Source organism: Psammomys obesus, unplaced genomic scaffold, assembly GCF_907164565.1.
Source record: "Psammomys obesus unplaced genomic scaffold, mPsaObe1.curated_primary_1811, whole genome shotgun sequence".
NCBI classification, from domain to species: domain Eukaryota; kingdom Metazoa; phylum Chordata; class Mammalia; order Rodentia; family Muridae; genus Psammomys; species Psammomys obesus.
Window position 1 is genome coordinate 26701557 of NW_026585644.1, and position 67014 is coordinate 26768570.

General features: G+C 39.1%; 2 protein-coding genes across 8 annotated transcripts; both read right to left on the bottom strand.

The window, feature by feature from the left end:
- Positions 1-29642: 29642 nt before the first annotated feature.
- Positions 29643-34518, bottom strand: Rdh14 (retinol dehydrogenase 14). Its single transcript, XM_055625756.1, has 2 exons — positions 34088-34518; positions 29643-30680 (listed from the first exon to the last, which is right to left on the bottom strand). Exons 1-2 carry the CDS (start codon positions 34472-34474, stop codon positions 30063-30065), a joined length of 1005 nt encoding a protein of 334 aa, XP_055481731.1. The 5' UTR covers positions 34475-34518; the 3' UTR covers positions 29643-30062.
- Positions 34519-35417: 899 nt separating this feature from the next.
- On the bottom strand, positions 35418-54332 carry Nt5c1b (5'-nucleotidase, cytosolic IB). 7 transcript variants are annotated; one of them, XM_055625715.1, is made up of 10 exons: positions 54246-54278; positions 52576-52665; positions 52076-52249; positions 51338-51475; positions 49743-50243; positions 49394-49561; positions 47793-47922; positions 44932-45054; positions 44374-44558; positions 35418-35747 (listed from the first exon to the last, which is right to left on the bottom strand). In XM_055625715.1, the coding sequence occupies exons 1-10, from the start codon at positions 54276-54278 to the stop codon at positions 35418-35420; spliced, it is 1872 nt and encodes a 623-aa protein (XP_055481690.1). The 7 variants fall into 7 exon arrangements, with proteins under 7 accessions (XP_055481690.1, XP_055481697.1, XP_055481682.1 ...); XM_055625722.1 differs by having other exon boundaries at positions 49791-50246; XM_055625707.1 differs by having other exon boundaries at positions 49743-50246.
- Between the last annotated feature and the right edge of the window lie 12682 nt (positions 54333-67014).

Consider the following 67014-nt stretch of genomic DNA (forward strand, 5'->3'; position numbering starts at 1 on the left):
ACACACACACACACACACACACACACACACACACACACACACACACAGGCATATGTATATCCTCACTCATATGCATGCATATATAACTTCCTGCACTTGTGAATACTAAAATATACAAAATGTGAAATAACTAAAAAGCTAAAACAGTACAGTACCAGTGATTTTGTTATTAATGTGTCCCACCCTTGTGCAACACCAGGAAATTAATGGAAATACCACATATGCTTAGCTGGTTTTGATCCTGGAAGTCCTCCCTGCTGTTTGCCTTCTCTCATGACCCTCATTTTCTGCTAAATAACGCTGGATCCTACCTGATGGTGAGAGTAGTTAAAGGGAATGTGTTCCAGGTAGTATATAGAGGCCTGGGTACCAGCAACATCCCACATAACTGGCACAAAAGAGCAAGAGGTCCTATGTGAGCCTTTCTATATGGAATCCTTTGTGTCTACAGACTCTGGTCTGTGAGTATCTCAGATGGCTGCTGCTCCAACTCTGCCAAATCTGTGAAGTACATATTTTTTTTTCTCTGTCAGTTTATTCAGAAACTGGATAGGGCCTCCCCAAGATTATTTGCTTTGTAACAGTGAGAATCTTGTATATCTGCACGGTGATTTACAGTACATGGATACTTGCACATCTGTGATGTCATACAGTCTCCAAACAATGCTGGAAAATAGTCAAGGGTCATTAAGTCCCCTTCGGAGATGTCTCAGAGATGCCCAGGCTCATAAAGCTGAGAAGACACAGAGCTGGGCTCAAGTTCAGGTCTTCTGCATATTAATGAATATTGACGTGGCTGATTGTCAGAGTTTTACAGTGTGCCAAGCTTGACTGAGTGATTTTACACATCACCCCATCTATGCTTACTTTGTACGCTGTTAAGATAAGCTTAGCGAGATTAAGTAACCGGACCTATGGCACATCACTAGGGAAAAACAAGCTGAGATTACAACCTGGACCACAGAGCTCCTACATCCCAGTGCTACACGCTAGCCATACGGCAGGAAAAGGAGGCAAAGGGCTCCTCTCCTGGCTGAGCACCTGGGCCACATCTTTGCCTAATATATTCCTGTCAATAAAACTCACCCACTGTGTTCCTCTCCATCTCTGCTCACACTGCACTGCCGTACCTGATTTCCCTGATCACAGCAGCTGCATTTGACTGGTGAATTTCACTCTTTATCCATGCCTTCTGTTTATTAGAATTCAAGTTCTATGAATGAAGGCAATTGCTTCACTCAGTAATAGATTCTGAAATGGTTGGCTAATACTGTCAGGTTGACAGGTTCTAACATTACCTAGGAGATAAGCTTCCGGGTGTTTCTGTGAGGCTTTATCTAGACTGGGTTATTTGGGGTGGCAAGACCTACCTTAATCATACACACATGGCATCATTCCGTTCCCTGAAGTCCTGGGTCAAGCACAAATGAGAAAGCAAGTCAATCCCCCTCTGCTTCCCGACTAGGGACACAATGTAACCGGTTGCCTCCTTCTACTGCTGTGATGGACTGATCTTGTAACTGTGAACCAGAATAAACCTTACCTTCCTTAAACTGCTTTAGCTAGTTATTTTGACCACAACCACAGGAAAATTAACTAATACAGATTCCAAAGACTTAGGATAGCACTTGACATATGAGGCAATCCTTGGTGGCTGCAGAACCTGGGCTCTGAATGGCTCAGCCTGCTGCTGCTCCAATAAGCCTGTGATGTGTCTTTTCCTCTGTCACTTTTTCTGAAAGTTGTAAAATTGTCATGGTAGATACACAAGGTAAAGTATGGCAGGTGTTCAGTAAATTGTGGTTACACGGATGAATTCATAAGTTCATGATGGTTGTAAGTAATTTTCTCATCAAGACTCACATTAAAAAAAATCACCTTTCCTAATCTAGATAGAAAAAAATATATGGAAAAGGTAGCTGCTGCCTTGGTGCACTTATTGCTTCTACTTGCCCCCAATAACAGACTTTTCCTTCCTCAACCCATCACACTTGATTGTGATGGCCATAGAGTTGCTTTATGACCTAAACTGGCCTGACCAATCAGGGAAAATGTCACTTGTATGGAGGTGATAGTATATAGATGAAGCTGATAGTGCCTAGATGGGCATGTGCTCCAGGCCCTATGGGGTCAGATAAGGTTGTTGTAGATGAGTGGCCACTTAAAGGGCCATATTGGCAAAACACATGCGGTTTGCAGCCATCATGCAAACAGAGGAAGACATTTTCTGACGAAAATAAAAAACAGTCAGGCAGAGCAAAAGCCTCAAGAAAGGACAGTCTATAGTGTCTCTGTTCATAGGGACTGTTCAAGAGAGAGAAGACAAGCCATGTCTTGGGAATGGACTTGGGGAACCAATAAGGAAAATGCTATTGAGGATCTTAAACAGGGATTTTTCCATCCAGCATGTGTTGCTTCATCTTTCTTCTGGAAGTTCATGTCTACTGTTCTGAGCCTTTCTTGAGGAACTCTTGCCTGCTCTGGATCTAATCATGATTCCTTTCCTTATGGTTTCTTTGATTTTTGACTGTATCAAATTATTATAACCATAAACTCTAGTTCTTTTTTATGTTCCTTTTTCATGTTTAGCATATGAAATACTCCAGACTGATGACTTAAATGAGAGAACCTCATATTTCCACAGTTGGGCATGGGGGACTGGAAGTCATGATCAAGGTGGTAGCAAACTTGTTTCTTCTGAGTCTTTTCCCTTAATTTGCATAGGTGCCTTTCTCTGGGTCCTCACTTGTTGACTTCCTCTATTGTGTGCATTCTTAATGTCAAGTAATACAACACACTAGTCCCAGAGACAGGAAACACAGCCATGAGTTCCAGCATTCTGTCAAGGATGGGGTATAGAGGCGATGGTGTCTTGTGGACAGGGAGGGTGATTCTGAGGAGATTCACTTAGCTGTAGTTTAGGGCATAAAAAAGACAAAGCAGGGAAGATAAATGAAGCCAAATCCAAAAGAATATATCCTGTTTGAAGATGACCTTCTGTGATTTGGGGCTTGTCACATGGTCACATGGACAGTAATTTCATAAAGAAAATTGTGGTGATTAATATCGTTTGTCAACTTGTAGTTGACTAAGATGCAGACCTATGGGCTTTTCTTGATGACATTAGCTGACATGGGAAGAGCCACCCTGAGTGCCACTTGTACCCTTTAGCCACAGACTGGATATAAGGAGGTCTGAGGCCTTTGCTTTTGGCATCCTTGCCTTAGTACCTTATGGTGAGTTCATTTCTCTTTTTCCCATGTTGCTAGAGTGTACTATTCTGTGCTGCTTCCTCTGCCTTGGTCATTCTTCACTGACATTAGAACCAAACTTCTTCCATCTCCTAATGTGCTCTGAAGATCAGTGACTCTCCAGAAACCCTCCAGTGCTGGATTGTGACTGCTGGAACATTCAGCCTTATAGATTAAGCAGACAATGGGCTCTGATACTCTTCAATATAAAGATACTTATGGCTGGACTACCCAGGATGTACTGTATAAATCAATCTAATAACCCTCCCTCCCCCCTTTAATACAGATTCATACAACAGCTTCTGTTCCTCTAGAGAACACTAATACAGAAGTGAATTTTCTTTTCTTTCTCACCCCGTGCATGCAAAGAGGAGAAAAAAACACTTCCCATGGAATTAAGTGCCCCTATTTGAGAACTGAGTAATGGAGGAAGGGGAAAGGATCCTGTAAGAACATGTAATAGCTAAAGTTAATCTAGGAAATAAGAATTAAGAACCAGAGTAAAAGACTTTGGCTTGCCACTAGGTCACCTGTTTTCATGAACTCCCAGATAGCAGAATAAAAAGCAAGAGCTCACATATGGGATGACTTAAATTGGTGCGAGGGAATGTGTGTGTCACTCTGATGGGGTGGTACGTGCTGTGTTATTAGGCCCAGCCTGAGGCCACAGTGCAGTCATAAATCAAGGAGCGGGTGTTTAAAAACAGTGGAAGTGTTAAGGAAACATGAAGTGGATGACCTGTGGGGCTGAGCTGTTCCTCCCTACAAGAATTTCAATGACTAATGATGTGGATAAATAAGTGCTCAGCTTTCTTATAACCACACATGCGATTTATTTAATTCTGAGGGTATTATTCAATTCTGGAAGTCTCCTAAGATGATGTGATCAGTTGAAAAAGATTTCCCATTTCTCAGAATGAACCACAACCTACTTCTCCTAAACAGGATCTATTTTTCCCTCCATGTACAAAGTGGTGGGTTCAGGAGTGGCCACCCACCATTAACTTCTTGTTCTTGATGATTTACCAGAAGATGATTTCTCTGCTGACTCTTGAAAGACTTAAAATTAAAACAGCTCTTCTGGCTGGTTTTGGATCTTACATTAGGGTGTACTGGGCCACAGTCACAGAGATTCATGTCCACAGGGTGTGTGATTGGAGAATCATGAGTGCTTGGCTACAGAGTTGAGGCTGAATTCCTGCATGAGCATTAATTAGCTGCCTCCTCATCTCTGAGCATCAAGTCCCACACTACTTCTCACTGTTAATAGAGGATGCTGTGTTTGGCAGGCAGGAGTATGTCCAATAGAAATCATCATATCATCAAGTGAGTTAAACTGATGAAGGATGAAGGATGAAGGTATGGGAGAGAGCCAGAGAAGACAAGCTACATCCCAGCCACATTATTGAATTATCAGCTAGGATCTTCCATCTCTGGATTTTGAATGCTCATCTGCCCAGAGCAATGAGAAGAGAAAGCCTGTATCTAGAAATGGTGGAAGATACTCAGAATCTTAGGTCATCTTTCCAAAAACCAAGAGATGCTTATAAATCTTTCTTAGGTATCTGAATGTTTTATCGGGCTGCTTTTAAGTTGATATTATAATATGATTAACATTTCTCATTTCTCTTTCCAAATTCTCCTATATACCCCCTTACTCTCTGTAAAGCCCATGGCCTCTTGCTTGCCCATTAACCGTTACTGTATGCATATATGTATATATACATATTCCTAAATATAACCTGCTCAGTTTATATAATCTTACTTGTATGAATGTTTTCAGGGATGACTATTTAGTATTGAATAACTCTTGGTGTGCTTTTTCCTAAGCAAGACTATTCTTTCTGCTGTCAGCATTCCTCAATTTCTTTTAGTTCTTTGTATAGGTTTGAGGTCTCATAGAATTTTCTGTACCTTCTTTTTTTGGCATATCTAGTTGTGTTATACTTGTTCACTCCTGTTTAAGCAGTCCTGTTGGTAAGGTTTTATGAATGTAGCTCCTGACATTACTAAGAAACACAATTTCATAGCAAACTCCCTTATCTTCTGGCTAACTTTTGATAATGTTCCAGGCCAGCTAGGACTCATTTTCTACAATATTCCAGGCCAGTTAAACCTATAAAAGAGACCTTGCCTAAAAACAAACAAACAACATACATAAAAATATAATGTAATGTCACACACCTTTAAAAAAGAAATATCATGACTCTCAGACTTTAAATAAATAATATATAAGGATGCTTGTAGAAGAATTTTAGACCAGCAATATGGCTGCTCTAGCAAGGGATCATATCCAAAGACCTTCTAGGTCTGTGAGATCTGGGCTGTAATGTCACACCTTTAATCCCTCTGGCTGAAATACAAACACACCTTTAATCACAAACAATGGAGGAAAAGTTAGTTTGTAGAAGGAAGCAGCCATATTTGAAAGTGATTTCTAGAGCCGGTGGTTCACGCCTGTAATCTCAGCACTCTGGGAGGAAGAGGCTGACAGGTATCTGTGATTTTGAAGACATCCTGGTTTACAAGGTGAATCGAGGATAGCCAAAGCCACACAGAGAAACCCTGTCTCAAAACATGAAAGAGAGAGAGAGAAAGGGAAAGAGAGAGGCCTAATTGAGAGACAAAGTGACAAACCAAAGAGAGATTTGACAGGAGAGTCTACGCCCAACTCATGAGAACAGCACAGAAAAGAGAAGTTACTTAAGAGCAGGACAGCAGAGCTGAGAGAGTAAAGTAAGGTACACTTACAGCGAGAGAGAGTTTGAGGGCAAGCAAAGCAACTCAGAGAGAAGCTGAGAGAAGCCAGTTTGAATCAGTTAGCTTGGAGAGGTGTTTGAGCCAGAATAGCTGAGTTGAAAGATGGAGAAAAGATGAATAGTCAGAGTTCAGAAAGATGGAGAAAAGATGAGCTTATGTAGCAGTAAGCCTCCAAGATGAGAATTAGCTCAGGTGGATGAAAGTTACTTTTTCAAGTGCCAGATACTCTTTACTAATTTTTCTTAATAATAATGTCTAACTAACCTATAACATAGTGAAAAAAATATGCACATTGATATAGTTGAGTTACACAGTATTTTTGTTACACAGATCCCTCATATTTCCCCTTCTTAGGGACACTTTAATCTTGAAAATCAGTATGGGGCAGGTGAGATGATGCACTAAGTAAGGATCACTGCAGCCAAGCCTGGCAATCTAAGTTCAATTCTCAGAAACCCACATATTTAAAGGAGGATACTGCCTCCTACAAGTTGTCTTGGAACATCCACATACAAACTCCACCAAAGATGAATAAATGAAAAAAATTGAAGTATAAATGATGTACTATAAATACATATTATTAGTAAATACTATATATAAATAATATATTATAGTTACATTCTGTAGCTAAACATAACATAATAAATTAACCTACTTTTAGAGGCCTTTGTTGCTATTTCTATGAAGTTCTACAGGGACAACTTTTATCAACTCCATGCCCATACTTTGAATTGGTTGTCATCACTAGAAACTCACTACGAAAATAAAGAAAATGAGAAATACAAAGTGGTAGATTCTGTGATAAGCTTCCTCTAGTCTCCTTCCTTGCTCCCAGCGTTTACCCCATGACCACCACATGCTCTGTACAATAGTATAGTTCGCTCATACTCCCAGATGAGAGTCTCACTACGGAATTGCCCCTAGTAGAAGGTGTCACCCAGCTCCAGGTTTCCCTTTTCCAAGGCCAATATGCACTCTATTACTGGAAGTAAGTGAAGCATAGCCAGCTTGTGTGTGCTGCAGCAACACATTTGTTAGCAGTTTCCCTTCTGGTGAGTGGGAATGAGAAGGTAGGAAGCACATGGAGTGACAAATGCAATATCTAAGGTGTTCAAGAAGTCTGTGGAAAGTCATTATAAATCCCTAAAATCAGACGGGCATTGCTGAGTGCTCTGGATATGGTCAAAGAGAGGAAGGGGGAGGGAGAGAGAGAACAGATAAGGAGAGAGAGGGAGGGAGGGAGAGGTAGTGAAAGAGAGAGAGGTAGAGAAACAGGGAGAGAAAGAGTCAAAGTCCAGGAGTTACTAATCTCTAATTTGAGAGGATACATGGAAATCAGGGATTCTTTAACAACATATAAATAAACTTTAATATATGGCAACTAAGTCTCAAGGGTAACATGGAGTGGGCAGGGCAAAGAGACTCAAGATCTAAGGGAAAATGTTTCAAGAAAGTTGGAGTGCTCAGGCAGAATCAGGATCAGGAGCTTTTATAGACAGGAGGAATGGTGTCTGAACATAAGGAACTGGGAAATTTGGGTCAAAACCTGGTGCTAGATTTTCTTGAAACCCCTGGCTCCACAGCAGTAAGTCTGATTGTTAGCTCTGTGTAGAAGGGAAGGTTCCAAGTTAAGAATGCATGTAACTTGTGAACAGTGACAAAGAGCTTAGCTCTGTGGTTGAGGATATGGAGAGAGAAGGTCATGCTATTGGAGTGAACATGGGGGGAAAAGGTCCATATTAAAATATATGAAGTACAAAGATTTCTAAACTGCTTGTTATTGCCCCTTCTTTTGAAATTAATATTTGTTTATCCTTTGAAATTTTCATACATATAGAAGATATCTTAATCAATCCCCTCTGACTCCCCAACTCTCCCAGACCTTTCATCCCATGTCCTTGAAGTGGAAGATTCTGGTTTCTTTGAGGACTTAGTTGTGACATGTGATGTTAGGCTAGAAGCTGTCTTAGAAGGCACATGCTGTTTTGCTATGAGCTCTCTCCTGAGAGGGTCACGACTTTGGCCAACTGAAAACATCCACAGGTGCACTTTGAGGAGAGGAGATACGTAGACTCCCTCGGACATTGAGGCAAGGCTTTTTGGATTGACATCACCTTACTGGTCTTTCTTTGTTCTTCAACACTTCACTTGGAAAACAGAACCTTTCCAGAGAACTTTTCAAGGCAGTCCAACTGAGTCTTGTGGCTTTGGCTGACTTGTTCAGATTCAGTGGAGTCTTACTATTTCTGTTGATTATGCTGATTTGTGTTGATGTTTGATGTTGGCATTTAGACTGGACTGCTGGTATCTGGACGTTGAAGAGTGGACTTGCCCCAAGAAACTACTTCTAAAAAGGTCTACAACCACCCTTTCCTAATAACCTTCTTTCTCCCTACCTCTGGTCAGTAGGTTGGAAGGGAGGTAGAAGTATTTAAGAGCCATAATTAAAGTAGGTTTGGTGAAAAATATAAGCCTACATCTCCATTCCTATTTCATGTCCTTAATTAAAAAAAATATACTGAGTCTAATTAGTGCTATCCATATATATGCATGGGTGTGGAACTATCCTTTAGGGAAATGAGCAGACTATCAGTGGCCACAATTTACCCAAGAAAAACATCAGGAACTAAACAATAACTAGTTGTTATGTGACAAGTCTTCCCGGGGAGACACAGTATGCACATCTACTCACTTCAGGCAGGGATCCTCCAACAGACCAAAATACCAATACCACAAGAGTCCAACTTGGTGAACCATGAGCTTCACTGGGGTTACTTTTGGAAATACGGGTGAGAGGTTTGTTAGCCTATAGATTGTAAAATATAGAACATGTGTTGTTTTTAATTAAAAAAAATCATAAAATATTTTTAAAAGGAAAGAAAACATGCTTGTCCTCAGGAAATCACACTCCTGCAACCCCATATTCTCTTTCCTGATCCACACTGTCTCCATTACATAGATAATCATCTCCTCTTCTGGATCACCATGCTGTTTTACCACTCATGTTCCTGTGGAAGATTGTGAATGATAACTCAATGCTTGACACTCCTCAGAGAGGGCAGGGTCTCTGGTCCATGCCCATGAATCTGATTGGACTCTGTGACTGATTTCAGCAGTAGCAGCTGTCAAAAGTGATGCTGTAGGATTCCAGGCTCAGGCCTGAGGAAATGGTCTGCTGCCACTTGTTCTGGAATTTCAGATGCCAGGCTCATGCTCATGCCACAGCTGACATGCAGAAGAACCACGAACCACGTTCTCCAGGCAACAACCCTGGGTGAGTAGTCAGCTGGAGCCAGCATCAAATATCTAGCCAGGTACACAAGTCATCCCGTAAGCTGGACCCTCAAACCAGTCATGCTGTCAGTTCAAGACTGGCTACTTCATTTGTAGGATCCAGTACAAAATGAAAATACAGACACCAGTGTTCCTAAGCTAGGAGAAAAACTTACTCTTTCTCTTCTTCCCTTCATTTCTTCCTTCCTCTTCCTTTTTCCCACAAAGGATTTTTTTTTAGGTAACTAAAGCTAGTCTTGAATTCACTATATAGGCTAGGCCAATGACCATGAACTCATTACAAATCTTAAGCTGACCTAAAACTCCCAAAAATCCTTGTGCCTCAGTGGCCTTTTCCTTTTCTCTATGGCCTCTTTCCAATTAGACTGTTGAGTTTTTTACTTTTATTGTTGTGTTGTACAAAGAGACATATGTGCCAGGTGACTATAGACTCAAAGAAACCAAGGTCCCTGAAGGAGTAGAGGACTGGTAAGGTAAGTGCAGGCACCAGGTACCTAGAAATCCATCCTAAGGGACAATAGGTATGATACAGCTGGATTACCAGTATAACCCTATTGGCTGTGCCACTGTCCTACTGGACTGCACTGCAAAGCACAGAGTCAAAGATAGAGGTGTTAGAAATTGAAAACAGAGCATATAGAGGTTTAACACCCAAGAACTGGCTCTTGAATGAGGGTGAGTGCCCAGACAGATGTACAGATTAGCCCTCATCTAATGTAAGGAGGAAAAAAAGTTGAGTTAATATGTAAAGTCCAGAGCTAAATAGCAGACTCATGGTTACCCATGAGTACACATTGCTATGGTATTAAGCAATTTTACTATGGAGCGCTTTGTCTCATTCTCAGAGGGAAGCAGAGAAAAATCTGATAGCTTGAAGTGAGATGATGAGTAAAACAAAGATGGGACCAGGTAGCACATGGGAGCTTGGAAGGGCCTCAAGAATTAGTCAAAGCAGGGTCAATTTTAGGGATAATATCTATGAGGGATAACACTTTGAGTGATGCTGTCTATTTGTGCCTTTTCAATAAAATGAGGACAATTTCATTGTCTTTTTCAAAGAGCTGCATTGATTATTTGAATTTCTGTTGACTCTTTTGTTTCTATTTTATGAATACCAACTCTTCTCTTTTTCTGTGTAATTTTGCTGCTAATATGAAGTAGACATCTGGTCTTCATTCATCACTCATAGCTCTGAGCTTTATATCTTTTGCAAGCTTCTTATAAGAATGAAAAAAATGGTTTTCGATATTTTAAAATGTCTCTTTCAGCATATTTGAGTTTATGCTAATGAAGATGAAGTCTGGTTGCCAGAGGAACTAGCCTGTGGTTTGAAGGCTGGGATATTGAGAGCCCCCTCCCAACCTATGGGGAAGAAAGATAAAATGGAAATTAAGGTCCATGGCCTGTAGCCAATAATTGAGTCAGTTATGCCTGCTACATCATGCCACTACATAAATCCTCCAAATAACTGGGTTCAGAACTTCTGGGTTGGTGGTATGTCCACACATTTGGATGACAATGCACCTCAGCTAGACAGGAATAACCACACACACAAATATGACCCTGTTCCTTACCTCCTAGTTCCTCATTTCTGCCTTTTACAACATCCTTGATAAGAAAATGGTAGCAATAGGTGAAGATTTCTGAATGTTGAAAGATTTCATAAGTAAGCTGAGAGGGAATGTATGAACGTCCAACTTGTGATCAATTTTGAAACAGTATGAATAATATGGTGACTCATGATTTGTGATTCAGACCTAATGTTTGGGGAAGTCTTAATTGAAAAGTTCTGACTGAAAAATTGATTCAGTATTGAATCACTGGATAGCATAGAGCACTGGAGGACTTCTTGGTGTGGAACAATAAACTCCATATATTTGGTATTGGCATTGTGAATGGTAGATGAAGCAGTCTATTTGCTTTAAAATGCTCTAATTCATATACATGAATTTTTTACTATCTTTTATTTAGCTTCTACAACATGATTGATTTCTCTTTAATCTCTGCTTCTAATTTATTTATACAAGGTTATTGTCTTAGTATTATTGTTTTAAAATATCTTTAAGCTTCCATTTTTTATTTTTCAGTTGACTCATTTATTTAGAAATATACTTCCTAATTTTCAAATATACTAGTTTACTAATATTGCAAAGTAGTTTTCTTTGATACTGAAACATTCCGTTTCCCAGGGAATCTCTTTAACACAAGTATACAACTCAAAATAGTTTCAGGAAGTTCCAAAAACTGATCAGATTTACTAGGCCCCTCCCTACCTGAGTAATCAAGAAAGGCTGTTGAGACTCCCTCTCAGATATGACCACTGCAAAGAAGACTCTGAGACCAGATCAGATGTCTGGAAGAAGCAGAAACCAACTTGCTGCCTGGAAGAGGTTTAGAACAAATGAGAAACTTGGAAAAGACATTCTCCAACCTGTTGGCAGTCCCCAGCTTTTGTGAGCTGTCGCCCATGCTGGGCTGGACTTTGTACATGCAGCTGTCTTTGAATCATTTATATTCCTGTTAAGTAACCTCTTACCCATATTTCCAAAAGCAACCCCAATAAAGCTCATGGTTCACCAAGCTGGACTTTTGTGGTCTTAGTACTTTGGTCTTTTGGAGGTTCCCTGCCTGAAGTGAGTAGATGTGCATGCTGTGTCTCCCAGTAAGACTTGTCACATAACAACTAGTTATTGTTGAGTTCCCAATGTTTTTCTTGGATAAATTGTGGTTTCTGAGACTTTCCATATACTCTCGAACCTATGGCGTAAGTTAAAACTTGCTCAATACACAATACAAAGTCAGGAGCTTGACAGGTAATGTATACCTCAGTCAACGAGGGCAATGTTCTTTATCTATCTACCCAATAAACTTTGTTAATCAGATTACTGTTAAAGTTTTCTTTATAATAACATGTTTTGAAAAAGTGATGCATGACCTCTGCATGCATCAATACCTCCAAGTTTCTGACTTGAGCTCCCTCAGTAATGGGCAGTTACCTGAAAGGGTAAGATGAAACAAACCCTATCCTCCCTTCCTTCATAAAACAACGTACATTTTGTCATAGTTTTCAAGAATTGATATGTACTTAAAATTTTAATTCCGATGGTGAATACAGCAATCCCTTGGGTAAGCACAGTTACTGGGTTTTCTCAGTCTTTTAATGGTTTGAGGCTATATTATTAAGTTTTTATATTATTAAGTTTATGAAACAGTTAAAAGAATTGGCAAAATAAATATTTTATTATCATGATATAATCACTGACAGCACTGCTTTTGAATTTGGTTTGAGTATGCCAATATTAATAAAGCTATACTAGTTTTTGTTTGACTACTAATTTCTTGAAACATCTCCTCCCCCTTTGTTGCTTTCAACCTGTTTTCATACTTATTTTTATTTTTAGTAATAATATAGTAGTGTAAAGAAAACCATCTAAAAATCTCCCTTTCTATTTTTTTTAACAAAGTAGTATTCTATCACTCACATTTATCTCAGCTATATATTTTAGTTTAAATCCACCAAGCTATTTTATACCCTGCATATTCTACTTTTTCTTTTCTCGTTTTTCTTTGGGGTGTTTTATCATTTGATTTTCTCCTATGTAATGTTGGAAAGGGTTCCTTCTTGTTGTTGTTTCCATGAGCACCTGTATCCCATCATTTGTCCTTAGCAAATTTTAATATCATTTGTTTCTTTGATCTGATTTCAGGATAATGAAAAAAAAAAAAAACCTTACAACACTTGAGCCTAATATTTCCATTATACAGAAAAATGTTTATATTTAAATATTGCTAAGCATTTAAAGTTTGACATTTTACACACACACACACACACACACACACACACACACACACCTCAATATATTATTTTGCATTCTTATTTTCTAATATACCTCTGAGTTTTAGCTTCAGCATTCTCTGCGTTGTTGTCTATTTTGGATACCTTGAATCTTCCATCTGAAATGATCTTATTTAGGCTAGAAGAGAATCACTGAGGACACCTCTGTTGGGGTTCAGTTGTGGTCAGTTCTGGTTTGGTACATCAGCTAACATTTATATCTTTATATAACTTTATATCTCCTGTGAACATATAGCTTGATTGGGGTAGATGGCAGGCTGGCAGTTTCATTTCTGTTCAGTGTCTTGTGTTCTCTGGCTCAAATGATTGCTAAGAAGGTTCATCTTATAAAAGTAATCTGTTTATTATTTTCAGTAGCTTCTTTGACTTTCTTTTCTCTCTTGTTTCTGGAAGTTTACTCATTATATATTGAGATATGAATGTTTTCTTTGTTGCTATTGATACAACTGACTCCGGTGAGCTCCCACGGCTTTTTGAAGGATGAATAGCAATAAATATGTACAGTTAAGATGCTCTGTGTGTGTGTGTGTGTGTGTGTGTGTGCATGTGCATGCATGTGTGAGTGCACCGAACATTTTAACATGGAACGTTTTACTGTTCCTATTTCAAACTAGGCTTCTTGAAACTATGAATTACTGTTTTCATCACTTCTGGAACATTTTTTTTCTAACAATTTACATATTGCTGCTGTTCTCATTCTCTATCATTTTATTTTTGTACATTCAGCAAATGCTTTTTTTATTCTACCTGCATATTTCTTTGTCTATGTTCCAATGTTTCTGATATCTGTGTCTCTCATAGCACATTGATAATTTCTGCCAATCATCCTTCCAGTACCCATATCTCCCTTCTACTTTGTTAAGCTAACTCCATCTTTGATCTTTTTTTCAGTTATATTTTCATTTATATAGATTTTATTTCTTTTTTTTTACTTGGGTCTATCACTTTTATAGCTTTCTGTCTCTGTTGAAGTATTAATTTTGTTAAGCATAGTAACCGTCATTATTTTACTCCTTACCTCTCATACTTCTTTTGTCTGAACTATGAGAAGAGGGTCTGAATGCCTGAATTCTTAGTGTAGCTATTGATAGTCATTCAAAATCCAGTTTGATGTGAATTCTGTATTTGTCTATTTTTGTGTAAGTTTTCACTATTATTCTTCAAGTGTCAAAAGTTTGTGTATATTGTTTTCCAGATTGGCAGAGGGAGATAAGGATCTTCTTGATAAAAGTGATTTTGCAGTCTGGGTGAAGTTATTTATTCATATTGACCTGATTTTGATCTAAAAACATCTCATTATCTTACAGTACTTTGAAGTTTAAAAAAATACATGAGATTCCATCCAGAGTTGTCCTTCAACAAGGATTAGTTTGTGTGTTTAGCATATAATATCCAAATATCAATGACCTTTCAAATATTTTGTAGGAAACAAAAAAGTATTTTCTCTTTCCCTTTTCACTTTATTTAGAAAATAAGATAAAATGAAATAATATTGCTATGCCAAGCATGTTATCAGTTTCAGTATAGGAGACGTATGCTAAATAAGTGCAGGTCTTAATTAGCGGAGTTTCACTAATAGGGCATGTCTAATGTCTTTGACTTCTCAGCAGATGTTGGAGAGTTAAAAGTGCCTCATTGCAAGAGAAATAAATGCATTTACTACAAAGTACTATAACATAGTTCTTTTGATCATTGCATTATGATTTAGTTCAGACATCTTCATTGTTTGTTCAATTTCTCCAAAGCTATGAAAGATGATATATTTCCCTCTGGCAGGAAATGAACAGTATGCTGGGCACTGAGTTATTTAACCACTCTGATAAATAATTTACACTTGGGATATTATACAGAAACCTTTTCAATTAGTTTGTGTTGACAGAGAAACTAAATACAGTACACTTAGTGAAAAAAAAATCAACACATTCTTGACTTCTTGACAGAAAAAACCTTATTTAAAAATTATATATATTTTAGAAAATGTGCATATTGAGGAGAAAGACTGAAAAATAATAATTATAAACACAAGAATTAAATACACATTATGGTTTTTAGTTTAGAAGAAATGTTAATTTGTTTTATGTAACTTATTTGGCTGCCTAAAAGTAGCATCTGCTAATATATTAAAGCAACCAAAGACTCTAAATCCCGATTTAGTTAAACCTTTGACTCCTCATGGTTTAGGTAAAACACTACTTGTTTTCTGAATTCCAATTTTTAACCTTGATAAAGGAATAAAAAGTCCTTGCATTCTGTGTTGTTGTATTTGAGCCGATGTATGTAAGATCTCATGGAAATGGTAGTTATATCAGAAAGAACTTTCTCTCGTGAGTATGATGACATGTTCTTTTTGTTTTATTTATTAAGTGATGATCTTTGGTGTAGAGGTTCACAAAATAATGTGTTATTATTGTAAAAGAAAATAAAAGGCCTTCATATTTTATCTATTATCTCACATGGAAATTCATTAGGGGATGAAATAAATGCTCACTGATTATTGAAGAAATAATTATGTCAGCCTTAGCACGTCCTGTTTAATCAACTGAAAACAGACTGCTCACTGCAATTCATTAGGTCTCCAGAAACTACTAGATGGATGGAGCCTGTAACTTGACTGACAACACAGAAACATTCAGGGAAACTGATGGCGGGATTTTAAACTTATTTTTTTTCCCAGCATATGTGACTTCTCCTGTGTGACTTCTTCATAGACATACCTGCTTCTCTCATACTAACTCTCAATTACAATTTCTTATAGTTACAAAAAATGATTAAAGCTGTTTTCTAGTTCCCTTCCACTGTTTAATGGCTTTCCCAGAGAACCCAACTGTGCCTGCCCCAGCCAGAAGGGCTCTATTCTCTTTTCAGACACTGAACACTGAACACTGTCTATTTCCAGTGTAAGACACACTTCTCTGCTATCAGCAAAACTGCATCACCACCTGAGCGTCAGGGAAGTGGTATGCATCTACTTGTCAGGTTGCCAATTAACTAATTAATAACCCAATATTAAAAACAAAAACAAAAACAAAAAAATGATGTTTCGAACTGATTTATGGCCGCTCATGCCAGAAAACAGAAATGACTCACTGAAGTGTTTGACTTTTGTGCAGTCACAACATTCCAGTCTGGACAGCTCTTACTAGCCTTTGACTCACTTCTTACCTCGAGCTCTCATTTTTTTCTTTTTGGCACGGAAGTAGAACTAAATATTCTTGAGCATTCTGTTATGAATATCCTTCTTGCCCAGGAGCAATGTCCCAAAAACGTATGTAGGGATATCCACCACAAACCATTCTGCAATTTCAGCCACATTGCTGCTATGGAAACTCAAGTTATGCCATGTGTTTCTTAGATGGAAAGGAGCTGTGAGAAAGTAGTCAGTTTATCAGGCCTCTGATTATCCCAACTCCACCTCTGGAATGCTGGGACCATTGGCACACTGCCATACCAGTTTATGTGGGGCTGGAGAGAGAACCTAGGGCTTCACACATGCTGGGTAAGTTTTCTCTACTGACTGAATGACATCCCCTGACTTTTGTTCTTTTTTTAAAATTTAACTTTAAAAAATGTGTATTTATTTATTGCAATTTATTCACTTTGTATCCTGTTGCACCCCCTCCCTTGTAACCTCCCAGTCCCACCCATCATCCCTCTTCTCTCTCTATGTCCTTTCCCTAGTCCCTTGATAGGGGAGGGCCTCCTCCCCTTCTATCTGACCCTAGCTCATCAGGTCTCATCAAGGCTGGCTGTTTCATCTTCCTCTGGGGCCTGGTAAGGCTGCGTTCCCCAGGGGGAGGTGATAAGAGAGCCTGCCACTGAGTGCATGTCAGAGACAGCCCCTGTCTACCCCTTACTAGCGAACCCACTAGGAAACTGAGCAGTCAATGGGCTTCCTTTGAACGGTGAGTCTAAGTTCTCTCCATGCATGGTCATTGTTTGGAGTATCAGTCTCTGCAGGACCTCTGGGCTCAGGTATTTTGGCTCTGTTGTTCTCCTTGTGGAGTCCCTGTACCCTCCAGGTCTTTCTATCTCCCTTTTCTTCCATAAGGATTCTGGAACTATGTCCAAAGTTTGGTTATAAATTTGAGTATCTCCTTCAATACCCTGATTGGTAGAGTCTTTCAGATGTCCTCTGTGGAAGGCTCCTGTCCTGTTCCTTGTTTTCTCCTACTTCTGATGTTTATTCCATTTGCCCTTCTGAATGAGGATTAAGCATCTTCCCTAAAGTCCTCCTTGTTGTTTAGCTTCTTTAGTGTTATAGATTTTAGTATATTTATCTTATATTATATGGTTAATATACACTTATAATTGAGTATATATCATATGTGTCTTTCTGCTTCTGGATTACCTTACTCAGGATGATCTTTTCTAGTTCCATCTATTTACCTGCAAATTTCATGATTTCCTTGTTTTTAATTGCTGAGTAGTATTCCATTGTGAAATGTACCACACTTTCTGTATTCATTTCTCCATTGAGGGACATCTAGGTTGTTTCCAGATTCTGGTTATTATGAATAGAGCTACAAACGTGGTTGAGCAAATGTCCTTATTGAATGGTGGTGCATCTTTTGGGTATATTCCTAGGAGTGGTATAGCTGGATCTTGAGGTAGCACTATTTCCAATTTTCTGAGGAAGCACCAAAATTATTTCCAAAGTACTTGTACAAGGTTACATTTCCATCAGCAATAGAGGAGGGTTCCCCGTTCTCCACATCCTCTCCAGCATGCATCATCCCTTGAATTTGTTTATCTTAGCCATTGTGAAGGGTGTGAGGTGAAATCTTTAGGGTCATTTTGATTTGCATTTCCTGAATGACTAAGGACATTGAACATTTCCTTAAGTGTTTCTCTGCCATTTGATATTCCTCTGTTGAGAATTCTCTGTTTAGCACTGTACCCAATTTTTTAATTGGATTACTTGGTTTGTTGCTGTTTAACTTCTTCAGTTCTTTGTATATATTCTAAATATTAGCCCTCTGTCAGCTGGAGGGTTGGTGAATATCTCTTCCCAGGCTGTAGGCTGTCATTTTGTTCTGATGACAGTGTCCTTTGATGGCTTTTTATATGTTGAACCATCCCTGTATGCCTGGGATGAAGCCTACTTGGTCGTGCTGGATAATATCTTTAATGTCTTCTTGGATTCTATTTGCGAGTATTTTATTGAGTATTTTTGCATCAATGTTCATAAGCAAGATTGGTCTGAAGTTCTCTTTCTTTGTAGGGTCTTTATGTGGTTTAGGTACAAATGTGACTGTGGCCTAATAGACTGAGTTTAGTAATATTCCTCTGTTTCTATTTTGTAGAATAATTTGAAGAGTACCGGTGTTAGCTCTTATTTGAAGGTCTGGTAGAATTCTGCACTGAAACTGTCTGGCCCTGTATTTTTGTTTGTTTGTTTTGAAGAAAGATTTTGATAACAGCTTCTATTTCCTTAGGGGATATAGGACTATTTATTTTATTTACCTGATCTTGATTCAGGTTTCGTAAATGGAATCAATTAAAAAATTGTCCATTTCATTTACATTTTCAATTTTTGTTGCATATAATCTTTTGAAGTAGGACCTAATGATTCTTTGGATTGCCTCAGTGTCTGTTGTTATATCCCCCTTTTCATTTCTGATTTTGTTGATTTGGACAGTGTCCCTCTGCCTTTTAGTTAGTTTGGCTAAGGTTTTGTCTATCTTGTTGATTTTCTCAAAGAACCAGTGCTTGATTCTTTGAATTGTTCTCTTTGTTTCTAATGTATTGATTTCAAACCTGAGTTTGATTATTTCCAGCCTCTACTCCTCTTGGGTGTGTCTGCTTCTTCATTTTTTTTTCTAGTGCTTTCAGGTTAGCCAGTAAGTTGCTTGTGTGAGATGCCTCAAATTTTTTTCTGAAGGCACTTAGTTCTATGAAATTTCCTCTTATTACTGCTTTCATTGTGTCACATAAGTTAGGGTAAGTTGTACCTTCATTTTCATTAAGTTTTAGGAAGTCTTTAATTACTTTCTTTATTTCCTCTCTGACCAGGTGTCATTGAGTAGAGAATTGTTCAGTTACCAGGTATGTATTGGCTTTTTGTTATTTCTGTTATTGTTGAGGTCTAGTTTTAAATCATAGTGGCTTGATATGATACAAGGGATTATTTCAATCTTCGTGTATCTGTTAAAGCTTGCTTTGTGTCCAACTATATGGTCAATTTTGGAGAAGGTTCCCTGAGATGTTAAGAAGAAGGTGTACTCTTTTGTGTTTCGGTGAAAGGTTCTGTAGACATCTATTAGGTCCATTTGATTTACGACCTCTGTTAGTGTTATTATTTCCCTGTTTAGCTTCTGTCTCAATGATCTATCCCTTGGTGAAAGTGGGGTGTTGAAGTGTCCCACTATTAAGGTATTGGGATCAATGTGTGATTTAAGCTTTAATAATGTTTCTTAGACAAATGCAGGGCCCTTGTGTTTGGTGCATAGAGGTTCAGGATTGTGATATCCTCCTGGTGAATTTTTCCTTTGATGAGAGTGAAGTGTGCCTCTCTAACCCTTTTGATTAGTTTTGGTTGAAAGTCTATTTTATTAGATATTAGGATGGCTACTCCAGCTTCCTTCTTGTGTCAGTTTGTTTTGAAAACCTTTTTCCAGCCCTTTACTCTGAGGTAGTGTTTATCTTCGTTGCAGAGCTGTGCTTCTTGAATGCAGCAGAATGTTGGGTCCTATTTCTGCAACCAACCTGTCAGTCTGTGTCTTTTTATTGGAGAGTTGAGACTATTGATGTTAATAGATATTATTGACCAATGATTGTCAGCTCCTTTTATTGTGGAGTTGGTGGTGATTGGGTGTTTGGGTGTTTGTTTTCTTCTGCTTTTTTTGATGTGATGGTGTTTTTATCCTGTATTTTCTTGGATGTGGTTGATCTCATTGGGTTGAAGTTTTCCTTCTTGTATCTTCTGTAGGGTTGGATTGCTGTGTACGTATTGTTTAAATTGAGTTATGTCATGGAATATTTTGTTTTCTCCATCTATTTTGATTGAAAGTTTTGCTGGAAATAGTAGTTTGAGTTGGCATCTGTGATCTCTAAGCTTCTGCATGATATGTGTCCAGACCCTTCTGGTTTTCATAGTCTCTGGTGAGCAGTCTGGTGTGATTCTGATAGATTTGCCTTTATATATTACTTGACCTTTTTCCCTTGCCCCTTTTAATATTTTTTCTTTGTTGTACAGATTTAGCTTTTTTGTTATTTTGTGGTGGGATTATTATCTGTTCTAGTCTATTTGGTGTTCTGTAGGCCTCTTATATGTTTATGGGCATCTCTTTCTTAAGGTTGAGGAAATTTTCTTGAATTTCTATGATTTTCTGGAAAATATTTTCTGGGCCATGGAGCTTGGAATATTCTTTTTCATCTATTCCTAGTATTCTTAGGTTTTGTCTTTTCATGGTGTCCTTGATTTCTTGGATGTTTTGTATTTGTAATTTTATTTTATTTTATCTTTGAGAAATGTATTGATCTCTGCAATTGTATTTTCAGTGCCTGAGATGCTCTCTTCCATCTCCTGTATCATCTGGTGGTGATACTTACCTGATCCCTTTTCTAAGTTCTCCAACTCCATGGTTTTCTCTGCTTTTTGTTTCTTTGTTGATTCTGTTTTCATATCTTGCACCATTTCCTTAATCTGTTTGAATGTGGATTCCTGTCTTTCCATGATGGCCTCTATTTTTTCTGATCATTTCCTCTTTATATGCTTCTAATATCTGCATAATTATAGATTTAAGATCATTTTCCTGTGTTTCAGCTGTAATAGAATAGCCATTGATTTTTTTGGAGGTTGTGGTGAACCATAATGTCCTGGTTTTTATTGCCTGTATTCTTACCTGGGCCTTTAGCCATCTGGTTGTCTGTAGCCTTGACTGACTATTCTTGGAACCTGTACTGCAGACTGGATCCACCTGACTGGAGTCTTGAGTAGTCTCTCCTGGATTCACTGTCTCTGCTGGCTCACTGTTTTTGACCCAGGTAGCTGGGTCACAGGTGGAAAGGTCTCTAGGTCTAGAGCTGCTCCAGAGTCCCACAGGCTTCCTTAAGAAGGTAGAGGATGGGATTTTTGGTTTCAGGCATGGCTCAGCTCTGCTGGGTTCACTGGCTATGCTGGCCTAGTTGTTTTCGACCCAGGTGTGCTAGGGTACAGGGGAACATTCACAAAGATCTCCATGTCTAGAGATGCTTCAATGCCCCATAGGCCTTCTTGGGGAGGAGGACAATGGAACTTGGGTCATGTGCCTAGCTCAGCTGCACTGGGTTCTCTGCTTGTACTGGGCTCACTGATTCTGGCCTATGTGAGCCAGGCTGCTGAGGCACTGGTATGTAGATCTTTTTGCCTAGAGCTTCTCCAGTGTCCCTCAGGCTTCCCTTAGATGGTAGGGAATGGAACCCAGAACCCAAACCTAGCTCAGCTCTTCTGTGTTCACTTTCTGTGCTGTGCTGGCTGATTCTCATCTGGGTGAACCAGGCAGGAGGGGAGTAGGCAGAATGGAGCCACATCTCCCCCACAGTACCAGAATGTATCCCCTCCACTGGGTTGTGAGAGTAAACTCCACTAGCTGCTTCGACCAGGAAGGTGTCCACAGGATGATGAGTGTGATCTCCCAGGATACTGAGTATGATCTCCTGGGTTTGGAAACAGGATCCTCTCGTACCCAGAAGGTGTCCACAGGACTGTGAGAGTGGGTACCCAAGTTTGGAGTCTCACCCGCAGTACAGCAAAGTATTCACCCCACTGGCAGTCAGAGTGAGCACCCCGGGTCAGAGCTGCCCTACTCTGGTTCCAGGAAGATAGCCCCAGAAAGCGGGCTTGGGAGGTGAGTGGCCTAAGGCTGAGGGATCAGAAACACACGTGCCCACCCCTGCCTGTCCTGGAAGGTATCCACAGACGGTGTGTTTGGGCTGGTGGGTGGCCTAGGGCTACGGGGTCAGAGCCAAGTGACACGTGAGCTGCCTCACTGAGTGTCCCCGTGGGTTTGGACATGTGGTCTAAGGCTGCAGGTTGGGAGGCCTTCCCCTCCGCCCCCCGCTGCCAGTCCCAGGAATATATGGGATGGTGAGTTTGGGCGAGTGGCCTAGGGTTGCAGGGTCAGATCTCAGAGAGCTACTGCTGGGCCCAGGAAGGTATTGGCAGATTGGCCTGTGGCAGTGCTAGGCGGGAGGGAGCCCGGGGAAATTTTTCCGGTATTAGCCAGGTGGCCTGAAGATGGACCTTCAAGTATCCCCGTGGATTCTCTCACCTGAGAAACACAGATATCGGGGTCTTGGGGGCCACGGTACAGCCTGCTGGTCAGTCACCCTGCTCTCAGGCTGAGCTGCTGTTCAGATACCCTGTGTGTTAGGTACCACCGTCTTGTCCCATCCCTGACTTTTGTTCTTAAAAACAAATTTTTGAAAAAATTTAAAAAAATCCAATTTATTTATTAATAGAAAAATATTTTCCATATAATATATTCTGGTTATAGTTTCCCTTTCCCAACTCCTACCATATCGTCCCTACTTGCTCACCCATGCATATTTACACCCTTTCTTTTTCTCATTAGGCTATAAAATAAACACTTAATAATATATAATAATGATAAGATAAATGAAAACAATTTAGAATAGGACAAGACAAAAAGGAAAAGAAAGACCCAAAGAAATAGCACAAAGTTATTTTAGATGAGAATTAAAATGAATACCAATTGATTATACCTAAATGTTTCAGGTTCTATTTGTCTGACCATGTGCCTACAAACTTTAGATATGAACACACAAGATAGTCCATCTTCCTCAAAGCCTGTTGTTTGCATACAATGCCTTAACTTAACTTATTTATTTGTGTTTGTACACGCAAGACATGGCAATCGTGTGGAAGTCAGAGAAGAACTTGAGGGAATGTGTTCTCTCCATGCTGTGGGTTTGAGGGATAACCCCAGGCCATCCGCGTTATCAGTAAATGTCCTTACTTGCTCAGCTCTCTTACCCATCTGCATGTAATGTCATATTTCTAATGTACATTTACATTTGTGAACGTGCCCTAGAGTTGTTTATAAGCTGCCTGGTGTAAGGTACTGCTTGGAATTCTGGATATTACTAGACTGTAAGCACATATAATATGTGTGTATCACTGAACAAGCCTACATCATATAAAGAATGATTATGAACAAATAGCCAGAAAAATTCTCACTGCAAAGAGCACTTATTTGACTATTACTCCCTTCATTTCAACTCTGCTACACACTTTTCTTATTCAAACACAGTCAGGTTTTTTTAGTTTTTCAATTAGTTTTTTTTTTTTTTCTAAAATACCCAAATACAGTCATATTCTTTCCCAGTTTGCTGGTGAGACATAGAGCAAAAAAATGTGTATTCACAGAAGAATAAAAATAATATACATCCACACTTTCTCCAAAATGCCGTAGTGACTCTTAGAACAACCCTGAGTTCATTTATCTATAGGATGGCTTTGTGTGAGCGTTTGAAAGTTCAGCCAAGCCAGCTGCATGATCAACACAAAGACAATAGCTCCCACACACGGGGATACATGGATTAAAGAACCCGATCCATCAGTAAATCTGCCAGATGGCAGTGGAATAAAGCTTGTAACTCTCTCACTTTCATTTCAACAGCAGCAAACAATGTTCAGTGTTTAAAATAAACTCTTCCAGATGAGCTAAAGATAAACTCGGAGGTGGGTGGACCTGATCTTGCTGGGCTAAGGCTCAGAAGTGTTTGATTACATTAACGGGAAACCCTTGGGTAGAATCCCCTTCTGTCAACAGATTGCTTAGACCTGGACACTTACTACGTGAAGCCATTTCCTGTGCTTTCATGGCTTGGTGGCAGAAACTAGTTTTGCATTTTTTTTTGAACAAACTAATAATGATAGAGCCCAGCATTTCTTCAAACCATACATACAACTTTACAACTTCCAGATACAGTGAAAAGACCAACATGTATGCAGGTCTATACAGATAAAATCTCTGCATCTATTTAATCTGTTTATCACAAAACATTTAACTTATTCATCTTACTAGTTTCATGGTGTTAGAAAGTTTTCCCATTTTATTCTGCTAATGATTAGGTAATTACTTAGACCTGTGTGCTGTAATAACCACAAAACAGCTACAAATATTTTTACTGCAAGTTTAATTTCTCAATGAATGAATGAATATCTTATTTGATGTTTTCAAACAAACTCAAAGATTGGCAATGGCACTGTAACACAAGATACATAACACAAGCAACTTCTGAGTGCAAGATGACGTGTTAAAACAATAAATCTTAAGTATTCAGGAACTTTGCTATTTGACATAATTAGTAGGCACTTTTTAAATGAGGGAGAGGCAAAGCTGATAATGAAATAAAATCTGAAGCTGCAGCTGCAAAAACACGTTTGAACCACACTGATTATATCAGATAATCAATTCAGCCCGTTGGTACATTAAGAAAAAATGAAGTTATTCCAAAATTTAGAAGTCTTTGGAAAATTCTAAATCACGCACAGAAAATATTTATTACAAATCCCTCCAAACTGAAATTCTTCTGAAATGTCAGCAATTACTGTATTTTACACAGTAGGAGCCCTCTAACTTGAAACTGGCTGGTTACATGAAAAGGCTTATGAAAGGAGGAAATCATAATGGTGAGTCATCTACACCATGAAGCTATTACAGGACCTTGAAACAGCACATCCGTTAATTAGCCTATCATCTCATTTGAGAGTAAGGGCTTAACACCCTCCTTGCTGCTCTTTGAGCTTAAATCCACTTGGAACTGTGTCTTCTTACACTAGGTTCACTTATGGAGTGCTGTCTATGATTTTCCATTTCTGTGTCTTTTTAAAAGATGACCAAACAATGCAGTAGAAGAAATAAAAGCAGAAACACTGTATAACCCTGGGTGCATACAAAAATTCCATAATAAAGCCCATTGTTTTGTCTGCCTACAAATTAAACAAATGAAAATTTAAAAAAAAAACCCACACACACAGGCAAAAATGAGTAGGAGAAAATGGAGTTGTAGTTTAAAGTCACTTGCAAGGGACTGAGTACTGATAATCTTTCATGTATTCACACCATTTATTTTTAGTAAAAGATAGTTGTTTGTAACTTTTTTGTTTGTTTATTTTTTTGAGACAGGGTGTCTCTCTGTTATAGCCCTGGCTTTCCTAGAATTCTCTTTGTAGACCAAGCTGGCCTTGAACTCACAGAGATCTCCTGGCCTCTGTCTCCCAAGTGCTAGGATCAATGGTGAGCTCTACCAATGCCAGGCTGTTGTTTGTAACGTTATTCAGAAAATTCCAGTGAGCCCATGGCAGCTCAGTATCCAAGTGGTTCCCTAGTAAGGGGAACAGGGACTGTCTATGACAGTCATGAACTCAGTGGCTGCTCTTTGAGCCCCCCCCCCCTCCGAGGGGGGAGCAGCCTTGCCAAGCCATAGAGGAGGACAATGCAGCCAGTCCTGCTGAGACCTGATAAGCTAGGGTCAGATGGAAGGGGAGGAGGACCTCCCCTATCAGTGGCCTTGGGGAGGGCAATGGAAGGAGATGAGGGAGGGAGGGTGGGATTGGGATGAAATGAGGGAGGGGGCTACAGGTGGGATACAAAGTGACTAAACTGTAATTAATATATAAAACAATTCTAGTGATCTGCCCTCATTTCCTTTTTGCAAAGCACTCAGGCTGTTTCATAGAACTTCACTTATCTTTGACCTCACATTTCACTAATTTGTGTTATGACTATTAAATTGTACTGTGATTAGCAACAAGCACTGCTAACAAGCACACAAGGACACATAGCTTTGGCTGGCTTTTCTCTGTCCCCTCCTGCATCCCCTGGAAGCAGACACAAGGCCAATGTCCAACATATAAAGAACATTCAAATATTTGTTAATTGGGCAAGTTAATGACACATAATTTCGTTGTCTTAGTTATAACAAGACAAAAGGGAGTAAAGGGTCCACAGTCATGTCCACCCTGCAGTATGTGGGGCACAAGTGCTCCCAGAAACCCATGAACATGGTCTAACACAAAATTATAAACCCACTTAAAACATTACAGCTTTTTGGGTACTTTTTGTAATGTAGTTTTACAGATTTCCAGCATGAACTTTGACAAAGTACTCTTGCAATGTCTAAAGGTTGGACACACCAGGATGATAAAGAGAAGTCTGTTAAGCTAGCACCTTCACAGACTAGGAGAATCAGTCTGAGTGTTTCTCGGAAAGAATAGGGCTTCTGGAATTACAGTGAGACCCTTACATGGTGGTTGCTGAAGAGTGAATCTACTCTACTTTGATTAAACATCTGGCTTGGCAAAACCTCTGCCTTTCTGTCTGCAGAAAACTGGGCATGCCTTCCAACTTTCCTCTAGGAATTAACTACCTTCCTACATGTTGACCTGTGGCTAATTTAACTCCCCATTGTCCAGAGAAGCCTTGTGAACATCTGAAGTTGTCTGTGGGGGCTCAGCTCCTGAGGGGTGATTGGTAACATGTTCTCTTTAGTGTTCCTTGGGACATTTGGAATCAATTAAATATTCAAATATAAGTTTTTCTTAGATCTCTAGCCAGGCCCAGCAGGTTCGTGTAGGGAAGGAGTTGGAGGCAGATAACTGCTATTCCTCACACCAGAATTTATAGCTAGAGATAGATTTAAAAATATACTCTTTAGACCTCCTGGGTCTTCAAGCAAATAATCATACAAGATTAAAAATGATATAGAAAAACAGAAGCAGCTTCATACAGTAGAAGGAGTTGTTACAGTATTACAACCGCTGCATGAAGATTGGCTGTATGTGAATGTACCCGCCTTGGAAGATGGCAATAGTTGGTGAAGTACAATAGATTCTTCTGGACTAGCTGAGGTTTTACAATTTTATAATATTGGAGAAAATAAAAAAGTCAGTAAGAATATGTAATATGAATTGGAAATGACTCACCAGATTTTAGATATGCACATCTACCTTTCTACATAAATGGGTTACTAATTCTTGGCTTAGATTCCTTTCCATCAAGTGTGCTCAGCTAACCACGACTGACTATCATTGATTCTTATTAGTACTAATGTCATAATTAGGCATATTTTTGAGAGAAAAGTGGATGCATGTCTGTTACCATTTTACTAAATGCTTGAATTCCTCTGTCACATTCATTCATTGACCAGTCACCAAAATAGTTCAGTGCTTGCTATGCATGCCTGCTAACATGGGTTTGATGGCCAGAATCAAGGGAAAGGTGGAAGGATAGAGCTGACTCCACAAACTTGTTCTACAACCTTCATATAGGTATGCTGTGTCTCAGGCATATGCACTTTCCCTCATACACAACAATAAAATTTAAAGCGGATAGTATTTATAACACAAGATTTAGGAAATATTTTATGAAGGTTAAGTAATTTCCCATGACTATTGGGAGAGTTAAGTTGGGAAGTGACTAATCAAATCCAATGTGGTGGAAATCAAATCCCTTTCCTAGTTAGATGGTAACTAGGAGCTCCACTAGATTAATGTGGATGATGTTGAAGCAGCAGGCCAGTGATTGTGTTGCTTGTAGGACAAAACTGCTTGAATGGGTGAGTTAAACAAACAAAATCAAGAATCAGGTTGGAAAAATGGGTTTCATCTCATTTATTTTATTAACTGGCTCAGACTTGCTCTACCAGTATTTTGCTGATCAAAGTAACAGAACTGTTTCCCTTATTCCTTTGCCAGGTGGAATAATCAGAAGTGAGTTACGGGAGAAAGAAAGAGCTGCAATAATCTTCAAGTTGTACCTACTCAGGCTGGTGCTGTTGGTCCTTGATTCCATCAGCCACAATAGTGGGAAAGACATCATCCAAATGGCAGCTCATTTTACCATAATAACTGGTGTTTGCAGATGAGTATTTTTCCCCACCACGATAAATTAATATATATCCTTTTTTACTGTGGTGCCACAAACAAGAACTCTGAAAGGCTCAAAAGGTCTAAATTCCCTGAAAAGCATCAGGTATCAAAACACAGCCAGAAAAAGATGGTATTAAATGAAAAAGGGAGCTCCTTTTTAATGAAGCCGAGGTGTAGGACAGATTTATTAGCTTCCACTTTTCCAAGTTGCATTCTCATGTATGTTCTGCCCATATTTCCAAGCTCAGCAGGTCTCTTTGTAGAATAACCTTCTAAAATTCATTTCAAAGAACATAATGTAGTTCTGCCCACTACACCTCAAAGACACACCTGTGATGAGACAACCATTTGTTGTATTAAGACAGTGCTCTAAAAGAAAACATTTTTGGGGTGATCTAAGATCGTGCCAATCTGGAAAAAAACCAGTACCAGGTACAGCATGTTCTTAAAAATAACAAGACTTAGCTCTGCACAAGTGGCCATTAAACTAAGTGGAGCAGCCTCTCATTATGTATTTTCATTGTTTTCTCTGATATTCTGAGGTGTCAAGACAAAAAAAAAAATTGAAGCTATTAAGCTGATACTTCTGATGCTACAACTTCTAATGTTACAACACAGATGCCTACAGTATGCCTATTGGGCTCAGTTATTTTTATGCCTAACACTGCTTCATTCTTTGTTGCCATTTATTCACTCCATGCCAGCTACTCTTATTCCTGAGGGAAAAAAATAAATCACTTCATTTCTTTGGACAATTCTTTTAAATTGTCTAACTGGACCTGGAGTGAATAGCCTACTGCTCTTTAAGCAAAGCTACCAAAACTGAAAAAACAAAGCAGACAAAACATGTTTCTGCCAACAGGTACACCTGATGGACACAAGACAGGTTGCTTGTATCCTTATAACAGTGTATTCCAGACTGAAGGAACATACAAAGAGATGATCCAAAGGCAAGGGTGTGAGTGGCTCTTCTACATTCAGGGCTGGGCAATGTGGATGGATAGTCTAAGAAGATAGTCATCAGACAATTACCTGTTTAAATATGATTATAAATCCGTTTTTAAATTATATTTTAGGTAGTCTACTATACATATCTAGTCCACTGTATTGGGCTGGGATAGAATTCATTCTATCCAACAACACTGAGTATGTGGATAGTCCATGGAGTATCTCCAGTGTGAATTAAAGAGCTTAAAGTTTAAGTAAGGATGATTTATCAACTACAACATTCTACAATGTCCCTTTGGGGAATTCTAGCCTTGTATCACTACAATATTTATATACTCAGCACTGACATTTGAGTTCTTTGAATAAAAGATTCTACAGCTAGAAAAGAAAAACAAAACCAAAAAAAAAAAAAAAACAAAAAAACAAAACAAGAACAACAACAAAAAAGAGGCTAAGAAAGCTTACTGTATGGTTAAATGTAAAACCATCACAGGTTTGGTAGTGCAATAGGATACCAGTTCATAGTTGGTGTTTTAGAAGTGTAACTTTTCAGAGCAAGATATGACAGGAAGAACCTGGTCCAGCAAGACCAAAGGCTAATGAGGACAATCTAAAGGAATGCATTCAGCTACTTCGAAAGAGATACACTGAAGAATCTGCATCATACATTTATTACAAGAGATTAATTTACGTGCATATACTAGGCATATTATTTCCACAAAACAAGCATTTGCCGTAAGAATTCTTAACATTTTTGCTTTGAAACTCAAGGATTTTTGAAAACCTCTTAAGATATCTTTTAAATTTCCAGGATCTTTACATTTATAATTTATGATTACCCAATTGTGTTTAATAAAACAGAACTTAGTTCTTCATTATGGTTATGATCTAAATTTAACACATCTTTGCTGAACTTTGTATTAGCCCCACATAACTCCACTGGCCTTCAAACATCATGTATACCTCTCAGCAGTATCTCTGAAAAACCAAGTGTTTTTAAGTAGCACATGCGCACATGCCCTTCTCTGCCAATGGTGTAATGGATAGTCTTTTAAGTAGCCCTCTTATGTTTACCCTATTTTAAAATGCCAACCATCACTTCACTGATATCCCACAGTTTCCTTGCTACTGACTCATTCCTTGCTTTGGGCAAGAGTTCTTCTTCCTTACAATCTCCAAAGTACCTTCCCGACACACCTTCTACATCAGGTGAAGAGGCTAAGTAGATGGAGGTCTGGGCACCTTCTAGCGGAGTTTTGAAAAACGCCCATGATACCAAATTAAAAAGTGGTCTGGCCAGCAGTGGAATGTGTATGTGTCTCCCAAGGTTTGTCCGCACAATACCAGGATGCAGCACATTGACAGTCACATTTGTTCCTTCTAAGCGACGGGCTAGTTCTCTGGTGAAAAGAATGTTAGCCAGTTTGCTTCGACTATAGCAGAAGCTTTTATTATAGCTTTGTTCACTGTTCAAATCGTCAAAGTTGATGTCTCCATATTTATAAAGTTTGGAAGAAACGACTACTATCCTGCTGGGAGCTGAACTTTTGAGGAGTCCAAGTAGAAGATTGGTGAGTAAAAAGTGGCCCAGATGGTTCACTCCAAACTGCATCTCAAACCCATCTTCAGTCTTCATATATGGACACTGGAAAATCCCTGCATTATTGATGAGGACGTCTAACCTGGGCTCCTCCTTTGAAAACAGAAAGAGAATGCAGAATTATGAACACAGAGTTTCCATAGCTCTTTTCATTCATGTAAGTCTCACTAACAAGAAAAAGAATGAGACTAAAACTAATCTCATGTTTTAGCCTGTGTATCTGGTATTTGAAACATTTGTCAATCCACACTTTTTACAAGCTAATGATTATGAATATGTATACTCTCACAGTTCACTCAGATGTTTATTATATGATAATTATCAAGGATTTTCTTTAAAAAAAAAACAAATATAGCAAATTTGGGGATGAGGGAATCCTATGATTCTGTCTTCCCTGAATTTCAGTTGAACTACAAAATACCAGTTTGGGTGTTAACATGCTAAATCTGTTATCATATCAAATTTATAGTAAGTCCCTATGATAAACTTAAAAACATTGCAAAATATAAAAATACATACTTTTAAAGAAATGTTGCATTATTAAACGGGCGTGCTTGGTCCCTTTCTCAAATAACCTTATCTACTTCCCATAATATTCTAAGATAAAGGTAGACCCAGGTGACATGGTCAGTGTTACCAACCTCCTAAGAGACATGTCAGAATTAGTCTAAACAGACTCCAAAGCCCATTCTTATAATTAATGACCTACCTGGCCTTATAATTGCAGTGTTTAAAACAGAGCTTGAGTCAGGGTGAGCAGGGAGACTATAACCAGCAGATGCCTGGTATTGTGACTCCCACCTTACTGTTATCACCAGCAATGGTAAATTAAGAAGCTTTAGTCTGTAATTCTATTAAGTGTAAAAGGGCACCACATGGACAGAATAACTGGGGCCAGTTCCCTAAAATTGGAACAAAGAGGTCAGAGATGCAAACTTTGGTCTAGAGAGAATACTGTGAAGAAATCTACAGAGAAAAGTTAATAAAATCATGGAGTGGGTGACAAAGATATTAGTGACAAGACAGTGACTATTACCTAAGTCTCACAATAGGACAGGAGATAAGAGAGCATCAACAAACACCATTAACCTTCACTGTGATTCCAGAAATGTCCTTTCTTCCCTGTAGGAAATATAAGCAACAAAGGGCTTCCAAATTATAATACCTACAAAGTCAGCTCAGTACTTTGATCATATGCCTCCACATCTTCCCAAAGTAAAGTCCTAAATTGTATTGTTCTTACAGAGAGCCTATTCATTCCTTACATTATTTAAGTTGGTTTTCCTTGGCTCCTTCCTGGCTCCTCTGTCTTTTCTGATGACAGAGGAAAAGAAATGAAGAATATGTTCCAGGTGTAAAGACATGGTGATGACCTATGATTAAATTAATTTCAGGTCAAATTTCAACTCTTATTGGTTTTTTTGCCAAGTGCAAGTGAAAGAAAAATGTATTAAAGTTCACAACTGTTATCAAAGTCTACCTGTCAGGTTAACTGTTTCTCATTCTGACCTGTCAAAAAACATTCATGTTTTCCAACAGGCAACTTCAAAAAGAGGGTGTGAGTTCACAGAAAGGAGTGTTCATCTTTACTAATCCTCTGGGAAGGTTTCCAAAATTAATCATTTCTGAGCTATCATTCTTTGCTGGGTTGTGTTAAGACTATCACTTACTATTTTTTAAATTCTAGAAGATAAATGGCATAAATTCCAAGAATACCAAACAGTAGAATGTCAAATGTCTATTTCTTTTCTCTTCTACTCACTGAACTTCAGAGCCAAGCAAAAGTGTAAATATTTAGGACAACACAATTTCATTACTTCTTGTGTTCTGACCTTTCTACTGGTTCTACCTTAAGACACCAAAGCAGCATTGGACTCAGGAATGAGCACACTCAACCCTATTTACACATCAGTGAGACAAGATAATCTGCTTCCATATTATCAAAATCTCCCAGGGAAAATATTGCTACTTGATCTACTATATCAAATGAAATGCTAACAACACAACAAAATACCTACTTCTTTGATCTATCCTAGCCCTTAATAAACAACATGATGACCCAGAACACAATAGGAACATGCTGTTGAATGGCTTAAACTTTGAACTAAACAATGCTACTCTCTACTTATCTCAAAAAACTACCAGCTCCAAGTGGTTCAATATGTTCTTTCTTCTGATGAGATAATTTTTCTGTAGCTGTGCTTCCAGCAGTTATTAACAGCTACTGTCTTGAAAGCAAGTGAAAAGCTAATATATATATTAGCTTTTATATATTATATATATATTTTATATATTATATATTTTTAGCTAATATATATATTATATATATCAAGAATGATAATGGCTGTCTCCAATCTGATCAGGAGGTTGGAACAATTACAACAGTGACCAACAGGTACACAGTTCCATTAATAATAATTCCTACATAAGGGTTAAATACTTCTTTTTGAATGATGTGTATTGTTGGACAACTATGGAATTGTGAGGACACACAAATTTAGGCTTCTTAGATCTAACTGCTAACAAATTAACCTCCTGATATTTCTTTTGGTCTAAGTACATAATTAAAAAAAAAGAAAGCCACTTAGAACTTCTGCTTTTGATTCAAGAAATTCCAACAGAAACAAGCACCCTCCCTGTGCCTGACGAGCAAATCACCTTGGCCATAGCCTTTCTACTTCAGTGGAACATTTACCATATAACCAAAGAAATCTCACACCTCAGCCTTCAAGCACTAGTAATACAAGCAGGAGATTAAAGCAAAGAATCCAAAGATAGACATGTTAGGTTGCTTGACCTTCTTGTGCCTCAGTTCCCTATTATGAAAGATATTAATGCTTGCTTTACAAGAGTTACAGCCAAGATCTGACAACAGGCAATAATATTTGTTCATTTAAAAATGTGCTTGTCACATCTCTTGGCATACATCAAACTTTCCATAAGGCTAGGCTTTATTTTTATTCCTGTCCCTTCTTCAGACCATTAATGGGATTCCAAGTTCCACTCTCTTTAGAAATCAGGATTCAGTCTGGTTAGGGATGATGCAAAGGTGTCTATCTGCAAGTGACACTCCCTCCTACTTCAGCAGGACAAAACAAAAACAAACAAAACCAGGAAATGGAAATGAGAAAAACAAAGAAAATTTTTTCAAAGGGTCTAACCCAAGTTCTTGGCTAGTTTTTCTCAGGCAGTGCTCTCAGGCCTTGTGACACCAAGTAAGATTTGGCACATATTTCACTTCTGACACAGGAAAAACAATTCAAAGATCAGGTGGTGATTCCTGAACTGTCCTCGCCTAACAAAATGAAATGTCCAGACACTGGCTTATTTATTCACTTCTTCTGAGGACCTCCCAGGAATTCTTTCTTAGACCTGCCCCTCCTCCTAGCAGGGTACCAGGCAGGCAGGTGTCTTTCCTACTTGGTCCTGACCAGTCTCAAGGTCACACCAGGCCTCGGGGGCCTCTCCCAGCGGGTGGCTGGGCTCAACTAGACCCACACCTGTAGGAGTTCTTGACAGAAGGCTCGCACTGAGCGCAGAGAGGCGAGGTCCAGCTCCTTGACGACCAGCTGGCCGTCGGTGGCGTCGGGTTCAGGACCCCCAGTCTGACTGAGCTCCTGGCGGAGCTGACAAGCCGCCTCCTCCGCTCGCGCGCGGTCCCGACATCCCATGATGACCCGCGCCCCAAGGCGCAGCAGCTCGGCGGCCGTGGCTCGGCCCAGGCCACTGTTTGCTCCCGTGATCAGCACTGTCTTCCCGTGCATGAAGCCCCGGTCCTCGTCTTTCTGCCGCCTCTGGCCTCTAGAACCAGAAAACCGCCGGGCCGCCAACCACAGCGCACCACCCAGTACGGCCAGTACCGCTGTGGCCACAGTAGCCACTGCCATAGCCTTCCGGGCCGGTGCAAGGGGCCTAAAGCACAAGTTCCGGAGTCGGGGGTGGGGGTGGGGGGAGGGTGCCCTGTGCGCAAAGGACTCTGAGGCTCCTCCTGCCGGCATGGCTAGTGCTCGCGGAGCTTCCTGGGACATGTAGTTTTCCCCCAAGAGGGTTCCTGGACAATTCATATTAGAAACTAACAGCGGAAACTCCCGGCGGATTTATTTAGAAATGGACGCTGTTAAAATTGGTATATGGCTAAAGACAAGGTGACATTTCTCATTTTGAATTGGTAAAAGGCTTGCCACACAGAAAAAACGAAGGACACATCCCTAGTTTTCAGCAGTGCTTTTTTGTTTAATTTTTTTTCTTCACAACTTATTCATTATATATCCCGATTGAAACCTCCTCCGTCAGCTACCCCAGTTCCACCCTCCCTTCCTCTTCCCCTCATCCCCTTCCCCTAGTCCACTGAGAGGATAAATTCTCCACTATTGTCATCTGTCTGTAGCTTGTTAAGTCTCATCAGGACTGCTTGGATCCTATTGTGGATATCTGTTCTAGGTGATGATGGATAGAAATTCGTTTAGCTTGCTAACACTAAAAAAAAAATGAACAAAGTTTTTTGAAATTAAGTTTCTTGTGAAACATCTTAAATATCCAAGTTCTAAACTTATCTAAAGAGCCACCATTACAACTTACACAGATAAGTGCAATGGGATTCAACATCCTTAAACTTAAGAGAAGTCGCTTGACCATAGCTTCACAGTTCAAAATGTTTTCAGAAAAACACCACAAAAAATAACAAAAAAGAAAAGAAAAAAGAAAAAAAAAAGCTAAGTTTTGTGGTTTTCGATCCTCGTAAATACCTAATTACTCTAGACATCCAAAACAAGTGCCATTTGTAGTACCAGACTGCCATTGTTTATTTTTTCCTCCCGATCATCCTTAGTCCTAGTTGCGTTTTTGAGCAACGCCATAAGGCACATGGGCCCCGCTGGTGCCAAATTTCTGTAGTGATTCGATGTGGAACATCTGGTCGTCAAAGAAGATGTGGGGCCGAATCTTCACCAAGATGGGACCTTTGGGGGCCCCAGCCAGGAAAAGAGCTTCATCTATCTCTAGACCCCAGCGGCGAAGGGTCTTGAGCACACGGGCGCCAGAACTAGCTGCACTCCGGGCTGTAACCAAGTAGGTCCTGATGGGACAGAGTAACCGTTCGTCTTTGGCATAGAATTTCTTCTGCAGTTTGCCTAAATCTTCCAGGAAGCCTTTAAGGGGACCCTGAAAAAGAAAACGTATGTCTCAGCTGTGCATGCATGAGCGAAAAGACGTGATTACTGAAAAAAAAAACAAAATCAAAAAAACAAAAACAGGGTCTTATATGACCTTATAAACCGCATGATGCTGACTGACATACAGTGATTCTGGGCTGCCAGGACCATGCCAAACCTTCTGCATTTATGTGAAGATATTTCCTGACACACAATCAACCCTTTGCATGCCTGGAATAAATCTAGGATAACCATATCATTTACCATCCAGAGAAAGATATTTTAAGTGTGAAAGAACATTCTATAAATAAGTAAGCCAGAACAATAGACATAAACTATCTCTGGTAACTGGGTGATTTGCACTTCAGTTGATCACCCAAACCACCATTTTTTTTTTCATATTAATTTTAGTTAGCTGCACGTTTTACCTTGAAAATTACTGTCCCTTTGTTTGGCCTGAGTCCAGGCCTGTCTTAAAGCTTATATATCTTTATAGTTTCTACATTAAGGCATAATATTTGCTTCTTTTCTTATCTTATTCTACTCTCTACCATTGTTTTATGTTTAAATCCATGAATAAATATATTTTATGCTCCTTTATGTCTTAATGTATGCAGCCATCGAAATGCTAGCCAACACTTGTCCCACAATACTAGTCTTCACAAGGAAATGTTTGTGGAAATAATGTTTGACAATTTAGTATATTATCAATATACTGCTCATTATCTCTTCTTTGCTTGAATGAGATTTTGCCTGAATATAGATGCTATGATTTATATTTTCTTTGCAAAAAGATGGAACTCAGATCAACGGGCTTGGTGGCAAGCTCCCTTATTGTCTAAGCCACTTCCCTGGCTCATTATAAAAACATGCTTATTTATAGTATGTATGTGTCTGTGTGTGTGTCCATGCACACACATGCGCACGCACATGCATAAAGGACATGCTTAAATACACATAAAGCACATGCTTAAATACAAAATCAAGATGAATAGAAAGACATGGGCTGGTTGAAGGTAAAAGTAAAGAAACATATACAGTACAGTACAGCATTATTATAAAAATCAGGAATATATGAATTATCAGATGGGTATTGTATGCAGATGAGGAGTTGACAAATATGAATATATATATAAAATCCTAAATACATGGGATTCAAAATACATCATACCAAACTGATTAAAACTGTCTGGTACAGTGGAAACACACTTGTAATCCCAGCAACTGAGAAACTGAGGCAGGATCACAGTGAGCTCAAGGAAAGCCTTGGTCACTATGCTGGCTAGTCTTACATTGACTGGACATGAGAATTATGTGAAAGGAGAAAACCTCTATTTAAGAAATGCCCTCCTAAGATCCAGCTATAATTGGTGATTGATGGGGCAGGGCCCAGCCCATTGTGAGTGGTGCCATTGCTGGACTGGTGGTCCTGGGTTCTACAGAACCCTCTATTGTCTCAGTATCAGCACTTGTCTCCACCATCTTTCCCTGTTTGAGTTCCTGTCCTGATTTCCTTTGGCAATGAACTGTGATATGGAAATGTAAGTGGAATAAATCCATTCTTCCCCTTGCTTTTCGGTCATCGAAGCAAATGAAAACCTAATTAAGACAAGTACAAATTGGTACCAATGTAGTTGGATATTGCCATGACAGACCTGAATATGTTTGGGGGAAGAATTGTGGAAGGAATTTGAATCTTTGGGTGACAAAAGCCATTGAGGGTTGTGAGCTCAATGAGCTGTTTTGTAGGAACTTGGAAGATAAGAAGATAAGAATGTTAAGAGGAGTGCAGAAGATGAAGCCCTGGCTTGTGAAGTCTCAGAAGGAAGTTTAAAGACTATTGGGACTGTTTGCTATTTTGTTTGAAGATGGCATGGTTCTGATTAGCTGGGGCTGAAGAATCAGCTGTGATTAACAAGATACCAGATTGCTAAAGTTAACACCTTTGCCTTGCTGAAATACTTGATGCTGGGGGACTGCAGCTGAGAATTTAGTGGTTATTAGAAAAGACTAGCATTGTTGAGGTGAAATCTTCTAGGAAATGTTTCCTGAGAGTCAACAACACACAGGCTGTTTCCCAGAGGTGGCCATGGTTGTACCTTGTGTTGGCAGCAGAACTTTTTAGTTTCAGAGTCCCCAAGGTGTTACTAGTTTTCAAGGCATAAAGGGGTCATGGAGAACAGCTGAGGCTTGGCAGTGGGCCAGGCCAGGAGAAGCCATTTGTGAAGATGCAGCCTCAGTGGCAGTTGAAGGCCCAAGACTGAAAGGGTCATTGCAGGGAAGCTGAAGCTTTGCATCATGAAGAGAACCTCTGAGAGGTTATTGATGAAAGTGCAACCTCGTTACAGTAGACGACCCCAATGTTTTGGTGACACCAGTACCATGGGATGATGACCAAGATCAGCATCAGCAGCAGAGTGGTGATTTGGACCCACCAGGAGCCCAGAAGACAAGCTGTGTGCTGTAGAGGGCAGAGCTGGAGAAGTTCCCCTTTGGAGGAGCACAGAAAATTGTGAGTATGTCCCAGACATTGGGCATTCATTTGTTTATACTGTTGGGAGTTTGATTTTGCTTTATTCAGATTGTGAATATAATTTTAGTTTTATTTTAGTGGGGCCCACAGCTGAGAAACTTAGAATTTTAAGAATTCAAATTTTAAAGGAACTGAAATTTTGATGTGTTTGAATTTGTAAAGACCATGGGACTTTTAAAGTTACTTATGATTTTAATGTGACGTTTGGAGATGAATTTTTTTTTAAAGGAAGGGTTGTGTTAATAGTGTTGTATTTCTGTGTCAAGTTGACAAGGGGTTAGTTGTTCTGGCTGGTCTTATGTCAACTCAACACAGCTCGAGTTATCTGAAAGGAGGGTACATTAATTGAGAAAATGCTCCAAAAGATCCAGGTGTAAGGCATTTTCTTAATCAGTTGTTGATATAGCAGAGCCCAGCCCACTGTGGGTAGTGGCATCCATGGGCTGGTGTTCCTGGTTCTATAAGAAAGTAGACTGAGCAAGCCAGGAAGCAACACCCTTCAATGGCCTCTGCATCAGCTCCTGCCTCCAGGATCCTGCCCTGTTTGAGTTTCTGTCCTGACTTCCTTCAGTGATGCATAGTGCTGTGGAAGCATAAGCCAAATAAACCCATACTTCCCCAAGTTGCTTTTTGTTAATGGCCTTTCATCATAGCAACAGAAACCCTAAGACAGTTAAATAGTTAGACCTTGTCTCAATCTATCAATAAATCCCGTTATATTTTTATACATCAGTACTGTCTGTTTTCTTGTGAATACAGCAAACAAAATAATTGACCATCTAAAACTGAACTAGAGTGGTTGTGTGGGTAGTAAAAGTGCTTTTTAGCTCAAAGACCCATGTTTGGATCTCTAGAAACCACATAAAAATGAAGATGTGGCAGTATATGGCTTTAATCCCAGCATTAGGGAAGCAGAGACAGGAGGATGCCTAGAGCTTACTGTCCAGCTAGTCTTGTTGTGAATTCAAGGTTCAGAGATTCTGTCTCAAAACACAAGAATGAGAATGATACGTGAAAACAACTGACATCCATCTCCTGCTTTTGCATGTGCACACACACACACACACACACACACAAAGTAAAAAACAAAATAGGTTTTCTGGTCACAATGAAGTAAAGCTTCATAGTACATAGTAACAGAGAACTACATGGGAAAAAATGATAATCTCGCCAAATGTTTGGCAGTTAATTTACCTTAACTGTAAATAATCCACCCAGCAAAGAGGAAGTCATAAAGAAATTCAAATATATTTTTAATTGATAAATAAACATCACTTAAAAAAGTCTAGGAGATAAAACTGTAGTCTACAAAGAACACTTAAACCTCAAAAAGCCTAATTCAGAAAAAAATGAAGAATAAGAGGAGAAGGAGGAAGAGGAGGAGGAGGAGAAAGAAGAAGAAGAAAAAGAAGAAGAAGAAGAAGAAGAAGAAGAAGAAGAAGAAGAAGAAGAAGAAGAAGAAGAAGAATTAGAAGAAGGTCACTGTAATCAGTGACCTTGGGCATCATGTTAAAAATGTTAGGAAAGATCCTTCATGGAAAAGATAAATAAAAAGTTTACATTCCCACTGCTGGTGGGAATGTAAACTTGTACAACCACTCTGGAAATCAATCTGGCACTTTCTCAGACAACTAGGAATAGCGCTTCCTCAAGATCCAGCCATACCACTCCTAGGCATATACCCAAAAGAGGCTCAAATACACAAAAAGGACATTTGCTCAACCATGTTTGTAGCAGCTTTATTTGTAATAGCCAGAAGCTGGAAACAACCCAGATGCCCCTCAACTGAAGAATGGATGCAGAAACTGTGGTACATCTATACAATGGAGTATTACTCAGCAATTAAAAATAAGGAAATCATGAAATTTGCAGGTAAATGGTGGGACCTGGAAAGGATCATCCTGAGTGAGTTGTCCCAGAAGCAAAAAGACATGCATGGTATATGCTCACTCATATAAACATACAACATAGAATAAACCCACTAAAATCTGTACATCTAAACAAACTAAGCAAAAGAGAGGACCCTAACTAAAATGTTCAATCCCCATCCTGAAAGGCAAAGAGGATGGACATCAGAAGAAAAAGAAAATAGGAAACAACCTCGGAACCTGCTACAAAGGGCCTCTGAAAGCCAGAAGAAAACAGGAAACAACCTTGAAACCTGCCACAGAGGGCCTCTGAAAGCTTCTGCAGTATAGACTGTCAAAGCAGATGCTGAGCCTGATGGCCAACTGATGGGCAGAGTGAATGGAATTTTATGTAAGAAGTGGGAAATAGTAAGAGCTGGAGGGGATGGGAACTCCACAAGGAGAGCAACAGAACAAGATAATTTGAACACAGGGAACTTCCCAGAGACTCACACTCCAACCAAGGACTATTCGTGGAGATAACCTAGAACTCCTGCACAGATGTAGCCCATGGCAGTTCAGTGTCCAAGTGGTTTACATAGTAATGGGAAGAGGGACTGCCTCTGACATAATCTGATTGGCCTGCTCTTTGATCACCTCCCCTTGAGGGAGGAGCAGCCTTACCAGGCCACGGTAGAGGACAATGCAGCCAATTTTGATGAGAACTGATAGACTAAGATCAGAAAGGAGAGGAGAACCTCCCCTATCAGTGGACTTGGGGAGTGGCATGCATGCAGAAAGGGGAGGGAGGGTGGGATCGGCAGGGGAGGAGGGAGGGGCTTATGGGGGGGATACAAAATGAATAAAGTGTAATTAATAAAAAATTTAAAAAAATCAAAAGCTCAAGGCCACCTTCCGTTACACAAGGACAGCCTGGGACACATAGACCCTGTATCAAAAAGATGAGGCATGGTGGGTGGGGGAGGTGAGGCAGGCAGAATCAGCCAGCCCTGGGTACAGCAAGAGTTCCTGTCTTAAATAACAAGATGGACAACATCTGAATGACACCTGGAGTTAACACCTGGCCTCTGCACACCCAGGCACACACACGTGCAGGCACTTGAACAAACATGCACCTACATGCAAATGTGCATATACAAACACACACATACATAAATACTTCTAAGAAGACAAAAATATCCAAAAACTGAAATTGACTTTATACTGTATGTGCTGTGCAAGCTCTTTGGACAATAGTTCCAATTTCTTCACAATTAGACAGGGTCCTACAGAAGGGTCTACCATGCCAACTTCAAGTATTTACCCAGAGAAATGAAGTATTTACTGTTCATATATGAATGTTCATGCACTACACATGTGTGTGTTCTCTGTTGTTTTTATGTGAGTACAGATGGGTGCATGTATGGTTTAGATGTGGAGGTCAAAGGTCAGAGGAGAGTTTGGAGTAGCTGGTTCTCTCTTTCTGCCCTGGGTTCTGAGGATCAAACTCAGATTGCCTGGCTTGCCTGGGAAGCAGTTAGACCTGCTGAGCCATCTCCCTGGCCTGCTTCAACCCTGTTTTTTGAGAGATCCTCCCACCTAAGCTGGAGATCATTGTCTTCACTAGGCTGGCCAGCCCGAGCTCCCCCAGTCCATCATCTCCACTTCCTCAACACTGAGGCTGAAGGTATGTACAGCCTGGCTCTCATGTGCGTACTAGGGATCTTTTGTAATAGAAGTTATTTTATTTTTTTTTAACACAACAAAATATAAGATAGAACAAAAAACCATCACATCAGAGTTGAGCAAGGCACACCAGCAGAAGGAAAAGAGCCCCAGGAGAAGTCACAAGAATCAGAGAGCTGCTTGTGCATACTTTTAGGAGTCCCATAAATCACTGAACTGAAAGCTCTAACACACATGCAGAGGACCCGGGGCAGACCTGCACAGGCCCTGAGTGCACATGAGCATTGCTCGGTTGGTTTAGAGAGCCTTGTCTCTCCTCTGGCTCTTTCAGTCTCTCTGCGTCCCATCCTCGAGTTTCCCTGAGCTGGAGGGGAGGTATTTAATAGAAACATCCCGTTTAGAGGTTTGTGTTTCCGGATGTCTGGCTTTGGGTCTCTATATTTGTCCCCATCTGCTGCTGCACAGGATGCTTCTCTGTGCTAGGAATCTTAACTCGGTTCCCTGTGCTTACACAGGAAGCACTTTACCCACCGACATATTTCCCCGGCACCATTTTAATAGCCCAAACCTGTAAGCAATCCAATATCCTTTGGCACATGCATGGATGAACAGTTGTGGTATGTTTATACAATGAAACGCTCCTCAACAAGAGCAGTAGACAAAATAACAAGTGCTAAATCTGAGTGACTTTCAAATGATTCCTGCAAAGCCCAACCAAACATGAGGGCCTGGGAAATGCTAACATTTGTATAGAATCCTAGTAAACAAATCTAGTGACAAAGAAAATCTTTGTGCTTGCCTGAGCATTGTGTGGGGAGAGAAAAAAAAATTGGTAAATCACTGCCCATATACTGATCTAAATAAATAGATAGATAGATAGATAGATAGATAGATAGATAGATAGATAGATAGATGACAAGGCAAAAATGACAGTAATTTCTAATATTAAACATGAAATTGGAGACACATTCTACAAACACTAAAAACACAATGAACTATTTACAAGCTTATGGTTGTAAAAATGACAAAGGAAATTGATATTTTTCTTTTGAGGGACACAAACTAATAAGCACAAGAAAGGAATCAATTTAAGAAAAATATTAAGTGACTAGATGGGTTCAAAGCCTTTTGAGGACTGGCAGGATAGTTCAAGAGAAAAAAACACTTGGCTTTATGAGTATGAAGACATGAGTTACATTCCTGGAACTTACATAAAGCTAGAATGAGAGAACGGACTCCACAAAGTTGTCCGTTATCCTCTGTATGCATAACATGGCACACATATTCCAACCCCCCCACATATTTAAAATATGATATGTAAATAATATACATACTATAATAAAATAAAATACACATTTGAAAGCTTTTAAAAATGGTGTCCATGCCTAGGTAGCTTGTCTAGAAAAGCTCATCAAGTATTTGCAATGTTTTCATGCATTTTATGAAAGCATTATTACTCTACTGCTTAACTGAGATCTCACAAGTGAATTATAGACTACTTGCCTCATATGTATATGAAGGCAGACAATTCTACAGACTAGATCAGAGAATATATAGAAATAATCACACTCTATGACCATTTCTAGTGTACCTGCACTTGTTGAGGACTGTTTCAACAAGCGAAGATCCTGCAGTGAATTTCCCTAATGGACCTCCCAAACCAATGACTTTCTCAATGAATGGTACAAAGGTATTAATCAAAACCAACATCCATTCTACAAATCTTCAAAAATGCATAGTGGGTGGTAGCAGCTCCAACTTAACAAAGGATATCTGAAAAGATTCTGTGGATACTCTAAGACTTGAAGACTAAATGTCATTTGAAGGACAGGAGGAAGCAAGGCCAGCAGGTCCGTGATCTTTTAGGTTGCTAAACATTATATGGAGCAGATTAAGAATAAAACTGTATCATTCATCATTTCAAGTTCAGTCTGGATACCATTCCTATGTTTCAAGCTTCCTTCTGTTCAGATCTCCCTTCTAGATCTTAATTGTTAAAACTTCACGAAATGGATTTTAAAAATAAAATAAAACCAAAAACCCAAACCAAAGAAGCAAAATCTCCAAATACTTGTTTTTATATCATAAGGGATGTTGGAGGCTAATTATTTATTTGGATGCAGGCTCTGAATTTCGAAGCTCTTCTAAAAAAAAAAAAAAGAAACAGTACGACAACAACAACAAAACCTGTCTTGAATTTGAGGTTGCAGACTGGCAGACCAAGAAAAAGTTAACAGAGCAGTATATTGGACATGACCGTACTGTTCGTGAGGGCTTATGATTTTGAAAAGGCTTCTTCTAGGCTGTGCTGTGTGTCACTAATAACTAGAAGAGGGTTAACTCATCAGTAACAAAAGACCAGAAGTGTTTCCAAAAGGATAAATTAAATAGTGTTAAATTTCAAAACCAGAGTTGTCAGCACTACATATCCCAAAGGAAGGATTTGCAAGATAGAGCAAAGTGCAAAGAGAGTGGAGGAGGCTGCATAAAATCAGTTAAAAGTCATCAAAATGAACAATATCTAATATTCAAAAGAAAAAGCAAATGAAAATTGAGCTTGGTGAACTTACCTGAGCAAGAGGCTTATTTTCAAAGAGTGTATCATGTTGGAAGTACTTGTCCAGCCCATGTTCTTTGGCAATATGTTCAGCCTCGTCGGAGAAGAGGACAGCATCCCCATCAAAGGCCACGCGGAGCTGTGTGTCACAGTAAGCGATGTCCTTGGTTCCAGTAAACATGGTTGCAGAGGCAATGCCTGACATCATAGGGATAGATTAGTACTATTCTTAAGCCCATAGATTTTAGTTTCTCACAGTAAAAGCTTCTACCCAACAGTGATGTTTCTTCTGTAGCTATTTGACACCTAATTCTGCTCTTATCTACGACTACATATCTCAGAACGAATATGTACTCATAGACTCTGTTTTATACAGCAATGAGAGGTGAAAATGAGTTGTGTTATAATCACTGAGAGTGTTCCCTTCCAGGAACGTGAAGTACTTGTAGAACAAACATAAGGGGTGCCACATGTGTAAAAGCCGTAACAGAAGACTCAATAAGTTCTAAGCCACCTAAGCTGACAATCTCTATAAACCTCATGAACTAGGAGAATAAACCCAGGTCATTACCTTCTTTTATTGCTTCTTGGACTTTATCAGAATCCGCAGAAAGATACAAGTTGGTAAGATAGGCCTTCAAATAGCCAATGGGGCTTTTTCCGCCCGTCAAACAGAAGCGGTCGATTAAAAGACCTATTGTCAGGTGAGAAAGGCAGGGTTATGGTTCATAAAGATACAACATTTATACAAATGACATTTACTGTAGCAATAAATGTATTAGTAAATCCATGTGAGTTCATTTGTAAGTCTAACTGATGTTATGAATTACTGACTTTACAACACCAAAATTATAAGAACCTCTCAGATAATTCATACTCTATGTTTGGTACACTATAGTTTATGGAGCATATTCACATGCACAATGTCAGTGTACTCAAAACAGCATGGTGGATATTATCCTCCTTATAGAAAAGGATGCTAAAAAGACTTGCCCAGCCCACTAGTTCATAGACAAAGGGCAGTCTTCCACCCACATGTGTAACTCACTAGGACAGTTCTCTCTTTTCCTCCTTGCTTATTGAAAGGAGCCTTTATGGTATGGCCCCATCTTAAATGCTGTTTCTACATTTCTTCACTGAAATACATGTAGTAAGTAACTCCAGAATTTAAACTATTTTCTAAAGATAATGTGAAATTTTCACTCCTTTTTGACTAGAATATTTGATTACAGCTATTAACAATTAGAATATTAATAGATATCTTTACCAATGAACTACCACATCCACTTAACTTTTTAAAGTTATTAAGTAAGGTATATCTAAGTTGCCCATACTTCCTTTCAACGTGCTATATTGCTGAGTAGCACAAGTAAGTCTTGAACACAAGCCTCTTGCCACAGTCTCCCAGAAAATTAGCATTATAAGCTTATGCCAGCGATATCTAATTAATATACTTTTAAATACCTCCCAAGAAGAAAAAAAATCAAGTGTTCAAAAAAATTCTGTAAAGAAAGCACCCACATATACAGAGAATGAAAGAATGAATTGGTACAAGTTGTCTAGAAAGATTTAATGAGCATAGATATATAACTCAATGGTCAGTCACTTGACCAGAACACATGAGGCCTAAGGTTCAATACTCTAATGCAAAACAAAACAAAACAAAACAAAACAAAACAAAAAACTGAGTTAATGGTATCTCTTAAGAGGTTTTAGAGGTTTATACCTTTTAACATGGAATTCCTTTTCTGAAGGTATTATTTTAAGGAAATAATACAAAATTTTAGTTAAGATTTATGTAGAAGAATCTGAGCTCAGGATTATATTTGAAAAAATGTATTCATCGATATGAGACTATCATGCATATGATAAAAGTCTATGTGCTTAAAGTCATCTTTAAATTTACTATAAACTAGTTAACTATGCTAGGTAAAGCAAAATGTGGAGTCTGCTCAGCTGTTTGAAGAAACAAGGACATCTATCAAAAATATGGTAGGAGTATCTGCTTTGGTGTCAACAAAATATTATCAAATTTTACTTGACCCAATGTTGGGCATAATCAACTCAAAAATGGATCATATAAAACCCCTACATAACATGAATGGAATGTTCTAGAAAATATGTATTGACATTAGGAATTCAAAACTGAATGAAAACAGTGTACTTTTTTCTTAAAGTGATCCCAGTTTACAGTGGAGCCAGGTGTGAGACTTGTAACAAAGACCACAGCAGAGATAGACAAAGATTGTCTTCTGTACTCTAAAGAGGGCCATAACTAAGTCTGCCAAAACAAAAGGTTATAAAACCAATTGGAAAGGTATCCCAATTGGTTCATCAGCAGAATTCATATTTTAGTAATTATGATTCCTGAAGCTGGAAACCTCAGTGTGTTTAACATGCTTAAGACCAGATACACCAGGCTTATTTCAATAAGACTCGCTTATGGTGTGTAGCTATAATCCAAACTGGAAAACTAAGGCAAGAGGGTCGAGAGTTAACCTGGGCTATACAGCAAAAGCCTATATCAAAACAAACAAAATTATTAAAATAAACTTCATTTATTGAATATTATATGCCCCTCATAGCCTTTGACATTCATTCTCTCTCTTCAATTCATACCATTATGAAGGTTCCATTATTAAAATACATTTCATATTTTATAAATAGGATCATGTGAAATAATAAAATAAGACTCGATATCTTGTAATACACCTTTGTTATTTATAAATATACCTAATTTAAACCTAGAATCTCTATGTGCACCAGTTAAACCTGACTCTAGTAAGGGATCACAATTAGATCCCCTACTAGAAAGCAAGACAATGGCATTCCAAATAGAATGTTAGGTCATTTAATAGTAGAAAAAAAAAATAAAAAAAGGAAACTTTACAAGAAAGTGACACATTGATGGAAATAAAGGCCAGTGCCAATGCAATTTTCTAGGTAAAATAATAAAAGACAAATTTACTGGTAAGAATATGGATTTGTATGTGGGCAAGAGAGCAGCCAGGAGAGTTCCAGCTTAAGAGCTGGAAGGGGAGATGAAAAATCTTTAAACCCATAACATGGATCTGTGGTGAGGAAAAAGTTTGATCCCATAGAAAAAGCCTCCAGGCTGAAGGCTCCTTGAAGTCAAGTTCAGAAGTGAAAAACATAAAGCAGAGAAATATATTGAGGACCTGGGATTAAGACTTTGAAATTCACACTTGACAAGTTAAATCCAGAGCTTTGAGCCCAACTCTGTGCTGAAGTTAAAAATGAACATGGCCTTTCTTGTTCTGACATAGGCAAATAAACATTCCCCACACAGAAGGGGGTGTTGGTATCAAAGACGCTGCAATGGTTTAAGCCACAGTTAGCAAAATAGCATGGCTTCTTTTTTTTTTTGCAGAGCTGTGAGCTGGTCCTCCACATAGTATTTATTTTACTTACCATAGTGATTGACGCTGTTTATAAGCCGTACTCCCACTTGGGCATGGTTATTAGTCATGAGTACTATATCGAATAAGTCCTGTTCATCAGGGTACAGATCACGGAGTCTAGTGTTGACATGCTGCAGTGCCTGCAGGTTACAAACACAGGTGAGGTGGGCTAAGTTAGGCAGCAAGAGGAAAAACACCTCATCAGGGTCAGAATAAAACTACACACAGTACTGGCTGAGAAATCAGTACTCCTTTAAGACATGGTTATACCACTGTTCCCGTATTTTCTGATTCCCACATATAGGCCTCAGTTAATGCCCATGGCATGGATAAGCAGTGTCTATGGGATGCTATCACAACATTCTGTTTTCTAGAATTATCTCAGAGGTAGGTATGGAAAAAGATCAGGGTATCCACTTTGTGATTTGCCTTCTCACTTGCCTATTTAAGTTTGTATATTCTGATCTTATTGCAAGAAATTTGGAATGATTTGGGAATTTACATGTCACTCCTGCTGGCAGGAGACTGAGGCAGATTGATAATTTAAATTTTTTTATTCCTGTTTTTGTATGTTCTACTTGAGATTGTTGGCTGTGACTCATTTATTTTAATTTTAACATTAATTTATTTTAAAATTGTGTGTGTGTTGGGATTATATGTCAGAATGCAGGTAGTCAAACTTCCTAATGCTGAGACTCTTTAATACAGTTCCTCATGTTGTGGTAAACCCCAAACATAAAATTATTTTCTTTGCTGTTTCATAACTGTAATTTTGCTAGTATTATGATTCTTAATGTAAATACTTTGGAGCTAGTGTTTCACCAGGGGTTTGTGAACCACAGGTTGAGAACCAGTTCTCTAGAAAGTGTCAGATTCCCTGGAACTGGAGATGGTTGTGAGCTGCCCTATGTGAGTATTGGAAACCAAAGTCCTGGGTTCAAGAACAATGTCAGCTTTTAATACCACACCCTTCTTTCCAGCCCCTTAATCTATTTTTTAAAACATTTGTTAAAACATATGTTTTTCACAGGCTTGTGGTTTCTCTCCATGGTTCTACTTGTCCTGCAAGCACCTTTTACCCCAAACCCATAGAGCTGTCATTTGCTTTCCCATCGTTATATGATTGATCATGTAATAATCCTATAACTTATGTGAAAGATTAATTATTAGCACTACAAATTTTAGTACACATTCCTGATGCTAAGTGTCAGGAGCATCTTGATTTTCTTGATATATTTAGGGTCAGACCAGCTAAAGTGGATTCCATCATTTTAATAAGGCATTTTCTTTCCACTAATCAGGACCACTGGCTCCTTATTACTTCCTACCTAACTCATTTTTTATGGTGGAAACAGGCTTTTGTTAAAGGTTGTTGGATGACTAAAGCTCCATTTAAGAAAATAAAGATCTAAAACAGTAGATTCAGGCTAAAGAAATCGCTTTCTCGATAATTCTAGATGTCTTTGGGACTTTGTCAACAAGAATGAGGCGAGAATGATAAAGATGGTATTCATGATTGTTGGGGTGAATAGACAAACTCTCAGGTCCTACTGGGGCCATCTCTTGCCATTCAGAGTCCCTAATGGGAATGAAAGGCAGTTCACACAGTACCTTGACAAACCGAAATGCTGGCCCTGGGGTCAGGATGACGTTCTCATTGGTGATCTGATACTCCATGTACTTTTCCAGACCCTCTTCTTCATAGATTTTCCTGTCATCCACCATATTGAAAAGTGCCCGGGAAGAAACAGCAATGGTGATGGCATGCTTGGGTTTAGGCTGTGGAGAAGGTCAAGGAAAGGAGAGTCAACACATATAGAAAGTGGTAGGGATGCAGCTGGTAAGGGAAAGAGGACTAAGGTGAGAAAGACTAGGAAGGACTTCTCAAGGCAATAAGTGGGAGGGAGTTGAGGGACAGGAAGAAGGGAACCTGGGGTGCCAGAGGTCTTGGCACTCTCACCGGCCTGGGCCGCGCACAGTTAGGCATCTTCTCATACAGCATGCTCACGGATGACCAGTACGCCTCATCCACCTCATCTTCCTCCAACTGCTGCTTATGCCGCTGCTGGGCTTCATTCAGACATTCCGGGTCCACGTCCATAGAGGTGGCATATTGCATACGGCGTTGGGCGTAGGACTTCCACTCAGTAGGAGGAGTTCGTGGATACTCTCGAGTACTCTTAGGCATCAGCTCTCGGGAGTCACAGCTGTGAGCATAGTCTCTAGGCTCTCTGCTCTCCCTGTGAGCCCAGTTATCAGTGTTCGCATACATTTTCGAAGTCCGCCTGTTGTTGTGCTCTGCTTCTGGAGGTGTGGGAGGTTGTGATTCAACTGTGGTGACAGGTCTGGTCTGTGGAGTCTGCTGTGTGGAGGGCTTCTCTGTTGCCTGAGGTGGAGGCGATGTCTCGTGGTGGCTGGGGGAGGCAGAGGAAGTTCTAGAGGTCGCGGCACTGTTGGGGGCCTGCTAATGAAATAGGGGTTAAAGTCCAGGACCATAGGGATTCACATCCCTATTTCCCACATTACATCTCCTAGCCCTAGCTGATTCCTCGATCTTAAATCCTAGTTCATTCTAGCTCCTTTAAGTAGACCGTAAAGCAGCCAAGCATTTCTAGTCTTCAGACATTGGATATTACTGTTAAATAGACTGCTCTGTTCTCATCCTCTACCTCTCTGCCTGCACCTCAAGCATGCATATCACAGGTGCTCATTGTAGCACATGCTGTTTGGTTTTGAGTATATAGGATCAAGTTCTTTTATCCTTAAGCAGCACAAATCATTTAGACCTCGCCTCACTCAGTGACTCTAGGCAGCTTCATGCACAAACTACAGGAGACACTGTTAAGATACTGTCAATAGAATGCTCCACTTATCCCGATCCTCTATGGATCTCTTAGCCCTGGGACAACTAAGCATGTGATTGCTGGGAAAGCTGGGGAGTCACATGTCTTCAGTCTTGGTATGCTATCAGATAACAGCAGAGGTGATTATCTTCCTAAGTATGAAGGGGCAACTCTAGAAGAAGAATAACTTTACTGATACAGCACTGCAAAATGTTAAACAATCGCATATTACCTCAATTTATGTTTGTTTCACATGTATGGGAAGAAATATTCTTGGTGAGATTACTGTACTAAGCCCGACAGAATAGGTGTATTGGTGTATATGCCCAGGGATTGAGTCTTTTCTATCCCTCCAAAAAGAATCTCATAAATTTGCTTAGGTGGAGAGGCCTTGGTTAAGAGTCTAAAAGCACATATGATGATATTTAATGTTTCTCTTTTGCTGATTGAATTTTTTAATCCCTTTTCTGAGAGCCATGGGTACTCAGTTGTGTTTCTTATATGGACAGAAACATAGGACAGAAAACAGAGCTAGACCTTAAGGCTGTGTTTAAAACTCAATGGTCAATTTGGTTTACCTGGGTGTTTCTAAATTAGCTACAATCAAGTAATTTATCCCAACCAGGCCCTGATCACTTTGAAAGATAAGTCCCATTAGATAGAAGTCATCATCACCCACTCTTCTTTTATCGTTCCTTTTCATAATCAATACCTTAACAACTGTACTCTTGCTTCTGGGCTCTTCTACAGATGGAGCTCCGGTGGATGGGCTCCGTGATGTTCGGGACCACTGATTTCGCACCACGTACCCTCGGGAGTCTGTATTAGGCACAGGTAATTCTTGAGATCCCTGAGTAAGAGAAGAGACCCAGCTATTTAATTCTTAACCATTACCCCTTATATGTATGTTCCCATAAGATGACCATGTCAGGCTAAAAACAGCAGAAACCAATGGAAAGATGCCTCCCCCACACCCTCCATTTCTATGAGCCCTGATTCATTCTAGGTCTTGGCTGTACTGTTTCTTGCTTTGGCCCAATCTTAACCTCATTATGAAGTAACAAAGTGGAGGTCCACCGAGAAGAGCATTGAGCATTCAATCTTAACAAAGCCTTGGAGGGGCTCAGAGTTTTTCACCTGTGACTCTTCTGCTATTGTGTGTAATAGAGTTAGTCATATTTTCTCCTTTTTCCCCACATCCTCCCTTAAAGATAAGCCTAGTGATAGAGGCTAAAATGACATATCTATGATTTTACCATACTGTAAAGTGAGGGCAGCTGACACCCAAGCCACGGCTCTATGACAGATACACCCAAGTGCATATAACCTTCCAGCCTGTTTCATGATGACACCTTGGAGAGGTATGTGGACTAGTTTCTGTCCCATATCCTTCCCCTACCCAGGATGCCTGGGGCTCCCCTCCCAAATTAGTCATTCAATCTCTGCTCACCCTGATCATGGTGATCTGCCGGCCCTGCTCCCACAACAGGCACATGTGAATATAAATGCGTATTGTGCGACAGGGGCTAGTTCCCTCAGCTGCACAAAGGCAGCGTCTACAGATGTGGTGAAACCGCATGGGGCAACATCTCAGCGGGTGATTCGGATAGGCTGCACGCCTCATCTGAAAGATTGTGCAGAAAATGGGTCAATGTGATGGCCAGACTTCCCTTCCCTCCCTGATCTGAATCGACCAGTCTCCTCCTGTTGGCCTAGTGGTGGAGACTGTATTTCTGTACTTCACATTCTGCATGAACAGGGAGGCTGTGGACTGAAGGGAGGGCAAGGGCCAGCTTCTCCTGAGTATATCCCTAACCTCTTCACTAGGACCTTAGTTAGCCCTTGGTGCAGATCTATATGGCTCACGTGTCTCTTCCGAAGCTTCCCCGTTGCTTTTGTTCATTGTGTTTTCTGCTCTTTCTTTCAGCTGTGCTATGCAAGGTAGCTCACCTGAGTGCTCAGACGACCTCCATTTTTGTCAGGATCTTTTCTTTTCTCTGCATCTAGACTCTCTTTTGAGTACCTCATCCCAGGCTCATTCTTAATATGGAAACAAAGAATGTTTATTAATTTTGATTCTCAGAGACATTAGAAACCTTGGGTTTGGATATAAAACAGAATAAATAAAACCTAAATTTTGTCTTTTGGCTGACATCATAAATATATGTAAACTTTAGACATGATTTCTGTTCCATTCTAACAAGTATAAGAAAAGAATGTAGTTTATAAATGAAAAATTACATAAGCCTGTTGTTATATGGTTCATTTTATCGGCTCAGGATATGAACAGTGTTTATCATTAAAAATAACATGAGAAACGTAATGAGTATCTTTCAGGGGTCAGCAACACTTGGATTTAAGTATGAAGTTGCTTATGAAGAAAAACTTTTCCTTAACCTCTTTTTCTGAGGACTGATGATTATGAAACTTCATTTTCCATATAAAACAGAAACTCATTTAACTGACCCTAGCCAAAATTAATTTGAATTTTACAAACAAGGACTTTAATCTTATATAGATTTATTGGTAAAACATCTATTATTAATGTCAAATTTCTTTAGCATCTATCTGAAAAAAAGGGATTTTCTACTAAGAAACTAATAGGTAAAAATCAAGAGCAGATACGATGGCCACTTCTTTCATGGAAACCTAATAAAATAATGTTTTCTTTTTTGATTGGAAAATGCTTTTCAGGGGACAATTTGTTTCATGCTAATTCAGATGTATACTGTGACTAATACTAGTGGTAAGCCCCAGTTTATGGAACATCGTAATAATTTAGACCAAAGTCCTCTCAGAAAATTTCTGTATTCTCCTATCTATTCCCTGTATCTGCCCAGGAGTCATTTTACCCATGTTAGCTGAATGAGAATGTGATTTCAAGCAGTGGCTTAGCTGCATAATTATTGAAGTGACTTGACTTCTTTCCACTAACTCCCATACCCCATTTCAGCTTTCATAATATTCTATCACTTCTAGATCGAAAAGATAGTTAATTCCACCCATACTTCAGCTCTGTGTTAGGTCTCAGGTCACTGTTCTTGCCTTTTAAAGCCTTCACATTTCCAGATTTCTCTCTCTTATGGAATGTAAGCATAGTTAAGCTTCATTCCTGGGTCAACTCTATATTCACCCCGTCATATCAGGAGCCTCAGGATGGATCCCTGCTACCTTCTACTCCCATGCTCACCACCCTTCCTGTTATGTTCCATTTAAGATAAGTAGCTTTTCCCTGGTCACTTCTCTATAAACCAGTTTCTCTTCATTAATCCCTAAAACTCAGCTCAACCCAATCTTGGTGCAGTACCGGAGGGGAACATTACTCTGTCTTTGTACAAAGCTCTCTGAGCACTGAATTTTACGGTTTATGTCTCTGTTCTGCAGAATTATTGTATATACTTCATATTAACTATGACCATATGCTCAACAAAGGCTGAGTTACTAGGTTGACCTACACTCTCCCACTCTACCTCTTTCTTCTGTTTCCTCCACTCCCTTTTAAGTGTTGCTATGGTCTGGATTTATTTATTTTTGCAGAGCATTCCCAGAAAGAAAAGGTGGACTAATGTTTTTGTGTCCTCAGCTTCTTGATAAGATTCTAGGGTATTTCAGTCACTCACTTTCTTTTTCTGTTTCAAAGATGTTTGGCTCATTTTGTCAACTGTTGGGATTCTTTTGTTGTTAAGAAAGTCCTCATCTCCCCAGCTCCATTTCCTATCACTTCTCTGGTTTCGTCTAGCTCTGAATTTGGAATGTCAAATTTATGACATCATGTGAGATTCCATGGTAACTAACTGATGCCACACATACATAATTATGCTTTTTTGTTGTGAATAGAGCAATGGCCTTTTCTATTTCAGCGTATTTACTTATATTCATTCTTCTGAAACTCTAGGAATTGATGTGTAAACTGCTTGAATGTCTACTGTGCCACAATATCATTTTTACAACTTAATTATTTGTAAGTCTTTTAAAGCCTCACTTGGTCACTCATCATATCAATCCTACTTGGTTCTGTCCATCTTCTCTCATTTGTGAGTTCAGTCTTTTTTTTTCAGTTTTTTTTTTTTTTTGGAGACTCCTTGATAGCTGATTATAATTGGGGATTTTGGTTCTGAGCTTTGCTTTTAGCATGTGGCATTTCTTTCACAGTGGCAAAGACTCTGAGAAAGTCATCGTCAAAGCCCCTCCATATGGTTGGACACAGTAGGACGTTTCCTGTACTTACTGTGTCTGTCATTCCTTGCCCAATCCTTCATGTTTGAAATAAACATTTTTCCTATTGTGTGAACAGAGAACATTGAATCAAAGAGAGTTCCAGTCTCTGATTTACTGAGTCAAATGATATTCTGGTTTTATTTTTGTTGTTGTTGTTCTGATTTTAATCTTCATCCAAACATAGGTAAGATACATATGTCCTGCCAATCTGAGTTGTTGAAACTGTAAGACAGAGACAGATTTCTGACACTCATAGAAGCCACTGTTTGTCCAGTGTGAATAGTAGAAGTTTTCTAAATAATTTTTCAGTGAACATGTAAATCAGGCCGTAGTTTTGAATTCCTTTATACCACCACTCTCTAACACCATATTTTTCTAAAATTTTGTTTGATTAATTTTAATAATCTTATTTATTTTTCTCCATTTCAAAATGGAGAAAATAATTAGTTAATAATTGGATAAGTGTTAAAAATTTATTGTGGAAGCTGGCGAGAGGAATTAGTGAGTGAGTGAGTAAAGTGTGTACTGGATAAGCATGAAAACCCGAGTGAGTGAGGATCCTCAGCAGTACTATAAAAAGCTGGATGTGGTGGGAGCACCTTTAACTTCAACACTGAGCAAGGCAAAGAGAGGTGGTAATTAGGGCTTTGTTAGCCTATCTTGCTGAAATGCAACAGGTTTATTGAGAGACAGTGTCTCAAAATATAAGATAAAGAAACAATTGAAAAGAATATCCCAGTGATGACCTTGAACCTCCACTTTTACCTGTGTCAGTAAAAAAAACAAGGCACCACCATGCTCACATGCACACATACACGAGCACACACACACACACACACACACACACACACACACACACACACACATTGTTGAAATATAAATATGAAAAGAATTTATGATTACATAATAAACATTAGCTATTAATTTTCATAAGTTTTGCTTTTTAAATAATTTTAAATGATTTAGAAACTACTGAAATATAGTTTTAAGAACAGGATTGCTAGAATGCATTGTTGTTGATAAAGATTTATGAACAATCAAATGGCAATCTGGAAGTTCCTCCCATTCCCTACATGGTAGAATTAGTGGTACAAGCAGAGTGAAGTAGATAGCTGATACGGGACCAGGCACTGGGAAAACAGACGTGCATTATACAGAACAAAGAAGATGTTGTAGAGATGAGAGCATAAGCCAATTTTATTTCTTATTGATCTTTCTAAACCATATCTAAGATCAGTTTGTTTGATCTCTTCTATACTCTTCCAACTAACCCAACAATTAAATATATCTAATATTGTATAGTATAGGAGAGAAAAGGATTCTAATAAGTACATAAAATTATTTTATGAGTTGAGATCTAAATATATAACTATATTATTTTATGCTCCGATGGTACATTAAAGAGCTCTTTCATGTTTATTTTCAGATTTATTTGTTTCCCAGTATCCTCGTCTACTTCTTAACTTCTATTGAGCATAGAGAAACATACCTATGTATAAGAGGTAAGTAATTTAGTTGTGTTGGATTCCTCTCTCCAGGATTTTGAGCTTGCTTATAAAGGCAAATTGAAACATCATTATGACAATTTTGTGTGGCCATTGAAGACAGCCCCAGACTGGTTTTAATGATTTAATTACCACTGCCAGTTTCAGTTTATATAATTTTTAAAAGAGATCCGTAAAAGGATTGGTAAGGAATGTTAGAAAACCACAAACATGGAGAGCTGTAAGCCTGCATTCTTCATCTCTTTGGAGCAAATACTTTTTAGTTCCTGCCAGAGTTACAAAAATGGTCTACCCACAGTGTTGGGGTGTTCCTCTTAAGGGGATGTTTCAGAAAGATTTTGGGTACAAAGTTGCTACTTGGCCATACTTCCTCTTGCTCTTATTTTCAAGGACAATTGTGCTAGCACTTGACAGTTTTGGAGATGTAAGTAGATGGTTGATTAGTCAGGAGCTTTTCAAAGTACAAGGCAAAAATTTAGTTACACAACTCAACTAGGAATTGCCATCCAGGGAAGATATCAAAGACTCATTTTCTTCACCATGACTACCTTGCTTCATTCAGATCTGTAGAAATAAATATTGTGGGATGTGGCTCTGTTTTCTTAATGGCTTTTATGTCACTCATATACTCATTTTACTGAGTCTAAAGATAGAAAAACACATAGAAAATGTCAACAGTATTCATTGCTATATTAAAGTGCTTTTGTGTATGTAGAAACACAGGCTTAAGAGAATAGCAGGTAAGTATTACTTGAGACATTAAAAGTTATATTTAGAAGCACAGGTTGGAGATAAGAAAGTGTGAGTAGAAATAGTGGCCAGAATGCATTATAAATATGTATGAAGCTATCAAAAAATAATTTTAAAAGGTGCAAGGAAAATCAGTAAGAAAGTACTATGAGAACAAAGTAATTAGAGCTATGAAAAGAAAACATCTTTGAACTTTTATATTAATATATAATTATCTCACTTTTCTGTTAAATATTGCAAGTTTATATAGCATGAGCAAATCAGTATTTTTCTTTCATAATATTAAGCGTAGCTACCATTTTGTCACTTGCTTTGGCAAATCTTAGGTTTTAATGAGCACCACAACATTACAGACTGATCTTGTAATCAATTACAGAAATAATTTACATAATAATTTTCCTACTATTGAATTTTGAGGATATCTCCGTTTTTTTATTATATTTTTTCATTGCTTCTTTTTTTAACCAGAGCAAAATTTTTGTAGCATGAAGTTTATTTCCACATTGACTAGTAATTCCACCCATTATAATCTTACCCACAAGTATCACTATCTGATTTAAACTAATTTCATCAGCTCTTATTTGGACAGGTACCTCGAAAGGTCACTGGACTCTCATAGGCATTCTTTACTACTCTGAGACAACAAAAACAATCACTTAATGCTGTGAATTGGATCATACTCAAAAACACTATTTCCAAATTCACAAAGCATAATTTCTTTCCATATTCTTTCCATGATAGCTCTCATCTCATATCCTACAGCATTCTCTTTTTCTTACTGTCACTAGGTTTATCAGTTAAGATTATCCTAAAGTCAGTTAAACTTGTTGCTTTGTCTGCTGATGTTCCTCATACATTTGCATGGCTCAAGTGCTCACTTAGGCTGGCTTTCTGCAACCATGACATCTCACAGAGGTCTTTGCCATTAAAATCAACACCCTCCTTTCATTTGTTCTACAATCCTCAGCCTGCTTTATATTTTATTCACAATAGTATTTTTATCTGACTCTATTTCACAATATTTTATTTACTGATCATCTTTCCTGGTCCCACTGGAGTGAAAGTAGCTTTTAAGAAATGACCTGACAGAGGGCTAATATCCAGAATATATAAAGAAATCAAGAAGTTAAACAGCAACAAATCAAGTACTCCAATTTTAAAAATGGGGTACAGAGCTAAACAGAATTCTCAATAGAGGAATATCGAATGGCAGAGAAACACTTAAAGAAATGTTCAACATCCTTAGTCATCAGGGAAATGCAAATCAAAACAACCCTGAGATTTCACCTTATACCCATCAGAATGGCTAATATCAAAAACTCAAGTGAGAACACATGTTAGAGAGGATGTGAAGAAAGGGGAACCCTCCTCCATTGCTGGTGGGGATGTAAACTTGTACAACCTATTTGGAAATCAATCTGATGTTTTCTCAGGCAATTAGAAATAGCGCTTCCCCAAGATCCACTATACCACTCCTAGGCATATATCCAAAATATGCTCAAGCATACAACAACATTTGCTTAACCATGTTCATAGCAGCTTTATTCATAATAGCCAGAATATGAAACAACCCAAATGTCCCTCAACTGAGGTATAGATACAGAAATTGTGGTACACTTATACAATCCATACTACTCAGCAATTAAAAACAAGGAAATCATGAAATTTGCAGGCAAATGGTGGGAACTAGAAAAGATCATCCTGAGTGATGTATCCCAGAAGCCGAAAGACACACATGGGATATACTCACTTATTACTAGATATTAGACATATAAGATAAAAATACTAAAATTTGTATACCTAAAGAAGCTATGCAAGAAGAAGGACTCTGGGTAAGATGATTAATCCTCTCTCAGAAAGGTGAACAGGGTGGACATCAGAAGAGGGAGAAACACGCAACAGGACAGAAGCCTATCACAGAGGGCCTTTGAAAGACTCTACCCAGCAGGGTATCAAAACAGATGTTGAGACTCATAACCAAACTTTGGGCAGAGTACAGGGAATCTTATGAAAGAAGGGAGAGATGGAAAGACCTGGAGGGGATAGGAACTCCACAAGGAGAGCAAAAGAATAAAAAATCAGGGCACAGGGTTCTTTTCTGAGACTGATATTCCAAACAAGGACCATTCATGGAGATAACCTAGAACCTCTACACAGATGTAGCCCATGGCAGCTCAGTGTCCAAGTGGGTTTCATAGTAAGGGGAACAGGGACTATCTCTGACATGAACTCAGTGGCTGGCTCTTTGATCACCTCCCTCTGATGGGGGAGCAGTCTTACCAGGCCACAGAGGAAGACAATTCAGCCAGTCCTGATGAGACCTGATAGACTAGGGTCAGATGAAAGGAGAGGAGGATCTCCCCTATTAGTAGCCTTGGGGAGGGCAAATGGGAGGAGAAGGAGGAGGAAAGGTGGGATTGGGAGGAGATGAGGAAGGGGGACTACAGCTGGGATGAAAACTGAATAAACTGTAATTTATAAATAAATAAATAAATAAATAAATAAATAAATAAATTTTAAAAATAATGAAAAAAAGAAAGAAATGCCCTGTATATCTTTCTCATGGTTATTATTATGTTTTCTAAAACAATTACTAGCAGTTACTTTACAAAGTGTTTGTTTGATGGGTACATTGATTTCCAAGACAAGTAATTTATTTAGCAGTGATGACAAAGGAAGAGAGGCCTATGTTTACAGTAGTGGGGCAGGTGAAAAAGAGAAGTAATTTCTGCATCTTGAGTTATAAGGGATTATAGACTATCTGACATGGGTAATGGGAATCAAACTCTGGTCCTCTGGAGGAGAAGAAGTCATATTAACCACTGAGTTACCTCTTTGGCTCCTAAATGTGTAGTCCAGGCTGGGCTTGAACTAGTGGTCCTCCTGTATTTGTCTCTTCTACCACGGTTGGATATATTTCTCTTTCTTACTTACCTTTGTAAGCTAGTTATCCAGAGATTAGCTCTCATCATACGAGAGAAAGTATCAGATAACCTCGAGGGCCTTAAAATGAGGTTGCTACAGGTTAATTAATAATTCAACTGTGACATATCTACACATGGAATACTACCCAACAATTAAAAGAGCAAACTGTCAAAATAGCCATAGATGACTTTGTAAAGAAAAAAAAATGTTCTCAAAAGTAATAGACCGTTTGATTACATTGGAATACCATCTTTTTTCTTTATTAATTACACTTTATTCACTTTGTATTCCCCCTGTGGTTCTCTCCCTCCTCCCTTTCCAATCCCTCCCTTCCTCCACCCTCTGCATGCATGCCCCTCCCCAAGTCCACTGATAGGGGAGGACTTCTTTTCCTTCCTTCTGATCCTAGTCAATTAGGTGTCATCAAGAGTGGCTGCATTGTCTTCTTCTGTGGCCTGGTAATGCTGCTTCCCCCTCAGGGGGTGGTAATTAAAGAGCAGACCAATCAGTTCATGTTAGAGACAAGCAGCCTCTGGCTTTCATCTGAGCAAGGGGTCTTAGGTCCTCTCCATGCATGGTCACTGGTTGGAGTATCAGTCTCTGCAGGGCCCTTGGGCCCAGGTATTTTGGCTCTGTTCTTCTCCATGTGGAGCTCCTTTCTCCTACAAGTCTTTCTATCTCCCTCTTCTTCATAAAGTTCCCTGCACTCTCCCTAAAGTTTGACTGTGAGTCTCAGCATCTCCTTTGATACCCTCACAGGTAGAGTCTTTCAGAGGCCATCTGTGGAAGGCTCCTGTCCTGTTCCCTGTCTTCTACTACTTCAGATGTCTATCCTGTTTGCCTTTCTGAATGAGATTTCAGCCTCTTCCTTAGGGTCCTCCTTGTTGTTTAACTTTTTTAGGACTATAGATTTAGTATGTTTTTCCTATAATATATGGCTAATGTCCACTTATAAGTGAGTATATACCATCCATCTGTGTCTTTCTGCTTCTGGGTTACCTCGCTCAGGATGATCTGTTTTAGTTCCATTGATTTTCCTTCAAATTTCACAGTTTTCTTAATTTTGATTGTTGTGTAGCATTCCATTATGTAAATGTACCACAATTTCTGTATCCATTCTTCAGTTGAAGGACATCTTGTTTTTTTTTCCAGCTTCTAACTATTATGAATAATGCTGCTATGAATATGGTTGAACAGATGTCCTTGTTGTATGGTTAAGCATCTTTTGGATATGTGCCCAGGAATGTTATAGATGGATCTTGAGGTAGCACTATTCATAATTTTCTGAGAAAGCACCTAATTGATTTCCAAAGTGGTTGTAGCAGGTTACATTCCCACCAGCAATGGAAGAGGGTTCCCCTTTCTCCCAACCTCTCCATCATGTGTCATCCCTTGAGGTTTTGCTCTTAGCCATTCTGATGGGTATGAGGTAGAATCTTGGGTTGTTTTTATTAGCACCATGGTTAAAACATGGTTAAACTAGGAGTCTTGTTTCTTTGTGTCTATAAAGTAGATATTAGTATATCTAGTTGGTCATATTTCCAGGAATCAAAGTAACAACATTTTTCCAAGACTTTGGGGGAACACAGCAAGTGCTTGAGTGCTTTAACTTCAGAGAGTGTTGTTACCCTGATTTTGGGCAGAAATATTTATGGTTGAGAAAGTTTAGATAAGGAGAACAAGAAGACTTAAGCATTTTTGAAGACACTATATACATTTCATACTGTTTTTTAAACTACAGTAGAGTATAGAGTGACACAACTTGCCTGAAGTTCCAAAGTGACAATTGGTGAAATTGGGATTCTATTTCTGCTCTACATGCCTCTATTATTTATGATAGATGGCATTTTGGATCATCCTTCCTCTTCTCCAGTGTCTCTGTCTTCTACTTTGGTCATCATGCTAGGTCATCTGGAATCCAGTGTAGTTAGAGAGATTAAAGAATTGGATTTGATGTGTCTGCGGTTCACAAGTGATGCTGTGTTTCTCCAAATCTCAGGGTATGATCAAGAAAAAGCCCCTCATGTAGTCCCTGCTTTAGCACATTTGTAGAATAGTCTTGCCAAAATCGATAAGTGGAAACTCCTTGTCTAAAACTTGCGGCTGAAGGCTAATGTGTCTATAACAGTCTCTTCTTAGATCATAGTGATATCAGCATTATACTTGTTTAGGCCAAGGCTATGACATACAAGTTCTAAGAAGCCCATCCAGAGAGGCGAGTATGCTTTTCAGAAATCCCAAGAGAATGGTAAGTTGTCTTTGAAGTTTACAATTCTTGATTCAGTCCATATTGGTTATTCATACATTCAGGGGTTACCATGGAGTCAGAGAGCCAAATGACTCTTTCTAGGAACTCTGAGATGGACTGTCATTGATGGACTAAGAAAGCTTTTCTTTCTTTCTTTCTTTCTTTCTTTCTTTCTTTCTTTCTTTCTTTCTTTCTTTCTTTCTTTCTTCCTTCCTTCCTTCCTTCCTTTCTTTCTTTCTTTCTTTCTTCCTTTCTTTCTTTCTTGTCACTGGTAATTTATTATAGAATAATATCAAAAAAGTCTACCAAAGGGGAGATCTCTAATGTAAAGATGTTCCATAAAATATAAAACTTTCAATAAGTGTTATTTATAATCTTCTCACTTGTAAAAAAATAAAATTCTCTCTCTCTGTCTCTCTCTGTCTCACACACACACACACACACATACATATACTCACATGCTCACTCCAACACTCCAATAGCTAACGTAGTCATGGAAGTAAAAGTACATAGAACCCACTTAGAAACTGAGCTGCCTATGGGCTTCCTCTGAGCAGGAGGCGTAGGTTCTCTCTATGCATGATCCTTGGTTGGAATACTAGTTTGTGCAGGGCCCCCTGGGCCCAGGTTTTTGGCTCTCTTGGTCTCACCTAGTAAGGAGGACAGGGGCTGTCTCTGACATGAACACAGTGGCAGGCCTTTGATCACCCCTCCTGGGGCAGGGATGCAGCCTTGACAGTCCACAGAGGAAGATGATGCAGCCAGTCTGATGAGACCTGATAGGCTAAGGTCAGATAGAAGGGGAGGAGGTCCACCCCTATCAGGGGACTAGGGAAAGGGCATATTGGGAGAAGAGGGAGGGTGGGCAGAACTAGGAGAAGATGGGGGGGCTATAGCCAGGATACAAAGTGAATAAATTGTAATAAATAAATAGATAAATAAATAAATAAATTTTAAAAAAGAAAAAAAAAGTACATAGAAGGTTCACTGAATTTTTTACCCAGTGGCATAATCTATTTCAGAGTCAAATACTAAATAAACATTCTATCAATGGTCTACATCCCCAGCCCAGACATTCTTAATAAACACTCCAAGACAAGCAGTATTTAAAACATATCTATAGATTGAATAGGGAGAAAATGTCAGTTGGAAGACATTGAAAGGGCTTGAAAATCTGCCTGGCTAAATACAAGTCATTGACCACTTTTTCTAAAGGAAAGATAGCTTGGTCCCAATGTGAAAATGGTGTCTTGCTCTTTTAACAAAATTGTGACTCGTTTTTTCCACTTTTCATTCAGTTTAGCTCAAATAGTCCATATTTACCGTTTTCCCCCCTCCATCCTGCCTCCAACACCCACTCCCATAAGTAAAATTAACAAATGATCCCATTTCTCCCATTAGTAACAGTCCTAAGCATGCATGTTCAATACCCAACAGCCTTCTCCAAACCCTAATTAGTGCTGCCAGCTACCCCCTACTTACAAAGCACAACTTTCTTTCCTCACGACAGCTATAGCTCTCTTCAAAAGAGCATGCCAAGAGCTCCCCTCCTCAGCTAACCCTGCCTCACATCATTAATCAACTTGCTATATGCCTCATCAGGGGTGGGGGTTTCCTACTCATGCTGGCCAGTTGAACAAGTGCTGAGTGGGACTCATGTGTATGCCCTCCACTGTTCAGCAGCAGCTACAGCTGGAAATACAGTATATACAGACAAAAAGACATGCGTCCCAGAAGCTGGTCTGTGTGTAGACCTGGTTTGTGTGGCATTCTGATGTTCTGACAGTCAAAACCAAGGTTTCAGCAGAACAATGTAGGGCAATACCTTCTGGCCAAGGACCAATCAGTACTTCATTGACTTGGTAGGGAGACCCATGATCTAAGAAGGGATATGGAGAGAAAACATATCTTCTATATTAGATAGCCTTGCAAAGAAAGAAGCAGAGAATTAGTCATCAGCACATGGACGGGGTTCATTGTGTTGTGCCTTCACTGTCACTAAGTTAGTTTCTGTGTGGCAGTGGTCCTCACTTCTAGGAACAGCGACCTTCCAGGTGACTTTGCTCATCTCCTTGAGTGGTATGCTGTTAAGGAATTCAGCAGCATTATATCTTGGGCTCTTATATTAATGCTGTTTCTTGCTATGTGTCTGGGTAAGTTGCTTGCTCTCATCTCCCATTTCCTTATTTGTAAAATAGGAATGATAATGATAACTTCAGAAGGTTAAGGAGACTAGGAAGAGCAGAATCAAGTGTGATATTTAGAACAAGCATTGATACCTGGCCTCTTCCTAGGGCCCTCACATCCACACTAACCAGCATAAATGTATTTCAAGGACTGTGGATGGCTTTTCCTCTGGATCCCAAGGCCACCTACAGAGGGCCCTGCCCTGAACTCCAGTGCCCTATGGACAAAAGAGAAAGATTATTCTCTCTCTGTTTTTCTTTGGCCTGTTTTTTTTTTTTTTTTTTAATTTTTGGTCTGTGTGATTTCCTCTTAACAGGCCCCCTCCATGGTAAGAACCCGCTGACATAACTATACAGTGTCAGTCAGGGATGAGTGCCCCAGACTGCAGCACGTCACAGGCTAGAGTCCCGACTCTGGTCCTGCTTAGATTTTGTACTTTGGTGCTGGAAATGGGCAAACATAGCTTTAATGACACGGTTTAGTTTTTAAAGATTTGGCTTTGACATAGACAGTTTTTCTCTACTCTTCACTTAGTGCCTTTGGGTACCTACCACTTCCTCCCTATGAAATAAAAGGCACCACTGCTTCTCTTTTTCCAGGTTTCTGTAGATGACACAGTCCCGGGACTAATTCGAACTCCTGAATCATTCTCCCTGATATTTACTACCATCCTTTGGTGGTTTATATGATATCCTTTGACACCAGCCATACACTCCCAGTGCATGTCTAGCGTCATATGTGGTCCCTTTCATGGCATCCTGGGCAATGAATACTAAGCACTAAGCTTTCCAGATTAGAATATTTTGTCCCAATTATTTTTTTCTCACTAGTTTTCAGATTTGGAGAATATAGCTCTTCAATGTTATCTCTCTCTGCATCCCTAAGTGTCTATGGTATACTGTTTCAAGTAATTATTTCCCCAAATAACAAGAGAATGAGGGAATATGGGCATGTTGGTACTGGGCTATAATCCTAGAGAGACTCTGAGTTTAAAAAAAAAAAGAAAGTATAAAATATTGAGCTTCATACTTGAAAGTCTGTGTCCAAGAGCAGAGGAAAGTTTGAGGAATGACTTTCCAGACCTGCAATATCCAATCTCCAATCATTTTATTATTTCTTGCCTATTTGTAATTTTTTTGAAATCATCAGCCAAAATATCCTCAGTAATTGGTTAGTGTGCTCTGAATAATAGAATGCTCTAAAGTTGCCTCATAACTGAAGATACCTGAAAATTAATATGCCCCCTAAATAGACTTATTTTTGGGCCCCACAAGACCTCTTTATTATAGGTTTATTATCTTGGGGATCCCTGAGCATGACGGGAAGCTCTTACACCTGCAAGTCACCGGGTCACTCAGCTCTTCTGATGTCACTGTCCCAACAACTCTTGAACTCTTCACCTTCTCCTCTTTGTTGTTTGTTCTTCCCTTCATCACATCAACACAGACTTCTGCTTTTGGTGCAGACTTCATGAGCAGGTTATTTGGGGTGGTCAGTGTGGTTAGAGTGAAACTTCATTGACACATTATGTCTTAGAGAATTGCTTAAATGTCTTTCTCTTTGCATGATGTTGAGCTTTTGGGAACAAGAAATTCCATATGGGAAAGATACAGTTGATTTTTTCATATAATTTTAAGCTTACAATGAAATGAACTCTTAAAATTTTTTACCTATGTTCATTTATTGTTTATACTTTATCTACTTAAATCTCTAAAACTAGTTATGGAGAAAGAGATGAATTGGTAGATAAATACATAAGCAGATAGACATACTCTTACTGATCAAACACACATTCGTAAACACACACACATACACACACATGAAGAGAGAGAATCTTGTAATCTCTACATCTCATTGTTCACTTATTAGTCTATGACATTAATAGCCATTACTTTACACTGGTATCTCCAGTTTCAATCCAGTTACACATGGTTCACTGAACTATTCCCTGTTTCCGTATTTCTAATTTCCTTCTTTTGGCTTTACTCAACATATTCTTCAACTCCAGAGGCATATATAAAATAGGGACATCTGTACTCTGAGATTTTTTAGAGTAAGCTAAGAACTAACTCCCTTCTCTCCCTGCTTCTAATGAATCTTTCCCAGTGTCTTAAACTCACAGCAGAACAACCTTTCAAATTTGCCATCAATACTTCCCTGTTTAAGAACACTCATATCATTTATTATGCAGAGGTTCCTCCACTAACGTGACCAAAGATTTCTGCCAACTTCCTTTTATTGAGATTTTGAAAATAACAGACTTCCCATCATTTCTAAACAATCCACACTGAGTACCTATGATGTGTGCATTTTTCTTCTAAACCTGAGTTGTTCTTTTTAACATTTTTCAATTTCCAGGGAACTTTACTTGCCTATATTTGATATAATCTACCCCCCCCCCAAATTGTAGCTCTAGTCTTACCTCCCCTGGGAACATTTGCCAGTGCCTTCCAGGAAGGCCAAATATTGCCCCCTTCTGGCTTCCTTGACTCTTTGCAGCCTCTGCTTGTATTATTATTATTATTATTATTATTATTATTATTATTATTATTATTA

What these genes read in the sequence shown, in the direction of transcription:
- Rdh14 (XM_055625756.1), bottom strand. Translation starts at nt 34,474, where the DNA reads ATGGCAGTGGCTACTGTGGCCACAGCGGTACTGGCCGTACTGGGTGGT. An exon ending in TCTGTCAAGAACTCCTACAG is followed by an intron (nt 30,681 to 34,087) that starts GTGTGGGTCTAG and finishes CTGTTTTCAAAG; the next exon opens with GAGGAGCCCAGGTTAGACGT.
- Nt5c1b (XM_055625707.1), bottom strand. Translation starts at nt 54,278, where the DNA reads ATGAGCCAAACATCTTTGAAACAGAAAAAGAAA. An exon ending in AAACAGCGTCAATCACTATG is followed by an intron (nt 45,055 to 47,792) that starts GTAAGTAAAATA and finishes ACCTGACAATAG; the next exon opens with GTCTTTTAATCGACCGCTTC. An exon ending in AAAATAAGCCTCTTGCTCAG is followed by an intron (nt 35,748 to 44,373) that starts GTAAGTTCACCA and finishes TTTCTTTTTCAG; the next exon opens with GGTCCCCTTAAAGGCTTCCT.